The sequence below is a fragment of the Lissotriton vulgaris genome, chromosome 4_1, assembly GCF_964263255.1.
Source record: "Lissotriton vulgaris chromosome 4_1, aLisVul1.2, whole genome shotgun sequence".
In the NCBI taxonomy this organism is placed as follows: Eukaryota; Metazoa; Chordata; class Amphibia; order Caudata; family Salamandridae; genus Lissotriton; species Lissotriton vulgaris.
Window position 1 is genome coordinate 1,925,930,682 of NC_141691.1, and position 72,089 is coordinate 1,926,002,770.

Sequence of the window (72,089 nt, forward strand, 5' to 3'; positions counted from 1 at the left end):
CGACCCAAGTACCGATCCATAACAAAGGAAGTACTAAGACACAAGAAACTTGTTCTGACAGCCATACAATTGAAAGTACTCAAGAAGGGCTGAAAATCCGCAGTAAATCAATCACCTCCGAAATCGAGGTACAGGAAATAACTGGAAGCAAACCTGAGGGACAAAAAAACCCCTGCAAAGTAATCCATACTGGAATAATGAACCAAGGGGCAACGGTAACCGGTTGGGGTACTAAAAACTCTCCATCACAGGAGTCGTCAAGTAAAAACATAGTACATTTATCCAGTGGAATGAACCAAGAGGTTGATATTATTCTACTAACAGACTCACCGTATGTGACTCATAGTAACGCCCAAGCAGAGCCCTTCATAGAGATCTCAAGTGTTTCAGCTGCCTGCGACATGGTAACAACAAAAATTCCTGGAATATGCCGTGAAATAAGGCAAAAAACCAAAGAGCTGGATAATGATTTAACATCTACAAAGCAAGCTCCACATGGACTTTCTCCTGGCTGCAACGTTGGAGACCGACCCCGGCAAAAAAGAGGACATGACATCGGCGAAAACTTGGAATCCATAATCACATTGCATAGTGCACTAGGGTGCATATTGGAAACCTCAATCAAAACCCTCAATATGCAGTCTGATAAACTGGACATTCAAATACATCTTATGAGCACAATGGCGGAATACATAGCTAACATAAATAAAAAGCTAGACGACATGGCCAGCGTTTTTACGATCATCAAGGATCAGACCCGACCGTGGGTATCATCTCAAACCTGCACCTGCCATCCAATATTGGAAAAATTAAAGAATTTGCCATTGATACTCACAGATATACTGCAAGAATGCAAACACGCAAATCATAGTGACAACAACACACTAACTGGATGCGACCTTATTTCTTTTGAAAACTCCAAGAGCCCACAAAACGAACATGCAGGCCAATCAAATGGTCCAGCAAGGCAAATAACAGTGGGAAAAACCACACTGCAGAAGCTGCAAATGAAACCTGACGATGTAATAGAGGAACCGGAAACAATCGGCGCAACATCCCTTATCGCACAAAATGATGACCACAAACTATTAGGACTACAATCATCAAACCAAGACAGGGCGAATCAAAATGACCAGAAACGCCTAATTAAGAGGCAAAAAAAACGGGCAAGGAAAATCAAAAATCAGCCATCAAACTGCCCACCCGCCAACAAACAGACGTTGGTCACATTCCCCATTTGTAATCAGGTAAAAACGAAACCAAAGCTAGAATCGAATGTGGCAGAGGGGAAACATAATCCAACAATTAAGATGGAGATGAAACATAAAAACTTTAAAGACCGAGAAGATACCCAAATACGACCATGGATAAGCCCCAAGGCCTCACCTCAAGTGATAACAACAAAAAAGTCGTCGCAAATTGTGGGAGTTGCACCTGCTAAAAACTCAGAAGCGGGGAATGCCAGTAATGCAGAACTTCTGAGTTCAACAACCGCTGCAAGCATCACTGACAACAGTATGGACCAAGGGCTCGGAGTTGCCATCCAGTTAAATAAAACTCCAGATAATCTTCTGGATGAATTACAAAAAACTGAGTCCGCTCTCAAGCAAATAGGGCGCACCAGTCTTGATGATAAAAGGAACCACACAGACAAGTACGAGCAAATGAATAGATATGAACTAAGTAACAAGAGACCCCATTGGGCTGTACTTAAAGATACGAACAAAAATCAAAAAAAGGTCCCCTCCATTCGTGTCACATTACCAAGCACCAACGCAACCACAGGGAAAAGTATCACCATACTGACTGACCATCAAACCCCAGGAAAAAGTGACCAAAAGCGTCATAGGCAAATAAGAATAAAGGCTGATAGTCATATGGAAGACCAACTGAAACGCACAATACACACTGGCATTAATGGCACTCAAGCATCAAAAGAGATTGTAAATATGGAAAGAACAGGCCCTTTTAGTGATTACATCTAGTGGGCACCACCGAGAACAGGCAGGATCTAACAGATTAGGCTGTGAGGCAAAAGCCACGACAAAAACGCCACTAGTACTAACTCAGAATGAAACATACAATCAAATAGGGCAATATCTCCACCTCAATGCAAAGGATTACGATGATCAGAACTTTACTAATAATGAAAAAGTCCAGATCAGCAGCAAAATACCCTCCGAGATGCAACTAGCCCAGCGGGGAAGATACTGTTTATTCCCAATTACGAGCCTCAAGGCATCCAAGACTTCTTAAACTGAGGGAATATTCTCCACCTCACATCCTCCATCCCCAGCCTAAGCCACCTAACGTCGGTTGACCTATTATCAATCGAATTTGTCACATTACGAGAGAATGCTCTTAGGGAAGGCACACTTGCCACCTTGAGGAGCCTAGAAGTGGCAAAAAGCATCCTCGCAGAAGCAAATAAATTTGAAGATTGGCGAATCTCTTTGAAAGAACAAACAAAAAAGGGCTATCCGTCACCCCTGCTAAAAAGATGTAGGAAAAGAGAAGACTACACAACCCTGACCACTCATTCAATATTACATGGTGCCAGGGGCGCTGAAACATCAATCAATAGTCACCAGAGACAAATACAGGGCGTTAATGGTAATTGAACCTATCATGAGGCTGGTAAAATTAAAGAAAACATTATAAAACTGCTCTCCTGGAACATCGCAGGAGCAAAAAACATCCTAAATCATAGCAGGAAAACAGCTACCTGCGATCAATATGACATCATAACGCTACAGGAAACTTGGTCAACTGAGCCAATCGATGTACCAGGTAGATTATGTTTCAATGAAAATGCGACACGCTTTCAGCGCTACGGCCGCGCAAGGGGAGGTCTATCTATTTATGTTTCCACCTCATTAAAGATCAACGTCTCCCAAATGCCTGCCTCAGAAACGGATATGCAAATCATTAAGCTGGAGAGCACAATTAAATGCGTGGCAAGGACAATCGTCCTAATCAACATATACGCCCACCCGAAAAAACAGCAAAAAAATGAACTGTTCCAACGTGTAGTTAATGTTATAACCTCCATCCGTCTCGACCACCCAAGTTGGGAGATTATTGCTACGGGTGACTTTAACTCAAATCTCTTGCATCAATCGGAGGAAAAGGACAATATCTCAGTGGTAAATGAAATGTGGAATGTCGAATCCCAGGAGATTATATCGGCCTTGAGGACAGACCAAGTGGGTAAGCAACTGGTTTAGGACCTGGAACGACTCGGTCTACGGGTATTAAATGGAAGATCAATGCATGATAAACCTCCTGCTGCTACATATATAGGTCACAACACAAACTCAACTCTGGATTACACATTAATAACATTGCCCCAATTGAGCCTAGTCAAAAAATTCCAAATAATCAGCACTCTAGACAGTTATCATTCCATGCAACATATTGAAATGAATCTAAGTTCCAATAGGTATACAAAGGCTCCAAAAATACCAGGACAACTATCAACCATCAACCTGAAGCGGCTTAAGTGGACAAGCAAAACACTACCCCAAATAGCGTTGGACGCCAAGAACTTATTACAAATGATTATGGCAGAGAGTGATCTTTGTTCAGAAACCTGGGCTAACTTTCTGGAAAGATTGCCAAAATCAAGCAGCAAGGCCAGGAGGCAGAGCAGTCCCACGACCAAAACCAAATTTTCAATACCTACTCTAGCTATGAAGAAACATCTTCAAAAGCTAACAAGACAGGTACAAGGTTCAAAGACAAAACAAAGCACCTGGCAAGAAGTTTGGTTGATTAGGAAAGAATACAAAAATTTAGTATGGATGGAAAAAAGGAACAAATACAATGACTTCTGGGCCAAATTGATGCTTAACACTAAAAAAGCAGACTCCAGGGCGTTCTGGATGCAAATCAACTCAATCAACAGAGCAGCACAACCCATAAGCATGACATGTGTCCCGGAACATGTCTGGGTCCAACATATAGTCGACACATTCGCGATAAAACCAGTGGAGCTCCCAACCATGATGACTACAATGGTACCCGAAATTACATTACACAAGGTCAAGGAAAGTAAATCTTTTTCCAGTCCCAGTGTCACGTCCAATTGCGTGGAGGGCTTGGACGAATCAATGTGGTCAGCTGACGATCACCGAATATGTTCTATAGTTAAGAAAGGCAAGCAAGAGAGTGCTCCAGGGCCAAATGGCATCCCGCAGGCGATCTATAAAGAGGACCCCGAATTCTGGGCATGCAAATTTAACCTCCTATTCCGGACAATTAGCAACTCTGGTAGGGTCCCGGAAAGTTGGAGGGGTGCCATCATCCACCCCATCTATAAAGGCGGAGATCGCAAAAATCCAACAAATTACCGCTTAATTGCCCTGATCGATGCAGAGGCAAAATACTATGCATCCTTAGTGCTAGCGGATCTAACACAGTGGTCGGATATGAACAGCAAGATCCCGTTAAATCAGACGGGGTTTCGTCGCGGAACTGGTACAATGGCTAATGCAATGGCGCTGTGCCTGATTGGCGAAAGCAGTCTACTTAACCAACGAGAATTATATACCTGTTTTGTCGACTTTAAAGCGGCCTTTGACCGTGTTAATAGGAATTTGCTATGGGCCAAATTGAAAAAGCAGGGTCTGCCGGAGTCAATCCTAACGCCAATCATTGACCTGTATAGTAACACCTGGATGCAGGTAAAAATCAATAATGGGCAAACGCTAACCAGGAAGAAAAACACCTTTGATGGCTTGAAGCAAGGTTGTGTGTTGGCTCCCCACCTCTTCAATTTATTCATGGCCGACTTAACAGCAAGCCTTGATCTGATCAACTCCGATCCTCCTCGGCTGGGCACGCTTCGTGTAACACACCTATCCTATGCCGATGATGTGGTCCTGTTAGGTCAGACTCGAATAGGCCTGCATCGGCTACTACAGGAGCTGACCCGCTACACAAAATAGAACATGATAGAAATAAATAGCGCGAAAACAAAAACCATGGTCATAACCCGACGCCATAAACCACCACCAACCTATACACTAGACAATGTCAAATTGGAAGCGGTTGGAAGTTACAAGTATCTTGGGATACTGCTGGATAAGCATCTTAATTTCCAGCCACAATTTAACAGCATGGAAAAGAAGGGCACGGCCCTAATGCACGCCTTTATGAGCTTAGCAACCGAACTCAAAGGTCCTTTGGTCTCACCACTGTTAACAATAATGAAAGCTAAACTAATTACAGCGATAGCTTACGGGAGTGTATTGCACCATGGCAAGAGCGCCCAGCTTTTGGATAAAGTGCAAATGAAAATTTATAAGCATGTCTTCGCGCTACCATGTAAAGCATCCCCGGCTCAGGTAAGACTGGAACTAGGCCTGAAATCTCAAGTGCTGCTGAGGAAGTATGAGACCATAAAATTCTGGTACAATGTCTGGATGCACCAAGAGATCACGATCAATCGTGCTATGTGGGAAACCATCATCAAATGTCCAAACTCAAACCATGCCAAGTACCTTAAAATGTCAATAGAATCAACAAATCTGGCGGGACTCTGGGAATCCAAGCTCCAAGTACCTTCATTCAAACAGTTGGTCAGGAAGGCAGCCATTAAACACTCATTGTTGGACGACAAAATAGCTTTCAGCCTCCGGTCACATGCCTGGATGACTATCCAATCATACAAAAAATTAGTGCCGGCGCACTTCCTGGACCTGGCCTTTTCGCCCTATATCAAACGCAAATACCTTAATATAAGGTTGGGTAGTCTGCCAACTAATGCCGAGCATCCTAAGTGGAAGTTCCAGAAATTGAAGGGTGCGGGCTATGCGGTGCAGCAAGACAAGACTTTATCCACCTGATTTGCACTTGCCCGGCTCTTATACAGGAACGTCGGAATTGGTTGAAAGCCAAGTTCAAGCAGTATGGAATACGTACCTGCAGGTCCGCGATTATACAAACATTATGCACCACAGACCCACAATTCATTTGTAGGTCAATCAAATTTATTGAACATTTTGAGAAAAAGCAAGATACATTGGCAAAATCTTGAACTTGGAACTGCTATTCTTTACCCCAGAAAGACATTTGCTTTTACCTTCATTTTTAAATTTTATTACTCTCACAATCGTGTAAATTTTCTGTGTCTTAGCTATTATCATAATTCTATTTTTGTAACGGTTTTAAATAACTATACAATAAAGTTTTCATTCATTCTATGATTTTAATATAAAGCGGGATGCAAAGAGGAATAAGCAAAAATCCTCCTCGCTAAGGTAAGATGTAGTACATCAAGATATCATGCCCGAAAAATGTCAGTCTCACTCATAAAAGAAAACAATACATGTTTAGGTAATACTATAATTGTTCCACTGTATCAAATTGTTTTTTTAGAATAGAAGAGAGGAGACAAATGAAAGAGATTGTCCTTCTGATACCCTTCAGAAACAAATTAAGGTAAAGGACCTACAAATAGCAGTTAATCATGAGACAATACAAAATAGAGTCTAGTATTCTCTCGCTTTTATTGATACAAATACCTATTCTATCAGCAGATAAGAAACAACGTTAAATGACGAAAGCAACTTGAAGTATATTGAATGAGTGATAGACAAAGCGTTCTACGTTTATAGGTGTAGATACCTATATAACTTTTATATAGTTATAAGTCGGAGATGTCATAAATTTTCTTATAAATGCAAATTGTCTTTGGCAGCGCAATTGAATGCTTGAACATCAGAAAAAGTTCAACATCATAGAGCGATATTACAGCTGAATTGATCATTTAGAGGTAATTGAGAATCTTCCCACATATGACAATGGAAAAAGCCGGGTGTTTAATTAATAGAAGTGATCCAAACACCTAGAGACGGCAAATTAATGAGCCACTCTCTCTCTCATTTACAGTACCATTCTGTTTTACCCTTAAGCGCTCAAGTACCATAATTATACCGGTTGCCGATTGTTGGAGGCTTCCCCAACAGTGAAAAACTCAGGTATGCAATAATAAATGCAGTTGATGAGAACAAGAATTGATATATTAATTCTCTCCTAGATATCCGGTACAGGATAGAGACAGACATGAGATTGTCTACAGGTTACCAAATATGAGGATGATTTTTTGTTTGTATATGTATTTATATTTAAGGTTTTAATGATGTTTTTAAAGATGATATAGAACTGTGTTTAAGGATATTATGTAATTTAGGTAGAACAACTGCGACTAATGAGAGCTGAAGAAATATTTGGAAAAAAAGACTCTCTTGATGTTTAATAGAGAGAAAGACATAAGAATTTGGAGAATAATGGTGAACAAAATGGAAATGGTAGAGCATCTAGATAGTTGTAGAATGTTTTTTAGAAAAATATCAGTACTGTATAATAATTTTTATATTTTTTGTTTAGATGTTTTTAACTTGAAATCATTGTCCTCAAGAAGGTGACAATATTTTAGAACACCGAAACGCCGCGTGGACAGTTTATTTCATAAGTTTTCCATAAATTTGTTTTATTATGTAGCGTATATGGTTTTAATAAATAACATGATCAAGTGTTTTTAATTGTTATGAACTAAGAGTATTGTACTGGTAAATAAAATAGATAAACATATCGGGGCATATTAGCAAGATAGGCGATAAAATTATCGCTGTTTTAGAGGTAGAAAACTGCCGCTAAAACGGCGATAATGGGCTTGATAATATGCTCTATGGAATTCAAATTGAAGCCCGTGTTAAATGTCCTTCACATTTAACATGGGGTTCAATTGGAAATCCATAGAGCATACTATCAAGCCCATTATCGCTGTTTTAACTGCAGTTTTCTGCCGCTAAAATGGCAATATTTTTATCGTCTGTCTTGATAACATGCCCCCTCATTCCTTTGTATATGTGTATGTGACTCGTTATGATTGTACAAACCCCAGCGTATAGAAATAATATGTTGTAAATTTGGTAACCTGGATAAGACTTTATCTCACGCCAATCCCCCCTCTTAAAAGAGAAAAGGGATTCTGGAGGAGATAACCTCTTCCCGAGTTAGTAGGAATAGGGAACTTGTTGTTTTTCACTTATGTACCCATCCCTTCTCCATAAAAAGGGTACCTCCCACATTACTTTTAGATTTATCACCCCAGGCACAGTATTACAGCTTTGAAATGGTAAAATACCAACCAAGCCAACCTGAAATTAATAAAAGCAACCCCTGACACAGTGTTTCGCTCTAATTAGAGCTTTTCAGAGAGGTATAGCTTTGTCCAGACACAAGGGAGCACCCCGTTTAAATAAAAAAATAACCTTTCAGGCATAGAGTGATGAATAAATTATGCAAAAAAAGTAGTAGAGATCTCTGGCTAGTTCTCAAGTTTATGTGGAAAGCAGCTCCTGTATAGAGCACTCTCAACACCAGCGACACTCTAGATCTGCTCACCTCAAATGTCTGCTTTTCTATCAAAGTATTTAAGTAAAGGATTAGCTCAGTGCTTTCCACGCCGAGATAGAAATGGACAAAGTCTTTTGCCATTTTTACAGCAAAGTTTATAAGCATAGTACTAGCACAGTGCTGTCCTTGCCGAGCTGTAAAATGACAAAAGCCATTCATCACTCGAGGCAGAGTATTACAGCTTTGAATTGGTAAAATACCAACCAAGCCAACCTGAAATTAATAAAAGCAACCCCTGACACAGTGTTACGCTCTAATTAGAGCTCTTCATAGAGATATAGCTTTGTCCATTTTTTTTTATCACCCCCTATCGCCGGATATTATCGCAGAGATAACGTGCTATTAGCAACTTTTATCTCTAAAGCGATAAAATATCTGGTGATAGCGGATCAATGCGTGAATGTCGCTGGAAATCCAGCGATATTCAGGCATCATCCCTAATGGGGACTTAACCTGAATATCCACCTCCCATTGGATATACAGGTTAAGAAGTGGTCTGAGTAGGCGTTAGGTTTTGACAATAATCTCGCTTAGCGCAAAAAAACATTATCGCTTCGCCTGCCTTGCTAATAGGCGATAGCTGTGTTATCGACTGCTTTGAGTCGCTAACCGGTTGGGTACGCCCACTTTGCATGTCATTAGCGATAAATATCGCTGACATGCAAAGCGGGCCCCAAACCTGTAGCTATCGCCTACAAGCTGTTGCTAACTGCTGTTAGTGACAGCTTGCTAAAAGGGCGTATCGCCGCTTTTGTGGGAAAAATTCCCGCTAAAGCGGCGATATCGCCCTTGCTAATATGCCCCAAAGTCTTTTGCCATTTCTACAGCAAAGTTTTTGAGCATAGGACTAGCACAGTGCTGTCCTTGCTGAGCTGTAAAATGACAAAAGCCATGTATCACTCCAGGCACAGTATTACAGCTTCGAATTGGTAAAATACCAACCAAGCCAACCTGAAATTAATAAAAGCAACCCCTGACACAGTGTTTCGCTCTAATTAGAGCTCATTAGAGAGGTATAGCTTTGTCCAGACACAAGGGACCACCCAGTATAAGTCAGAAAAATATGCTTTCAGGCATAGAGTGACGAATAAATTATGCAAACAAGAAGTAGAGAACTCTGGGTAGTTCTCAATTTTATGTGAAAAGCAGCTCCTGTATAGAGCACTCTCAACACCAGCGACACTCTAGATCTGTTCACCTCAAATGTCTGCTTTTCTATCAAAGTATTTAAGCATAGGATTAGCACAGTGCTATCCATGCCGAGATAGAAATGGACAAAGGGGAATATTAGCAACAAATAGCGATAATTATCGCTAAATGCGCTTAGCGCATTTTTTTTATCGCCGGATATTATCGCAGAGATAACGTGCTATTAGCAACTTTTATCTCTAAAGCGATAAAATATCTGGTGATAGCGGATCAATGCGTCAATGTCGCTGGAAATCCAGCAATATTCAGGCATCATCGCTAATGGGGACTTAACCTGAATATCCACCTCCCATTGGATATACAGGTTAAGAAGTGGTCTGAACAGGCGTTAGGTTATGGCAATAATCTCGCTTAGCGCAAAAAAAATGTATCCCTTCGCCTGCCTTGCTAATAGGCGATAGCTGTGTTATCGACTGCTTTCAGTCGCTAACCGGTTGGGTACGCCCACTTTGCATGTCATTACCGATAAATATCGCTGGCATGCAAAGCGGGCCCCAAACCTGTAGCTATCGCCTACAAGCTGTCGCTAACTGCTGTTAGCGAAAGCTTGCTAAAAGGGAAAAAAAAATATTGCCGCTTTCGCGGGAAAAATTCCCGCTAAAGCGGCGATATCGCCCTTGCTATTATGCCCCAAAGTCTTTTGCCATTTCTACAGAAAAGTTTTTGAGCATAGGACTAGCACAGTGCTGTCCTTGCTGAGCTGTAAAATGACAAAAGCCATTTATCACTCCAGGCACAGTATTACAACTTTGAATTTGTAAAATACCAACCAAGCCAACCTGAAATTGATAAAAGCAACTCCTGACACAGTGTTTCGCTCTAATTAGAGCTCATCAGAGAGGTATAGCTTTGTCCAGACACAAGGGAGCACCCAGTATAAGTAAAAAAAGTACCCTTTCAGGCATAGCGTGACAAATAAATTATGCAAAAAAGAAGTAGAGAACTCTGGGTAGTTCTCACCTTTATGTGGAAAGCAGCTCCTGTATAGAGCACTCTCAACACCAGCGACACTCTAGATCTGCTCACTTCAAATGTTTAGTTTAGTTTATTAATTAATTTACCACAGTTACTTAAAACCATTGCTATACAGAATCTACTTTAGCACAGTTATAAAATTTAGCTTTTAGCACATTTATCATATAAAAACAGGGCTAAAAAACCAATTTTCCAGGCTAGAGACCGTATGCTTATTGAAAGAACAGCGTTATAGTTGCCTGTGTGAACATTTTGCTGTGCTTGGTCTGATAAAAATAATTAAGAAAAGGGTGCTGGCCAAAGGATGGAAAAAGTCTGTAATGAGTCTTTGAGGGGGAAGGGGAGGAAGCATGGCGGCTAAAGGAGGTAATAGAAGATTGTCCAAAAGTCTCACAGAATTTGCCAAACCTTGCGAGCACTTGGATGTCAGTAGATGTAAAGCACAAGGCAGAGGCCTCCCGGCATGTCCTAGCACCCCATTTTAAAAACAAGGGTTTCAAGAGGGACCTTCTGGGGGCTGTTAGTGCCGGGCAGCAGCACAGGAGATGCAGCCATGATTCAGAGTGGTATTTGCTCAGCCTACAGGCCCCCCCTCGCTTGTTGGAGCCCATTTGTTGAAGGCCGTCGAGCGCAGGCCTAGAAGTCGCATAAACATTATATTCTGCCGAGCCACAGCACTGAAGTTTTCCTGGAAATATGCTTGTGGGATCCCAGGAAGATTCGAAGAGTTCAAGGGGAGCAGAATGGTTGATTACTTTACAGCCTGCAGATCCATAGACTGGGAGGTAAGTTTGACTTGCTTGTTGATGGCGCTTTTTCAGGCCGAGCATGGAATAGTGACTGAGAGGAGAGATGAGTTGTCAATCTCTAACACTCTTATGGCCTTTATAATCTGGGTGTTCCAGGGATTGCCAGGACTAGACAGGATTTCTTTTAGCTGGGATTTAAGAGGGTTATCACCTGCTTTTACGGTCCTTATAAAATATTTCAGGATGTCGTTCTCGCAGTAAAGAGATTGTCTTTGTAGACCCAGCTCCAATCGTAGTCTTGCCCGCTGAATGAAACTTGGCAGATGGAAAAAAAATGTGTAGGTGGAGATTTGGGCGAGCTCAAGACAGGGGGAGCATGCGCCAGTGAAGGCCTGGTGTCCGTAGGTTAACGCCGGTAGTAGAATAGCTTTGGTCACCTTCAAGATGGCTACTGCAGAGGGGCTGCTCAGGGTTTGATTCAGCCGGGTCAGGGAGTATGTAATTGCGCCTGCTCTCTTTTGCAAGGCAGCTAGGTGAGCTGTTGGCCTTGACGTCTCATTGAACCAGACTCCCAAGTAATTATATTTTGCTATTGTGTTAATCCTGGCGGGCCCGATGTTCCATACCAGCCTTTTCTTTTTCTTGCATCTGCAAAATACCAGTACCTTCGTCTTTGCCTGGTTGATTTTCAGAGCATTGGCGGTGTTATATATGTGGAGCGCGCTTAATGCCCATTGGAGACCCGATTTTGCTTGGTCCATTATTATGATGTCGTCTGCATATTGTAATATGTGAAGAGGCTTTTTGGCGGGTCCTAGTTTTGGCGGGAGAAGATTATTATTCTCCAGGAATGTACCGAGATCAGCTGTGTAGAGATTGAACAACAGCGGGGCAAGAACACAGACTTGCTTTAGCCCATCTACGATGGCAATTCTTGAAGAAAGTGTCTTTGGGCCGGTTTTAATTTGCACCCACGTGTTCTTATGCAGGGAAATTAGTGCTCCTAGTTGGTCGTGCGGAATCCCCCATTTGTTCAGCTTCCTCCACAGGATGTTCCGAGACATTTTGTCAAAAGCCGCGCTGTAGTCTATGAAGCAGCAATAGAGTGGAAGATGTTTTTTTTGTACTGCTTTTTGACTCAGAGTGGCTAGAGTAATAATGTTGTCTATTGTGGAGGCCGATGCCCGGAACCCAGTTTGGTAGTATGGTATTATGTTATTTTCTACGACCCATTTTTCAAGCAACCGAAGAAGACACCGGGCATATGCCTTTGCCTCCAGATCTAATAGGGCAATAAGGCGGTAGTTAGCCCGTGACGCAGGGTCTCCTTTCTTGAATATGGGGCATAGAGTCGAACCTAACCAAGAGTCTGGTAGCTGGCCTGTCGCGAACACGTTGTTAAATAGGGGAGTCAGAAGGTCCGCCCACTCTTCCGGAGCACTTTTGAATAACCCGGCAGGGAGTCCGTTAGGCCCTGGAGCTCCGTCTTTTTTCGTGGCTCGCAGATACTTGGCGACCTCGACTGCAGTAGTCAGTTCAATAGTTTCTATTTGAATTGAAACAGCGCAATCTCTTAATTCAATCACCGCGGGGTCCCCGGAGTCACTGCGATAAAGATCGGACACGTGCCGGGCCCAGGCTTCTTCACAGACTGCGTTTCCTCTTGTCTTGTTGATGGAACGGAGTTTGTTCATATGATTCCAAAACTGGGACTGACTTTTGCCCTTGAGTAGGGCGAACATTTTTACCCACTCAGACTGTTCTTTGAGTCTCTTGGTCTCCCATAAGGATTTCTTGTCGGTCGTCCGCAGCGATGCCACCTTGTTGGCAGTGTGGACGGTTGCAGTCAGTTTGTGCTGCCGGACGGCCTTCCTGAGGGTCTTTAGTTGGGAGGCTAGCAATGGGTCATGGGTTTGCTTCGGATGTGGCCCGAGTGTTCTGTGATGAACCGCGGGCTCTGCCAGGAGATCCTGTAGTTTACCAATGGCGTTATCCTACCGGTGGTGTGATTCTGTCGGAGCACTGTGTCTGAAGTTAAGTATTTCGCCCTTGAGCCAGGTTACCACCTTGGCAGATCCCTGTGAGTCCCATTTGATTCCTCTAACCATAGTGTGCAGTTTGGCCCGCGTTGAATGCCCCACTTCTGTCGTTTCAAGGGCGACTTGCACTTGCAGGTGCAGTGTAGCCATTATGGGGTTGTGGTCGCTCTCCAGACGATAGGGAATTTCCAACCTGACCAGATGATTGCCCAGGAGCGGTGAGAGAAAAATATAATCGATAGTTGAGATTCTCCTGAATGTTGGCAAGAAATGAGCGTCCGGGTGCTGTTCCAGCAAAATTTGCTGAGCGGGGAGGAAGTTATGAGCTGTTAAAAAAGTGGTCATCGCTTCTTGCTCTTTTTTTTTCCTTGCTAAGAGGCCGTTGGTTGCGAGGTCTTTGATGTTAAAGTCTCCTAGTAGCAGTACCTCCGTGGATGCAAATTCCACTAAAAGATCTTCCAGTTGTTTTATCATTTGATCAGTTACAGTTGATTTTGCGTTTTTTGCTGTATTGTGGTAAATGTTAATTAGGAGGATAGAGCGTGCCCTGCCTGAAAATGACAGACCGGTGATCAGGACAGTCTGCCCTGCCGTCAGGTTCCGAGGGATATGTATGGCCATAATCTTGCACCTGTGAATGATGAAAATAGAGAGGCCCCCTGAGGGTCTTCCATGAGAATTGACCTGCGCGGCCGGTTGAAAGAGTTCATAATAGCCAAGCAGAGGCGATGGAGATAGAGACCAGGTCTCCTGAAAACAAATGATGTCGCTTTTGTTCAGGAATTCCACGGCTGATTTTGAAGCAAGGGTTGACTTTAGCCCGCTCATATTCCAGGATGTGATAGTTAGTTTGGAATCGGACCAGTTGGTGTTCTTGTTCGGAGAATCGCTGTTGCTGGGCAAAGTTGGTTAACGGCACTGGGACGGAGTCTCCGTGGCGCGTGTCGTTGGCATGGGGGACAGGACAATTAAGTTTGCAGCTTATCATACGTTGATTGTTGTAGCATGCAATGTTTAGGAGATTGTCGGCTTTCAACGCATCTGGGAGCCAGGCATGGGTTGCGCCCCGGGACCCCTTCAGTACACTGGTGAGCAGTTTCGCAGGGGCCTGTGGGAGAAGAACGTGGGGGTATTTTTGTTGAGTAGGAACCCACATTTCAATGCCCCAGTTTTCAAATCGATTGACTTCCTTGAGAATTGCATTCCTGATGGATTCCTGGGACCACTTTGTAGTCGTGGCCTCTGAGCCCCCTTTTCCTGGTATTGTGAGGAACTTGACTGATATCAGGTCTGAGGAGGTGACCCCGGCCAGCGCTGGAATGCAGTTGAATAGGCGGAGAAGGTTGCAGGGTGTTGTGTGGGCCCTTGTGCTCATAGTGTGTATAAAAGACTAGTTCTGCTCCCTTTTCAGGGCTCTGGTGATCCTGACTCCTGGCTTTTCCAGGTAAAGGAGCTGTCGCCATCAAGAGTTGGAAGCGTGCTTCAGGTGGGTAAATAGTCCCCTCCGGTTGACTTGTCATTCCCGAGACTTGTGGCACTTGAGGCAAAAAATGCCTCTGCGGGTGCATGTGGAAGTCCCAGCAGGCTTTCGTTGGGTCGCCTAATGGATGGGGCGCACAGCGGTCTGTTGCCTTGCCCGCTGTTGAGCTATGCAGATCCGTGTTTGTGATTTCTGCCATTCCCTGGGATTTAGGTGGAATTTCCGGTCTTCCATTATTGCTTCAGTGGTATGTAAAGGATTATTCTGGTTCCCGACACTGTAATCTTGGGTACTTGTTCCTGTGGATTTGTTTGGCGGTGATACGTTTACTGTAGTTGTAGTGAGCGCTTCAGTAGCTCTTGTGATCCCGGGACTGCCCAGGGTTGAAGGCCCGGGCTGTTCGCTGGTGTCCTTAGAGCCCGCGGGGGGCGTACTTGTCTCGATATTTTTTATTTCGGGTTTTAGAGGCGGGTTGAAAATGGGGAAATAGGGGAAACCCCTAGGTTTATTAGCTGGTAGACTGGGTGCCGCTAACTCTTCAAGCCCCTCTCTTCTTTTCGCTAATCGTTGTTTTTTAGATTGTTTTTTAAGTTTTTTCCTTTCCCTCCTTGACAATGAAGTTTTCATTGGAGGATTAGAAACATTGTGAGTCGGGCCCGTGTGGGTAGTGTCGGAGCGATCGGGTCGCGTGGTTGATACTTGCGTCAATGTGGTTTCAGTGAGTTTCAAGCCCGCTGTAAGCGAGCCGGGGTTAGTACCTGGTGAAAGACTGGCCGAACTTTTGGTAGCTAGGTCGGGGCGAGGGGGGGTGTTTTTTCTCGCAGTGCATGGGCCGGCTGGTGTGGCGGAGCGTAGAGGCTCTTCAAAGATGGATGGAGTTTGAGACTCTTGCATGGGCGTGGGCTGAGATGTTCCATGTCTGATACTGTGGCGCTCTACGCTATTCAAGATTGCGCCCAGGATTTCGGGGAGGGACGAGAGTTTGTTGATTATTGGCTGCAGGAACAGGAATTCCGATTGTCCGTTGTCCCCGCCAAACCTTCAAGGGTGCTTATCCTGGAGCCCAAATCCGACAGTGCTGAGGCCAGAGTTTGCATTAGATCAATCTGCAGCTCCATTTTCTTCGGCTGCCATAGCGTAGCCTTGCAATCGCGTCTTGTTTGGCATGGAGGGATGCCAGTGAGACCGGGATAGAGTTTGTGGGGTCCGACAAAATAAACACGGATGATTCCTGGTCCTCTGGAGGGATTCTGAAGAGATTTTAGGAAGGACTGAAGCCCGGTGAGTGGGCGAGTGATTCTTCAATTCGGCTTTCTAAGGAGGCCAGGAATCGGTTGGATAGTTTGTGAGATAATGAGGGGCCATCATTTTTGGGGCTTTTGTTTGAAGGTAGGGGGTTATTCCGCCTAGTTGAGGGTGCCCCTAAGCATGAGCTTGGGCTGGGTTGTAATGGAGCCTTCGGTGTTAAGTCTGCAATATAGCAGTTGTCAATGTGTTCAGACGGTGTAAACGGGACGCTGCCATAGACTTGGGCTTGGACTTCTCGCTTAGTCGCGGTGTTTAAAATGGTGATGTTTGTAGAATCTGAACTGAAAACTGGTGAGGATGGGTTTCCTGGAGCTACAGAGAAGGCACTCAGTGAGACAAAAGAACTGTCATGAGTCGTGACGTCGACCTCCTGGGAGAGGATGAGCAACTGATGTGTCTCATGGAGTGACTCATGAAGTGTCTCATGAGTGATGGAAGATTTGGGTGAGGGTAGAGAGGGTTTCTCCGGAGTTGAGTTTTTAACGTAGGCAGGTCTGGGGGGGCAGTGGTTATCAGTCTGGACGTCAGCTTTTAAGTCTGTATCTTGCTGAGATGTTTGAGTAGGGGAGGAGCCCTTTTGGACAGGGGTTTTAACAAAGAAGTCGCTAATCCGAGGTTGCGATTGCGATGGTGGGCCGTCAGTGTATGACGTTTTGTCTTGGGGTGGTGGTGACTCCTGTTGAACCCCGGAGGGGGAGGCGGCGCGGAGGGTAGTGCCCTTCCTCCGTGGGAGTTTTCTAAGTTGCTTGGAGTTTTCCATAGTGAGCCCGCAAGTTATTGATCGCCGATTTAACAAGGGGGGGACTGCACTCCTCCTGTCCCGTCAGGGGTGGTAAGTGCCCAGAGGTGGAAGAAGAAAGCCAGATAACAAGGACCAGGGCAGAGGCTTCTCACCTGTTAACTGGTGGCCCCCCTCGGGCTTGGCGGCTTGGTGGCGGCTTGATGGTGGTGTGGCGCCTCCCCTTGACACCGGGTCTTGCCCTTCCGGTTCGTCCTGCACACGGGTAACACTTTAAACCACTTAGACCCACGTGGTTGTCAGCTGCTTCCCACAGTGCCGCAGCACACCCGGGCTCTCCTTTTCCACCTGCCCCGGCCAAGGTGGGGTGGGACAGGTCCGGGACAGGTCAGCCGAGCTCTGCTGTGGATAGTCGTCAGTAATAGAGTGGCCAGAATGGCAGAACCGCTGCTACTGTGACTGTTGTGGCAGTTGTAGATCCAGCAGTCAAGAGGGGATTGTCCGATGGTAATCCTGAGGCCCCCCCACAATAACCAGGTCCTGGAGCCTGGGGCCTGGGCGAGGGTGGGGTTTGGAGCCGGTTACCCCTTGCCCCTTACCCCTTCCCTCAAAAGACACACGCGGCCGCTCGGCGGCGGAGGTGTGGCCCAGAAGCCGCAGTGGAGGGGGAGATGTTGTGGCGAGGTCCGCAGCTTCAGTTTCCGTAGTTCCCGTAGCCTCAGTAGCGTCGGCAGGCAATGACCAGCAGGTGGTTCCCGCGGTCCCAAAGCGGTGCGGTGCTTTCTCTGGGCTAGGGCTAGGCAGGGCAAATCGTGTTTTGCGGCAGGCCGATCATGTTAATGGTCCCCCGGCCGCCGGTAGCCCCGTACCCCCATAGCCCGGTAGCCCATTTTCCCGCAGTGACCTGTGCGTTCCGCTCGGTCTGGCGTTCTGCCGATTTCGTCTCTCAGCTCTCGGTTCTCCGGCGCTCTCTAGCGCTCTCTAGTGGATCGAATGTGTGAATTTGTAAAGTATTTAAGCATAGGATTAGCACAGTGCTATCCATGCCGAGATAGAAATGGACAAAGTCATGTCAGCCGCTACTTGCATAACATATACTATTGCGTCCTCAGAAACGCACACATGCTATTTACTAGTCTGCATTTCCTCTTCCTGGTGTGATCATTTACACTGCACTAGGGAGATCATAATTATGGTGATGCGCTTCTACACAGCATTCAGGCGCAGTCTGAAAAATCTCCAGCTACATAAAGGACCTGACAGCCATATTAATTTTTATTTAATCATCTTGATTCCTAGAGATCTGGCTGTTGATCAATGCCCAGTGCTGACTTTTGGAGTTAATGATTTAAACTTATTTTTTAGGATTTTGCTAACGTCCAAGGCTGTACTTCAGTAACCTTGATAAGCTGATTAATTTGCATGGGCCTATAAAAACTGAACCCATGAAAAAAATTGTTAGCACAAAGAAACTGATAAGAAGACATGAACAGAAGAGTAAGCTGGTTTGTATTCTTTTCCGGTTTGTTCTTAAATGTCACTCCTTGTCTTTCCCGAGTTATTTCACCTGCTACGTGGTGTGTAGAAAGTCTTTCAACAAAAATATTATCACAGTGCACTCAGTGATTAGGTATATATACTTTCCCAAGATTTATTCACTGTACATCCCAGTTGCTAGCGTCGTGTCTGTAGGCACTATAGAAGTCTGCGCTGCAAGGATGCCGGGTTTGAAAGAACCACTACCCAGCTGACGGACGCACTAGGGGCCCGATGTAGGTAGGCCGATACCGATCGGTAACGGCCGAAAATACCGATTTTGGGCCCTTACCGATCGGTATACTGCCATCGAGATGTAGGGGAAAGAAAAAAGTCAAAATCAGACCGAAAACCGAATCGGAATGAGTACCGAATGGAAAATAATCCGATACGTACATACCGAAAATCGGATATGTAACGAATCGGTAACACACCGATTCGGAAGAAAATACCGAATCGGTCCATGTACCGAATCGGTAGTGACACCGAATCGGAAAATATCCGATTCGGTCCATGTACCGATTCGGTAGTGACACCGAATCGGAAAATATCCGATTCGTTCCATGTACCGAATCGGTAGTGACACCGAATCGGAAAATATCCGATTCGGTCCATGTACCGATTCGGTAGTGACACCGAATCGGAAAATATCCGATTCGGTCCATGTACCGAATCGGTAGAGACACCGATTCGGACATAAGCCGAATCGGAGAACCTACCGATTCGGTATAATCACCGATCGGGAAAGTCCCCGATTCGGACAGATGGGGAGATGTAGGGAAGCACAGAAACACCGATTTCGGCTCCAAATCGGTAGTATTCACTCTGTATTTACCATGGATTACAATCAGGTGGTAACCAACTCCAACCCATAAAAACAGCCCCAAAATGCATTGCAACTTGCAGGATGGCAGCCTTTTATGTCATTGCAAGGCGGCTATGGCTACAGCAGGAAGGACAGAGGGAATGGCAAAGAGATGAACAGGTCTACAGACAGAGGATCACCCTGTTCATGCTCACAGAGGCAGAGATCCTACAGAGATACAGGCTGGACTCTGACACCATTCTTGAGCTCATCAGGGACCTCAAACCATTGTTGGACCACCCCACCCCAAGGGCACACGCCATCCCAGCACACGTCCAGGTGCTATGCAGCCTACACCTGCTTGCGTCTGGCAGCTATCAAAGTGGAGTTGCGGCGGTAGGAGGGGTGACCCAGAGCAGCCTGTCAAGGTTCTTCCACACATTCCTTGACGCCATGATACACAGGATGGACCAATACATCTCTTTCCCAGCAACCCACGCAGAACTGCTACAAACTAAAGCTGACTTCTACCAGATGGCACAATTTCCCCAAATCATTGGCTGCATAGATGGCACGCACATTCCGATTTGCCCCCCAGCTGACACAGAATACATATACCGCAATCGGAAGTCTACGCACACCATCAACGTGCAGGTGATCTGCAATGCGAAGTGCACCATCACAGACCTGGTAGCAAAATTCCCAGGGAGTACCCACGACTCCTACATTTTTCAACAGAGCGGTATCTATGCACGGCTGATGGCTGGCGAATTTGGTGAAGGATACCTCCTAGGTGAGACACATCATCAGACCCCCATAGCACAAAGTAGCTAGGTGTAATACATGTATGCATGTGTGTAATGTTACCCCTTTTCCTTCCAGGCGACAGTGCATATGCCCTCCGCTCTTTCATACTCACCCCCTACCTCAACCTCTCCACACCCAGCCAAAGGAGGTATAACAGGGCCCACAAAAGCACAAGGAATGTCGTCGAACGGACCTTTGGCATCTGGAAAAGTAGATTCAGATGCCTGCACAAGAGTGGAGGTGCAAGGCAGTATACCCCCATCACCTGCTGCAAGATCATAGCTGTCTGTGCAATGTTACACAACCTTGCGGTGAAGAAGGGCACTGAGGTTGAGTTGTCTGACTACGAGGACCATGACGACGACGATGCTGTGCCACTAACACAGCCAGCTGGGGTGTGTACGCCAAGTGATGGCAGATACAGACGTGAGGAGATTACAGAAAACTATTTCTGAGTGAGTACAGATGCACAGACAGGTAAATGGTTGTGGGATAAAGTAAATTTTAATACTGTTGCAACACCGTTACTGCACTGATGTGCAACAAAATAAAATGTAAAAGCAAAGAAAACAAAAGTCTAAGGTCCGGGTTGCCTCACCCGCCCTGGCAAGCCTACTTCTTGGAGCGCTTGGCAGCCCCACTGGGGTGTCCCTCACCCCCTTCAGAATGTCCTGCGGCTTCTGCGGAGCGCCTGGTGCTCCTGCGCGGCTCTGACGCAGCGCTGGCCGGGCTGCTGTGGCTGCTGCTGTCCCCAGCATCCCCCAGGTCCAGGGCTGGATTTGCGGCAGTGTTTGAGATAATCATAGCCTCCATTGCTGTAGTGATGCGTGCCATTCCCCTTGTTATCTGGGCGGTGTTTTGGGTTAGACTTGACTCCATATTGGCACCGCGCTGACAGAGTTGCGCCGTTGCAGCAGCAAGGCGGCTAATGGAGCGGTTTTGCACGCGGGCATCCCGCCTGCGCGAGAGCTCATGCTCCTCTAGTCTGCCGCATAACTGGGTAATGGCTGTGGTCAGCCTGCCAAGACCTGCAGCTACCTCCTTGTTAGTATCTACAAACGCCTTGAAACCTTTCACCATCTCGCCCATCTGCAGGTTGTGGTTGCGGAGCTGGCGCTGGCAGGCCATGATGGACTTCGCCTGTTGGCGTTGAATTTTCACCATGCTCGTTTCAAGGCCCTGGAAGACACTGCCCTCCGGTGCCGGCGCTGCAGTGCTGGGAATGGCACGCCTCCGGGTACTGCTGCTGCCGCCCTGCTGTGTGGACTGGGGTGCCACTGGTGTGGGTGTGGTGGTGGCCGGGGCCTGACCCCCTGCTCCCAGGAATGGGGTTACTGGAGCCACAGCCATAATCGTGGCAGGAGGTGGTGAAGGTGCAGGGTGGGCCCTTGTGGGAGAGTTCTCTGGGGAGAACAGCAAGGGGGGTGTTCCTGACACTTGTGGGGAGTGAAGTAAGTCATAGTCAATTGCCAGGTCTCCATCAATACCCAGCCCAATGGTGTTGTCCTCCTCCTCCTCGGCAGCCTGACTCGTGCTAGGCCCTGCGACTGCACTGGTAGTTGGTGCTGGTGCCTCTGTTGCCTGTGGTTCTCCGCCTGATGGTGCCCCTAGGTATAAAGAAGCATTTGTAAATTGAGTGCCGATGTATTACAGTCAGTACAATTAAAGCATTGCACATGTCCTTGCATCTCCTTTGAATGTGTTCCACTGTTTCCTATCTTGTGATTCTGCACTGCCATATTTTGCTACCTTCTGCTGACTACATATACCATGATGCTATTCTCTTGTATGTTGGTTACAGTACTGGGCTGGGGTTTGGCTGTGCATTGTGTCTAAAGGGGAGGTGTCTGGTAGGGTGTGTCATGATGCGCATGCTTCTTACCTGTAGCTGTAGCTCTGGCTGAGCTGTCCAGGGTCCCGATTCCGGTCACGCACTCCCTCTCGATGGTGCTGGACACCAGTTCCTCCAGCTCAGTGAGGGGTGGCGCCGGGTTCCTGCCTCCACCTGTCCCTCCAGCTTGCCTCTGGATCTCAGCCATCTTTCGTTTGGTCAGGCTGCGTATATCGTAGAAGCGTTTTTTAAGGTCATCAATGGACCTGGGGGTGACTCCTACAGCGTTGACCCTTTCTGCTATCTCGCTCCAGAGCCTCCTCTTAGTGCTGTCCGGCACAGTGAGGGACAGCTTCCCGAATAGCTGCCTGTGCACCCTCACCACCTCCTCCACCAACACCTGCAGCTCCATGCTGCTGAACTTTGGCTTCCTCTTCTGGCCAGCCTTCTGGCTCTCACTGGTGTTTGCCATCTTCTTGCTCTCAACAGTTCTCTGCCTCCTACTCCCACTGCTGCTCACTGTGAGTGTTCAGCTCAGGCAGCCTCTCCAGAAAGTTCTTAATTAGCTGCACCTGCCAGGGTTGCCACTCCCTGTTTGGGTGGGGGAGGGGGGATCCACCTCATTGGCTGTATCGGATTTCAACGATTCGGTAAAATCCGATTCGGTAAAAACCGAATCGGATTTTACAGATTCGGATTTTACCGAATCGGATTTTACCGAATCGGTTTGTGCAATGCATTCCTATGGGCTTTTTTGCCATGGGTGTGTTTTCAGTCCTCCGAATCGGTAATTGCCGAATTGGATTTTACCGATTCGGCTATTTCCGATTCGGTGGTAGCCGATTCGGCTATTTCCGAATCGGTGGTAGCCGATTCGGTACTTTCCGATTCGGTCCGTGCCGAATCGGTACGTACCGATTCACACTACCGATGCCTACCGATTCGTAATTATTTCGCTGTTTTTTTCCTGCATGTCGTTTTCCGATTTCAGAACACCGATTCGGCCCGCCTCGGTGTTTTGAAATCGGAAAATCCCTTTTACCTACATCGGGCCCTTAGCTTCAAAACTGGCGAGTTTTTCATCTGAATTTTAAATGATTATCCATAGTATTTATAATAAATTTAGAGATGTTGTACATTTGTCATCATTTTTAAATATTCATCATAATTCATGTAGTTCAGAATTCTTCATTATATGTGTTATGATTTAAACTGTGACAGCTTCATAACTAAATGCAATTCGGGTCATTCAAGACCCCTCCTCAGGGGTCTCTGAAAACGAAATGAGAACAAAGAACAGCTCAATCCAGGCCGCTAAAGTCAAAGCAAAGAGTATTAACAATGGTTGTCAGTTCTCCCGTGTGCCTGAACAACACATATATAAAAGAATACATGAACCGAAAATCACAAAACAGTGGTGCAAAACATGGTCTGTCCGTCTGCTCCGAACAGTGTGCTCTTCTTCGCAGATAGAACCTGCTAATCGAACCGGCTTGTGACAAGACTGCGGTGCCCTGGTGATTAGCGGACGGCTTCTTCCTTGCGGATGTGCCCACACTAACACTGCGCTCTTTAGTTAAAACACTAACCCAAGTGCTGTTACTCAGTGTGCTTTCTAGAACCCAAAGACACGCTCAATGTGATCATGCATTTAAAAAAAGCTCATTACACGAAAACTGAAACAATATAACATCGTTTTTTAGAAAAAGAAAATGAAAAATTACACCATCTCAATGCGGCCCCCGGGGGAATGCAGGTCGGCAGACTAGTCTTCCCCCAGGGTGTTCGCGCGAGGACACGGCAGGCGGAAGTTAGGTTAGGGGGATAGGCCAGGGGTGGGAGGGGTTAGATAGGAGGCTATTTTAGGGGGACAGGAGAGGAACAACTTCCTTTTCCTGTCCCCGGTGCCTCAGGGAAGAGTTAGGATTTGGAGCTTAGGCGGAGTGCTTTTCTAGGTAGGCAGAGTGGTACTTAGTTGATTGGTGCGTCGTTCTGGTGCCCCAGGACGGCGATTAGGCTAGTTTCCTACTTTGCAATTTAGGTTGGGTGTGATTTAGAGTTAATTGAATTATTCGGCGCAGGTGCTTCGGGCGGCGAGCGAAGGGCTGCCAAACGTCACGAATCTCGCGGACGGACCGAGCGGGTGCCGAACCTCACACATCTCGCGGAGGGCGTTTTTCGACGATTTCCACATGGCTGTACCTGACGCTGAGGCGGTGAGGGCTGCATTGCTTGTGCTTGGTCGGGTTGGGAGGGCAGATCTCCTCCAGCCCCGTGTCCAGGACCAGGCTTGGGTCGGCATGACCCGCCCGACCAGGTCAGCATCAGCGGGGGTGGCTGCGGTGGTGGCAGCCTGCATGGATGAGCCCTCTGGGTCCTGGGAGGGGGGGCCCATGAAAGGGAAGGCCAGGAAGCCGCAGGAGGCCCCCAAGAAAGGGGGGAGGAGGTTGAGTCTCCCTGCCAAGGTGGGGGCAGGGGAGGTGGTCCCAGAGGAGGAGGAGGGGGCCGGTGGAGAAGGGCCTGAGGGCCCCGAGCTTGCAGTTAGGGAGCACATGCAGGACCAGGCTCCACTGGCGTCCCAGTCCAGGCTGTCCAAGAGCTTGAGCCAGTTGGCGGGGTATGGGGAGAGCAGTGACGGCAGTGGGGGGGAGGACTCTGATGAATGGGAGGTGGCTGCTGGGGAGGATTTTCCCCTCATGCTGTCCGGGGAGGACTCTGGGGGGGAGGTTGGTTACACCATCATTGAGCAACCGGTCGACCTTTCGGGGGGCCGGAAGGGGGTGGTGAAGCCCCAGGGTTCCAAGGGCAAGGGCCCCCTGAAGGCGCAGCAGCGCGGCGGGGCAGGGCAGGGGGCGGGAGGTGCTGCGGCACCCTTGCCCGGGAAAGGAGGCCCAGGGGAGCCAGGGCAGTCGTCTATGTTTGACCGGTGGGCCCAGATGACCGAGGAGGAGAGGGCACGGGACCTGCGACGTGTCATTGAGGAATATGAGAGGGAGTGGCAGCGCCTATGTGCCACCAGGGAGGAAAAGGCGGGAGGGGTGCCCAAGGGCGATGGGGCCCAGGCATCAGGGTGTGGCAGGGGGTCGGCCGGTGGCCAAGGTAGGGGGGCCCCTGGGGTGCAAGGGCAGTGGGTCTGGGTGGAGAGTTCAGGGACTGCCTTGACGGATCAGAGACCTGGTGGCACCAGGGCCTCCCCGAGCGCATACGGCTCGGGGGGGGGTCAGGCCAGCAGGGTCAGCTGGCAGAGGCCGGGGTGGGCCGGCGGGGCGCAAGACGGCCTCCAAATGCCGGGACGAAGAAGCAGGGGGGTCCGCGGCGGCCTGCCCTCCACCGAGGGAGCGGGCACGGTCCATGTTGGAGTGTGTATTTACGCCTGGTGTGAAAGGGAAGGGTGCTAAGAGAGTCGTGACTGAAGTGGTGCCACTGGATGTTCAGGATGAAGGGTTGGACTATGAGGATGAGGAGGATGAGTTGGAAGAGGGTGAGTTGCGTGAGCCTGGACGTGGGTGTAAGGCTAGAGGGGCAGCGACCAAGGTTGGTGCTTCCAAGAGGCACGGGATGGTGCTAGTCGGGCCAGCAGAGGGATGTCGAGGCCGGCAGATGCACGGCGACAGGAGCGGGAGGCTCCTGCAACTTTGTCGGGTGAGGGCCCTTGGTGGGACGCCTGGTTGGATGGGGGGAGTGGGAGGAGAAAGAAGCCCTGCCGGTCGGTGGGGGTGGGGGATGGGTCTGTGCGGGCAGGAGCCCAAGGTGGAGTGGGGCCTGTGAAGGCCGATGGGGTAAGCAGGTCGCGACGGCCAGCGCGCAGACTGACAAGGTGGAGGACCTGGAAGGGAAGCAGGAGGGAGTGAGTGGGGTGGAGAAGCTGCGAAAAAAGTTGCCGTACATGGGGCTGGCGATGCCCCTGGGGTCACATTTGTCGGACAAGACTAAGGCAAGGATTTGGAGGCATGAATATGTGGATGTGTTTAAGCTCCTGTACAGGGAGATTCAGGCGAAGGAAGGGTCTAAAGAGGAGGAATGGGAATTGACCAGGCGGCTGAGGGTGCCGGTTACGATGGAGAATTGGACGTCTGCCTTCCTGATTTATGCGAGTATTTATTGTGAGAAGTATGGGGATCGGGCTATTGCTTTGTTCAAATATATGGATGTGATAAGGAAGGCGCAGCTTCATTTTGGGGGGTTTTCTTGGTTGAGCTACGACGAGGAGTTTAGGGCTAGGGTCAGCGTTAACCCTGACAAGCCGTGGGGGGATGTGGATCAGGAGCTTTGGATTCAGTGGATGTCCTCGACGCAGGCGGCGGCGTCTACGCATACGGCCAGTGGTCTTCCGGTCACGTATCGGTCTTTTCAGCCGCACCCCGCCCAATCTGGGGCGGGTAACCAGGGAGCTACAAGTGGACAAGGGAGCCAGCTGTGTGGTCTGGCTCGGCAGGACAACAGTACAAGCCGGTCGCTTCAGGGGCCTGCTGGGGGTTCAAAAAAGGTTTCTGCAACCGCCCCTCTTGTAAATTTAAACATGAGTGTTTAAAGTGTGGGGGGCGTCACCCGGTCACGTAGTGCCTCACCTTGGCTACGCCGTCAGAGCAGTTGAAATTTGCCAAGGGTAGGGGGCAGTGAGGTTCCGTAACGATCGTAAGTGGTGTTCTCGACTCGCACGAATATGGTTGAGTCTAGTATCTACGAACCGCAAATGACGAGTTTAGTGGGTGTACGCAGTTTCGCTGTGCTAGCCTAAACCGTTCGTTTGTTTCGTGGGTTTCTCTATCTGTACCCACGGGTTCCATCTTAGATACGGCATCCATTTTGTTTCTTGCCCTCAAGTAGCCAGCGAACGGACGCTGTCCGCTTCGCGACCCTGGGATTCCCAAGACTTTTGCGGAAGACACGTTTCCTTTGAAAGTGTCTTTATGATGAGGGAGATGACACTGTAAGGCAGATGGCCCCACTCGAGGCTCATCTTGCCGTGTCGGTCTATTGTCCTAGTCGTGCATCTCATTAGGCACGTCCCTTTGATGCCTGCAGCTCGTGTTTCCCGATACCACCCCTTTTACACCCTTTCCGATCTCCCCACTGTTTCTGCCTTCCTCTGCACCTGTCTCTGTTCCTTCTTCGATCTGTTTACTGCTAATTGGAATGTACTAATGGTGGGAAGATGGGTTTTACAGTTGGGAACCACCAAATGTTTCCGTACTTATGTTCCGGGCCCTGAATGCATCAAAGCAACCCCTCCTGGAGATTACGATGGGAACCAAGTTGTAAACCTTTGTGTACCATGTTAACCTATGAGAGAAATATGTATAAAAGGAGCGACCTACAGTAGCAATTTGAAGCAGGCTCCGCGAACCTACATGTGATGTACTTCTCGTGACTTCTGTGTTCCCTGCAGTAAATAAACCTCGAAATCTTTGACGCCGAAGGAAGTGTCCCGTGTCTCTGTCATTTGTACGCCGGAACAGGTTACCCACGAAGGTTTCAGGTGTTGTCCCCTGGCACCGCTGGGTCTTAGAAAAACCCAGTCCTTCAGTTGGCGCCCAATGTGGGGCTGCATCAGTGGTACCGGTCCAAGCCGACGATCGTGAAGAACTTCGTGTGAAATCTCCGAGGGATGGTGCACCCCGCTTCATTGATCCTGTTGTCGAAACAAGTGGCCCGATGACTTTTCCCGCGAAGATTCCCGCCTCCTGACGGCTGCGACGGACTGCTTCCCTGACTGTAGACCTGTTTTGGCGCCTGGCGTAGACCTTGGTACAGCGAGACGATTGACGGGCCTTCCTGGTGACGCCATCGATTTTTGAGTTAAGTATTTGTGGGTCGCTCCCAGAGTCCTTAGTTGTGGCTGCTTAGTTGTTGCATGGTTCCATTGCATTTGTGGATCTTAGTACTTGGTCCTTTGTTGTAATATTTGACGTCTGCAGCCGCCAAAAACCGAGGGTTTTTGCTCTTTGCAGGGACTTGGTAAATCCCGTAACCCTTGAAGTTTGTGAAACTCGGCTAGTGTGCAAGATGCCTGGTCGCAGTACTTTGTTCAGTTGTTTTAGACATTGTGGTACGGATTCCCGACTGGAGGACTCGTGTCCGATACCTCCGGTTGGAACTCCAACTTATGAGCTCTATAGTAAGCATGGGTTAGGTCCGATTACCTTTAATGAATATTGGATTCGCTATACTAACAAGGATGGTGTCCTTAGTTGGCCACCTCATGGTAGTTTCGAGACCCCAATTTTAGATAACCTTGAGGCTAAATTGTTTAAGAAAAAATCAAGGCCGGCCATGTTTGATGCCTTTCGGTTATGGCGTAAAGAACCCAAACAAAGAGAAATAAGATTGTTCAAATGTAATCAGAGAGATGGAGTTGCTATCACGGTAAGAAAAGCGGAGCAATTTCAGCGAGATAAGGAGGAAAAGGAAAAGGAAGTTTTCGATAGACTTCAGCGCATGTCTGTAGATAAATGTTATCCTGCTTTGCCAACGGAGTCGGATAAGGAAAAGGAATCAGTTGAGGATCCTTTACTGTCCTATCTTCTAAAGTCACCACCTCCGTACGCACAGGGTACCACAGCTCCTGTGGTTCCTCCTGTACCTGGTCTTGTACCTGTTCCTCAACCTGCTCCTCAACCTGTTCCCGTTCTTCCGACCGTTCCTGCTCCCTTGCCTACTTCTGTTCCTACTGCTCCTCCGCTTGTACTTCCTCAAACTCCTGCTCCCGCTGCAGCTCCTGTTCTACTTACTCCTACCGTTCCTTCTGTTTCCGACTTCTCTCTTGTTAGTCCTCTATGTTGTACTTCTCCATCTACCCGACGTCGTACTCCTTTAGTTGCTGCTAACTTTTCCAATTCCCTTGGACCTATTTCTGAGTCCGCTGGTTCGGACGGTCCACAAAGACGTAGTCAGCTCCCCGGTAATAGGGAACGTGCTGCGCTGTATAATATGGCAATGGCAAGGATGCTACACCCCATTAGGAATCCTCCATGTTCGGTATTGAATACGTTTGGTCAATTCAATATTCCGACACAAAGATATGTTTTTGAAGAAATGTGCAAGGTTTTGCGTGACCAAATATCGGCTGATGCATCTGACGATGTAATGACTGCTTTGACTAATCTACAGCTCCAGTTTTCGAGCGGAATGATAGTAGGTTCTAATGTTCGACGCGCTGTTGAGCAATTGTTATCTTTTCGTCCCTCTATAATGCCTCGAGCATTGTTTGTAGAAGACATTGAGGGACCGTTAGAAGCACCTGGTCAGTATCCCATGCGTGAAGTTCCACCAGTGTGGATGCCAGGTGATGCTAATCAAGCTCCGCCGATCCTGCCACATTTCCAGAGAGTATGGATTCATCTTCCATGGAAACGATCAGAAGTTTTGCAGGTGAAGAAATCTTTGCCTGACCCTCGCAAAAATCCTGCAGGGTATTATAAAGAATTATCGCAGCTCGTAGATGCTACGATAATGAATCTTGCTGATATCGATATGCTGTTTGGCAATGTCGTTCCGCAACCGGTATGGGCAAAGATTCGTCAAGAAAACCATGCGACAGAATTAGGTGGTGATTGGGCTGCTCTTATTGCGGCAGATACACGACAAATTGGTGGGGCTAAACCTGAACAGCTTATTACCGATCTCCCTCAGAGAATCATTACCCTAATGAAAACACTTATGCCAGCTATGAAGGTGAATTGGGATAAGTTGTCCGCTTGCAAACAGAAGAAGGACGAGAGTGTCTCTGACTTCTTTACGAGATTTGAGGAAGCATTCATCGATCATAGTGGTCAGGATATGGGTACCGAGGGGGTCAGAGGTTGTTCGTGGATAAATTTGTCTCTAATTTGTTGCCTGACTTGAGCAACAAGTTGAAAAACTCTGAGAGTGCGTGGGCTGTCTCTACTTCTGCTCAAATATTGGCTACGGCACAGTATTATGAGAATAGGGAGAAAGAAGAAAATGATTGCGCCGATAAAAAGACGAAAGAACTTAAAACTAAAGTGTTGTTGCAGCAGGCGTATCCTCCGCGTTCGAATCAGAATGATTCGCAACAACGTAATCGATCGCAGTCTCAGTCTAATAGATCGCAATCTCGAAATGACTCCTCTTCGCAAAGATCTTCGTTGGGGTACAATCAGTGTGCCTATTGTAGACATGAGGGTCATTTGAAATTTGATTGTCCAGTCTTACGTGATCGAAATAGTGGTAGTGCTCTAGAGGAGGTCGTAGTGGTCCGCAACAGGCATCACGTGGTAGGGGTCGTGGTGCTCAACATGATCGTTCAGATAATGCGTCAGATTCAAACAATTGTTTTGACCAACGTGGATCATCGCAAGGAAGATCTGCGCAGTACAATGTAGATGATTACTACTTCGATCAGGGAACTGACGACGGTAATTACTAGGACAGCCATAGACAAGGAGAGGGAGTAGTATCAGTTCCGGTTGATCAGAGAGGGCCTTACGTCGCAGTTGCCACCTCGGGCGTCGTTGAGCCTTTTCTGTTGGACACTGGTGCAGCGAAAAGTTCTATCATGCTTTCGAAACTCCCTGGCGCACCTTTGTCTGGCTTAACAAATGTTTCCGTTGGATTCTCTGGCGCCCCCGTTAGCAATCCAGTTTCGCGCCCTTTGTCTCTTACCATTGGGCCTCGTGAGCTGCAAGCTCCGTTGATTTTGACCACTGGTTGTGGTGAAAATCTCTTGGGCCTGGATTTGCTAAAACGTCTGTATGCAACTTTGTATTGTTCTCCTGCGGGAGTAAAGCTTACTTTGGGTGAGAGAGTTATCTCTCCAATGTACTTGTCTCTCGATAAGCTTCCACCGGAATTGAGCTCGCTTCCTGCATCTTTGTGGGCAACAGGTCCCAATGACGTGGGCCTGCTTGACATCTCCCCTTATGTTGTTCACTTGAAATCTAACGTGCGACTGCCATGTATTCCCCAGTATCGTATCTCTCTTGACGGTGAACGAGCATTGTTAGCGATCATCTATGATCTGATTGAGAAAGATGTCATTGAGGAGACTCGGGGAAACGTGTGCAACAGCCCTGTACTGCCCATTTTGAAACGTACTGACCCTTCGAAACCACCTGTTTATCGTTTTGTTATCGATTTACGGGAGGTGAATAAAATTGTGATTCCTCAGTTCCCTGTGGTGCCTGACATTACGGCTCTACTGACTCTGATTCCAGCTTCTGCATCTTGGTTTTCAGTGATCGATCTGAAGAATGCGTTCTTCAGCATTCCGATTGCTGAAGAGAGTAGAGACCTTTTCGGTTTCTCTCTTGGAGGCCGCAGCTTCCGGTTTAAGCGTGCTCCGCAAGGCTACTGTGAGAGTCCATCGATATACAGTCAAGCCTTGAAGGGCCAACTTGATGCATTTGTATTGCCGGCTGGTGCAGCCTTGATCCAATACGTCGACGACCTATTGGTGGCCGCAGACACTCAGGACATTTGCAAAATTGCTACGGTGTCGTTGTTGCAACATCTCTGCGACTTACATCACAAGGTGTCGCCTTCTAAACTTCAATATTGTTGCCAAGAAGTAACCTATCTAGGTCACTTATTGTCAAAGGAGGGAAGAAGGTTGACCCCAGAGAGAATTGCAGCGATTGCGCGAATGACTGTGCCAACGACTCAGAGGGATGTGCGTGCCTTCCTAGGTATCACGTCATATTGCAGGCAGTGGATTCCAAATTTTTCATTGCTAGCGAAACCATTGGTCGCTCTTACGTGCAAGGATGTTCCAACTCCTTTACCATGGACGGAAGAATGTCAGAAAAGTGTTTCCTAATTGCGTGACGCGTTGTGTTCGGCTCCTGTGTTAGGTACCCCTGACTACAGCAAGCCGTTTACATTATACGTTCACGAGAGAGAAGGTTGTGCGTTGAGTGTCTTGACGCAACCTTTTGGTGGTAAGCAGCATCCATGTGCATATTTTTCCTCGACCTTGGACCCGGTAGCTAGAGCATTGCCGAGTTGTTTGAGAGCAACAGCGGCAGCTGCGGTGTCCATCCGACAATCCGCAGGATTGGTCATGGATAATATGCTTACGGTGATGGTTCCGCATGCAGTTGACACTCTTTTGAATCGTACAAAAACCCAACACTTGACGAGTGCGAGGTTGTCTGGGTACGAGTTGACGCTGTTGGCAAGTCATATTCAGATAAAACGTTGTAATGTCCTGAATCCGGTGACTTTATTGCCAATTAGTATGGAATCAGATGAAGTAGCACCTCATGACTGCTACTTGCGGACTGAGGAGGAAACAAAAGGTCGTGTGGACCTTAAAAACACTCCTTTGGAAGATCCCGATGGGACCTTTTATGTGGATGGTTCATGTTTTAAATTGCCGAATGGTGATGTGACGACTGCGTATGCTGTGGTAACATTGAATACTGTTGTGGAGACTGCGAGATTGAATCAGAATTCTGCCCAAGCTGCAGAGCTGATCGCTTTGACTAGAGCGTGTGTGTTGTCGAAAGGGAAACGGGTGAATGTGTTTACCGACAGCCAATATGCCTTTGGCGTCGCCCATAGCTTTGGACGATTGTGGAGAGAGAGAGGTTTTATGACGTCGCATGCACCAAGATTCAGCATGGACAGCTTGTGAATGATCTTTTGGATGCACTTACATTGCCTAAGCAGGTAGCGATTGTAAAATGTAGTGCACATCGTAAGGTGACGGATGATGTTGGTCGTGGTAATGCGTTTGCGGATGAGACTGCTAAGGAGACTGCCCGGAACCTTAGCACTAGAATGTATGTGACGAGTTCGGTTAGGTGGCCTACAGAGACTGGTATGTGTGAGGATACTATCGAGAGTGTGATAGCGATACAGAATGAGGCCACTGAGACTGAAAAGACGCAAGTGGAAAGAGAGTACGGGAAAGTTGGATGTGAATGGTTGTTGGATTGATTTGTCGGAGCATAAGAGATGGATGTTGCCAGATGCGTATGTGCTAGCTGTTGTGACCATGGCACACGGTTTAGCGCATATTAGTGCGAAAGGTATCTGCAAGTTGTTGTCCCCTGTGTGGAAGAATGATGGTATTACTAAGTGTGCTGAGAGATTGGTGAAGAATTGCATGACATGTATGTTGTACAATCCTGGTAAGGGAACCCCTACACCTCCTGGCCATTTTGCTCCCCCTTCATGTCCTTTTGAAGTAATTCAGCTAGACTTCATCCATATGGAGCGATGCAATAACCTGAAATACGTTTTAGTAGTGGTTTGCGCATTCTCCCGATGGATTGAAGCCTACCCTCTCAAAGACAATACTGCCCTGTCCACTGCGAAAATCCTACTGAAGGAATACTTTCCTCGGTATGGAATGCCACGGATTGTATGGTCTGATAACGGAACTGAGTTTGTGGGGAGTGTGATGAAGAATGTGTGTAAGGGCCTTGGAATTACTCAAAAATTCCATAGCGCCAATCATCCCCAGTCAGCAGGTTTAGTCGAAGGGTATAATGGCACCCTTAAACTAAAACTAGCGAAGATTCAGGCTACGACTGGTCTCTCGTGGCCTGACGCTTTGCCTCTAGCTCTGTTGTCAACAAGGGCGACTGTACACTCCCGAGTAGGGCTCAGTCCCTACGAAATAGTGTTTGGCCGTCCTGCGAATGTTTGAGGGGTCCCTAGACCGAGTGTGTTTTCTGATCTTGAATATCCAATGTTGATCGATTATCTTCATGATCTGACTGCTAAACTGAGGTTAATTCACCAACAGGTCTTTGAAGCACTGCCAACGCAGACGGAGGGTCCAGGTCACCAGCTCCAGCCCGGAGACTGGGTGGTGACGCGGAACTTCGGACGAAAAAGAAACCTTGAGCCCCGCTTTACTGGACCCTACCAAGTTCTTCTCGCCACGAGGACTGCTGTCCGTTTGGAAGGTCGAAAACACTGGGTGCACGCCACCCATACTAAAAAGGTTCCAATACCTTTACCAGCGGACTTGTGGGTGAGGAAGGGCATTGCCTCGTCTGAAACTGAAGCCTCGCAGACCTTTGTACCTTTTAGTGATGCTCAGCCTGTCGGAGAATCCTCAGTGCAGCAGAAAGACATTGTTGAACATTTGCCATCACAAGATTCAAGATCTGAACAATTGACTGATCAACAGAACTCTGTTCCCTCATCGGATCCATTGTTTGACGAACAGACACGTCCTGGGAAAAGCCGCTACTTTTAGCGATCTAATACCAAGGACAAATACAATTTTCGTTCCTGTCCCTTGACATCTACGTTACCCCTTTTTTGCCACGATCAGTCTAAACACACGTACAACTGTGATTTTTGTGAACATTGTGTTTTTTCTATATATGTGTTTTTGCTTCCACAGCTGAGAGACTTTGTATATATTTGTGAATTAGAATACCGTGCATCCAGGTGAGCCGTAGGGCCGCGCGTGTACTTCCTTCTGGTTAGTAGGTCTAGACACTAGGTCAAAGACCGTCGGTTCCTGGGAACTCCTGGGGATTGACTACTGCTACACAGAACGAAGTGCGTCAAGAAATGTTGCGGACGGTTTTAGAGGATGGCGTTTTCGAAGCTGATGGACTTGGAAAAAGCTCAGGCGCAAAGATTCAAACTGCAACAGATTGCTCGTACAAAATGCTTTATGCTTCAGGTGTTCCTTCTGTTTCTAATTGTTTCTTCGTTATTGGCGGGTGGGGTGTATTACATGATACAGTACTTCCTACCTTCTGCCATACCTACTCCTACTTCTGAACCTAAACCTACCTCCACTGTGTCCCCTCATTCCTTCCATATCCTACCCCAACACGAACAGGCTAGACGTGCGGAATTCAGAAATAATTCCATCATTCAGCTCCTTCATCAGCATCAGTTAGTGGTTAACACTACTAATTGTTGGGTGTGTGGGTTAATGCCACATACCACGGGTAAAGGAATTCCATATCTGGTCCTTCCTTATAGCTCCCAGGGTTCAGCTCGAGCATTGCAAACAATGTTTCGAAATGCACTAGATTCCTACCCCAATCGAGAGCCACGTCCTCCGCACTTTGGTCCCGGTCCGTACCACAAGCCTTTGGCCATAGCGATCGCTGATTTAGATAGGGATATCTATGAGCCGTCGCTCATCCCAGAGGAAGAGGTGCGAGCCTATAGGGATCTGAGTGAGGCTGAGTATAGTGCGCTCGTGGGTGAAAGACAACTTAAAAGCTCGTCTCCAATATGGATCGTACCCCACCTTGGTAATTTTTGTCTAAAAGGTCGTGGCCGAAGCCCGAGAGCTCATCTTGGAGAGAGTGCTTGCTCCGAGATGTATGTCTTGCCGATGCTCTCTTCCCCTGTGTTTCTGACTGCCAAGGGCACGTACTTTGTCTGTCATGATCGTGCGTATACATGGTTGCCCTCCGACTTTGCGGGTACATGTTATATTGCAAATTTGTTGCCTCCGACGTTTACCGTTGATGCAGACTATCACAAGACTAGAGTTGTGAGAGGCGTGATTAGTGAAGAGGACACTGCCGGTCAAGAGGCAGGAGACTTTTTCAAGGGTTTCTTTCCGTTTTGGGGACCTATGGTCAATAGTAGGAACCTGAGACAGTTGACTCGAGTGGTGGAATCGACAGCTAATATCACTGCCAGTGCCCTTGGTAATATCACCGCAGAACTTCAGGCGGACAGGCTTATGACGCTACAAAACCGTATGGTTTTAGACGTTGTTTTAGCAGATCGAGGTGGAGTATGTAAAGTGATCCATTCGAGCTGCTGTATTTTCATTCCAGATAACGCTCCGACTGTCTATCAAGCCATCTCAAAGTTGCATAAGATCTCTGAGTCCATACACGTGGACGTAGGGGATTGGACGCTACTTGGGTGGTTTTGGGGCCTGATGTCAACTTGGGGTTGGAAAATTCTGATGATCATCGGAGTTGTCGTAGCGTTTCTGTTCACGTGTTGCCTTTGTGTGCAGTGTGGTCCTGCCTTATGTGGCCTCTGTGCTACAACGTGTATGAGACAGCCACCTGTTACCAAAGGAGCTCAGATGGACAGAGTTATGTTGCAGCAACATCTAGATGGTCTGATGAATATCGAATATGATTCCGACTAGTGCTTGCCTACATGAGGGCAAAAGGAGCATCTGAGGTTCCGTAACGATCGTAAGTGGTGTTCTCGACTCGCACGAATATGGTCGAGTCTAGTATCTACGAACCGCAAATGACGAGTTTAGTGGTGTACGCAGTTTCGCTGTGCTAGCCTAAACCGTTCCTTTGTTTCGTGGGTTTCTCTATCTGTACCCACGGGTTCCATCTTAGATACGGCATCCATTTTGTTTCTTGCCCTCAAGTAGCCAGCGAACGGACGCTGTCCGCTTCGCGACCCTGGGATTCCCAAGACTTTTGCGGAAGACACATTTCCTTTGAAAGTGTCTTTATGATGAGGGGGATGACACTGTAAGGCAGATGGCCCCGCTCGAGGCTCATCTTGCCGCGTCGGTCTATTGTCCTAGTCGTGCATCTCATTAGGCACGTCCCTTTGATGCCTGCAGCTCGTGTTTCCCGATACCACCCCTTTTACACCCTTTCCGATCTCCCCACTGTTTCTGCCTTCCTCTGCACCTGTCTCTGTTCCTTCTTTGATCTGTTTACTGCCAATTGGAATGTACTAATGGTGGGAAGATGGGTTTTACAGTTGGGAACCACCAAATGTTTCCGTACTTATGTTCTGGGCCCTGAATGCATCAAAGCAACCCCTCCTGGAGATTACGATGGGAACCAAGTTGTAAACCTTTGTGTACCATGTTAACCTATGAGAGAAATATGTATAAAAGGAGCGACCTACAGTAGCAATTTGAAGCAGGCTCCGCGAACCTACATGTGATGTACTTCTCGTGACTTCTGTGTTCCCTGCAGTAAATAAACCTCGAAATCTTTGACGCCGAAGGAAGTGTCCCGTGTCTCTGTCATTTGTACGCCGGAACAGGTTACCCACGAAGGTTTCAGGTGTTGTCCCCTGGCACCGCTGGGTCTTAGAAAAACCCAGTCCTTCAGCAGCCTGGGCCGAAGGGCCCGTACTCCGGTTAAGGTGGAGGCCATGGGTCCTTGGCTCTCCCGGTACCCTGATAAGGAGGCGGCGTTGTGTATGTAATGGGGGTTTGTGGAAGGTTTTCGGATTGGTTATCAGGGGCCCAGGGAGAGGCGTAGGGCTGAGAATTTGCGGTCTGCTAAGGAGTTGCCGGGGGTTGTGGCGCGTATGTTGGAGAAGGAGGTTTGGGAGGGCAGGAATGCAGGTCCTTTTTCGGATTGGCCACTGTCGGATCTCATTGTATCACCGTCGGGGGTGGTGCCCAAGAAGGAGCAAGGGGAATACAGGTTGATCCATCACTTGTCTTGGCCGGAAGGTGGGTCGGTGAATGATTTCATTGCAGAAGAGGACTCTAGAGTGTTGTACGCTTCGGTGGACGATGCCATTGGATTGGTTCGGTCCTGCAGGAGGGGGGCAGAGTTGGCCAAGTGTGACATCAAGTCGGCCTTTCGCCTTCTCCCCATTCATCCGGCGGATTTTCCTTTGTTGGGTATGCAGTTTGATGGGGCCATCTTTGTGGACATGGTGTTGCCGATGGGTTGTGCAATTTCCTGTGCGCTCTTCGAGACTTTTAGCTCCTTTTTGCAGTGGGCCTTCGTGGACCGCAGTGGGCACCGGCTGGTGTCTCACTATTTGGATGCCCTTCTGTTTGTGGGAACGGGACGCTCTGGCGAATGTGGTTGGGCTCTGCGGCAGTTTCAGTTGTTGACACAAGACTTTGGGGTGCCGTTGGCACCGGAGAAGACGGAGGGGCCCAGTTGTTGTCTGACATTACTTGGTATTGAATTGGATTTGGTGAGTTGGCAGGCGCGTTTACGGGTGACGAAGGTGGATGAGATGCAAGATGCTTTGAGGGGCGCCCTGAAGGTTCGGAAACTGGATTTGAGGTCGGTCCAGCGTTTGCTGGGGTTGTTGAACTTTGCTTGCAGAGTGGTGAGGGCTGGGAGGACGTTTTGTAGGCGGCTCGGCATGGCCATGTCGGGCGTGGCCCTCCCACATCACAGGGTCAGGATCACGCTGGGGGTCCGGTCGGACTTGCGGGTGTGGCTGGTTTTCCTCGAGGACTTCAATGGCGTGTCTTTGGACTTTGTGCGGGACAAGATGGTGTGGCAGGTTCAACGCTACCCGGACGCGGCGGGGGCGGCTGGTTTCGGGATTTTCTGGGACGGTCGCTGGTGCGCAGAGCGGTGGCCGGGTCACTGGCTGCGTCAGGGCAGGAGCATTGCGTTCTTGGAGTTTTTTCCCTTGTTGGTGGCACTGCTGGTGTGGGGCCCAGAGTTCAAGAACAGGTCTGTGTTGTTCCATGTGGACAACATGACGGTGGTGGACTTGGTCAACAACCAGAAAGCGAGGGATCTGAGAGTGCTGCGCTTGCTGCGAAGCTTCATGCTGCTGTGTCTGCGTTACAATGTGCTGTTTCGCGCGCAACATGTGCCTGGCGCAAGTAACGAAATTGCGGATGGGTTATCTCGTTCACAGTGGCAGCGCTTCAGGGAGCTGGCGCCGGGAGCGGAGGCTTGCAAGACCAAGGTGCCGGAGGGTATCTGGGCATGGGGGAGTGAGAGTGGTTGGTCTGGTGGAGAGGTCTTTAGCGGAGCCTACTAGGCGGGCGTACAGATTGGCTTGGAGTGAGTTTGGAAACTTTGTGGGCCTGGGGACGGATGTGGTGAGTTTGCCAACGGAGGAGTGCGAACGGAGGGTGGTGCACTTTGTGTTGGATTGCATGGATAGGGGGTTGTCGCAGACAATGATCGCTGGCAAGTTGGCGGAGTGTCTTTCTACTGCATGGTGTATCTGGGTTTTGATCCGGCTAGTTCGGATCTGCTGAGCCGAATGTTGAAGGGTTGGGGGAGGGTGCGGGCAGAGTTGGGTGGGGGGTAGTTGCCTAGGGAGGCGGTCACGTTTGACTTATTGAAAATGGTTTTGCGGGAATTGGACTTTTGTTGCTATGACGGGGAGGAGGTGGCGCTGTTTCGCCTATGCATGATCTGGATGTTCTTTGGAGCGTTTCGTGTGTCCTAGCTGCTGGGGGCTCGGGGCGCCGGGTAGGTTGTTTGCTGATGTCCGTGTGGATGGGTTGCGCTTGGGCATTTGGTTGGGGCGGTCCAAGACTGACCAGATGGGGCGAGCACTATGTGCGCAAGTGAGGGCGGGGGGCGCAATGCTTGGACGGCTGCGCTGCTTGGCGTTTTTTCTTGTCTTGCCTTGGTACTAATATCCTTTTCTTCGTAGGTTGTGTTCGTGGACCGGGGGCCAAGACGGTCACTTGGGTCGTTGGGCACTCTTTTGTGCATTGGGCATCGAAGTATGCTGACAGGCAGGTGTACGGCCGTAGCCTGGGCCTGAGGAGCAGCCATCATGAATTTCAATGGTGGGGTAAGAGCGGAATGAGATGGGGTGAACTGTTGCCATGGCTGACAAAGAAAGTGTCGCAGCTGGGCTGCCCGGACATGATTATCGTCCACCTGGGGGAAAATGACTTGGTGAAACAATCGGGGGTGTCACTGTTGCATTTGATGCAGAGGGACTTGGAGGTGATGAAGCGCAATCTGGCTGGCGCCTGCATTGTGTGGACGGAATTTGTGCCACGGAGGTTTTGGAGGGGTGCACTCAAGCCTGCGGCCGTGGAAAGGGCCCGCAGGAAACTGAATAGGGCTATGAGACTCTTTTGTGCGGATCAGGGGATTAAAGTGCTGGCTCATGTTGGGCTCCAGCTGGAACAACCTCTTCTTTTCAGGGACGACGGCATGCACCTTTCTCACATGGGCAATGCATTTTACCTGATGGAGCTGCGGGACTTGATTAGTTGTCTATGGAATGAGTCAATCTGGTGTAGGAGGGACTGAGTTCAAAAGGTGCACGCTTAGTGGGGCAGGTAACCTCCCTCCGGGTGGCGGGAACTGGGAGGGGAGGGGAGTCCATGACGGGCAGAATCACCCTTACAGGGAGGGGTTAACAGGTGCAGGATGGGAGAGAGTGGTAGACGGGAGTGCGATGGATGGAAATGACCGAGGAGTCGGAAAGTGGAAAGGGGAAGTGAATGAGATGCAAAGAGGCTGTGGTGTGATTTGGGAATGGCTGGTGGAGCACGTGAGTGGATGACGGTTGAAAGGCAGGATGTTGGGGGGATTGTTAAGTTAATAATGTTATGTTATTGTAAGCTGTCATGCCTGTCCTAATAAATGGCCTTTTACGCAAACTGATGCGTGGAGTGGTTATTGCGCAAACAGTGCGCGTAACAAGGTGACTCACGTGCAAAAGGTTCAATGGTATAGTGTGCTTTCCCAATAGACTGAAGTTATCTGCGTTCTCGCTTAGGAACCACAACCACCAACACGCAATTTGAGCATTCTGATTAATAGCATGGTGTACGTCATGTTGCAGGCGTCCCAACGAGCATGAGAAGGACGTTCTTAAAGGGATAGCTAACAGAGTGAGTGCTGTATGAGACTCCGAGGAGTCAATAAAGTTTAAATTGAAAGCGTTGCTGTGATTATGAAGATATATACCTGGGGGCAGATTTATGAGGCCCTTGCGCCACGTTTACACCGCTGTTGCGTCACGCAAGGCGGCGTAAACGTGGCGCATCCCTCAGATGCGTCACGTTGTAAAGCCCTGCGCAGCTTGTGGGCGTTCCGGCGCAGGGTGGGCGTTCCGGGGCAGGTGCGCCTCGCAAAAGTGGCTGAGTGAAATCTATGAGATTTCACTCAGTCACTTTTAAGCCAATGCTGCATCAAAAGCCTGTGCCTGCTTGAAGCAGGCGTAGGTCTTGACGCAGCATTGTTAAAATGGGGCACCCCCGAGCCTTGCTGGAGCTGTGTCGCGCTTGCGACGCAACTCCAGCAATGCGCCACATTTCCGGCACAGATGCGTGACGCATCTGTGCCGTTTTTGCACCATGGTGCGCCGCATTATAAATGCGGTGCACCATGGCTGGCGGAGCTGTGGCGCACTGTGGCGCATGTTAACTGGCGCATCCCTGGGGATGCGCCAGTTAACATAAATCTGCCCCCTGGTATCTGGCTGTAGGGAAGTTATGCAAAAGGTGGTTACGAATAAGAAAGCTACTATGTCAAGCATTACAGTACCAAAATTTTAAAAAAAATACATTGCCACATCGCATTTTTCATAACTACCCCAAACAAATCAAGACAATATGCTCACCTGTTCAAGTTCTGCAATTAAAGAAAACAAAAAAATGCAATTGATCATTCATCCCATACGCCTGCATGGCATTGAGTCTTTTAATCCCCAAAAATTGGATCTTGCCAATTGTTTCTGGTGATACACATCAAGTCTGCATTTGAAGGCTTCCAAAACGGTGAAGTGAAATTGAGCCACATTACGCCCAGCTTGTTGCCAGTGCATTGCCACAGTAGACTTTACATTGTGAGTTCTAATATTACGTTTGTGTTATATCCTGATTTTTATTTTGCGTTCAGTTCTGCACACGTAAAATTTTCCACAGGGACATTTCAAATCATAAATGACAGTGTCACACATGCTAGAATGTTGTAGCGTTATTACGGATCCTTTGATTGGGTGAGTGAAACGATTACCAGTGATTACATTGTTTCAATGTACACAATTCGCACATCTTTGCACCCCTTTGTACGTGATTGTTTGAATTATTTTCTTACTTGTCAGTAGTTCTTTGAGAATTCTTGATCGTTGAAAGGTGGAAATGAGTTTTAGATTAAATAAATCTTGAAGATCAGGTTCAGTTTGAATCTTGGCCCAATATTTCATGATGATAGATTTGATTTAATGAGCTTTGGTGGAATTTTTTAGTACACATATCATTGAACTGTCTTTGGTAGATTCATTAGGTCTTGCCTAGTGTTGCAGCTCAAGCTGCGCGCTTTGCGAGCCATGCAGTATACACTATAGTGTGGGCGCTTCGTGGAAGCTCCGCAACTCTCTGCCCATCTTTTTCATTGGCTTAGGTCCTAAATGCTGCTGTCCAATTGGTTTTAGGTTTGTTAGTCCCTCCTTATGATGAGAATGTTGTCATTTGTACCATTCCACGGCTACTGGCCCCTTTACTCCTAACACTATTTCTTCCCCTGGCTCCCCCCTCCCCTCCTGCAGGCCGTGACTTCTCGGCCCTTCCTGGGGGTTTCCTTCACTCTGCATATTTCAAATTAGTCAAAGGGAAAGTTGCTGGCTTGCAGAGAGCGTGTGCGCAGCCGAGGGGGTTAGACTAAGCCCTGAAAGCGAATCCGGGCCACCCGTGCCATGTTTCTTTCCCCCTCTTTTGTGTAATGCAGCTCTAAGTATGTTGTCCTCGGGCCAGGAGTGCCGGTCGTAGAGCCGGATCCTAGAGTGTTAGCTGCATCATTTATATTTCACAGCTCCGCTGCTGAGACTCAGCCTGGCTCGGCTACAGCTGCATTCACGTGACATGGTGTCATGTGACTGCACCAATCCATCAGTGTGTCTCCATTTGCCAGCAAGTGAAGTCTGGTGAGTGTAGTGAGGCCGTTGTGTGTCTTTAGATATTGCCGGTCCCACAGCCTGCCGTGCTGTAGAAATATGGTGTCTAGCCTTCATCGGGATGATAGCATGCAGCATTGCCCTGTGAACGTCGCACAGTCAGCGCACTCGCAGAGGCAGGATCATCAAGGGATCATCAGACTCTGACTGCCTCTGGTGCTTGTTTTAAGACTCATCCTCGTGGTTCACTCAGGTCTGTATGAATCAGTGTTTTTAAAATGTACAAATAATATTGTTGAGCATATTTAGTTTACAAACTGAGCCTATAGCTCAGGGGTCTCCAAACCGGTCCTGGAGGGCCGGATCCATGCCAGATTTTTTGGATAGCCCCATTGAGATACATGTAGTTATTTTAAAAATCTGGCATGGATCCGGCCCTACAGACCGGTTTGGAGACCCCTGCTATAGCTCATTGTTACCTTAGGCTGGTTCCGGCAGCGGGCTAAGCTCAGTTCACATGCAGATCTGCCCCGACTGGAAGACATTCTGGCAGGTGGCAACTTTGTGTTCTTCATTTCTGAGCTGCTTCCAGGAGAGAAGTAGCAACTACCTAATGCATGACCCCTCGCAGTGCTCTCTACTGTGGTAAGGATGTCTTGTGGCACTGCACGATATTGTTGATTTCTGCAACCGGCTGGTCCGACTTCAGGCGCCCTCAGCACCCAAGCCAGTGGCCTGGCCTGCAATTGCCGGTCCAAGCCCCATCAGAAATTATGCTCGTTGAGTGACAAACAATCTCTATCACTGACCTCTTGTCACCCAGTTACATGTGTTTGTTTTGGAAGCCCGGGCACAGTGTTCGTCTAGTCGGAGCTTGGCCGCAACAGACTGTGGAGCGCACAAGTTTTTGAGGGTGACCACCAGCCAGCCGGAGCCCCGTTGACCACTTTTGAGCTTTTCTGCCAGAGGTCCTACTCCAGAGTCGATAACTGGGTGCTTGGGAGACAAAGGCTGTCTGCACAGTTGAGTCAGAAGCAGCAGTCTGCCTGCCAACAGAGCATGACTGCACCAATATATAAACTTCTGTTTTTAAAATGTGTTCATTTCATTAAGAGCAACTTAAAATAATATGGTTTAGGTACTATGACTTCTCGTCCCAGTCTCTACATGCACGCATTCAACGGAGGTTCTGTTCTTGTGCTCTTTGTTCTCCCTTCCCCTGATTCATTCTCCCCTTCCATTCCCCGCCCCAAATGTTTTCTTTTTCAACTTCACGCCAACATTTTACAAACTAGACGTGGAGTTTGCAGCACTAACAATCTTACATTGATTAAAGGCAATATTATTTATTTTTCCCACCTCAGAAGGGTAAAATGCTTATGTTCCACTCCAGAGTAAACACAAATTAATGCTACACGGATATTAGCCAATTTAGTTTTACTATTATTGAAGCCCGCAAGGAAGGATTTCACCATATCTGTGCATGAGGTACATTAACACTTTAAGCCATCTAAGCAGGACCTGACACTTTGACTTGCAGATTATATGTAAATCTCTCCAAATCCGCATTAACAAACTGAGTTTGTGACTTGCAAATTCTGCACCAATCTTCGAGGAAGACAGCTTAACCCTTTGCATCCTTGTCAGGTTTCAATCCCGTGACTGCAATTTACACGCCCACACACAAATACATCACGGCAGCACTTGTATTAACCTGTTGAGCTACTAAAACCCATAACCTGGAGGTTAAACACATACATCTCTGCAGAAGGCACAGTAACCCACTGATCTGTTTTACCACCAGCCCGGTTATCTCTGTTGCACAAACTAGCAACTCAATTTTGGAAGTTTTTAGGTCTCGCCTCTCAACGCGCATGCGCATTGAGCAGAGCGAGACTGTAGGGCTTTAAACAGACTTTACCCAACTGGCGATTTGGTGCTGTGCCCGTGCGGTTTTAGGTCAATGCGCAAGCGCATTGACCTAAATTGCGCATGCACAGCACCAAATCTCTGTCTGTTCCCTCAGCCGCACTCCTCCCACACCCCCGCTTCACCCCCTCCCCTGCCTGCCGTGTCGCATTTCTCCTCCCCCCTCCCCACAGCAATGCCCTCCGTCTTGGCTCGCTAAACTACTCGCTGCCTCCTCCCGCTCTCCTTAATCCGCTCTCCCTCCTCCCACACCCCCGCTCCGCCCCCTTCCCTGCCTGCCGTGTCATTTTTAAATCTGGATCTGCAGGTAAGAAAGCAAAAGTTGCGACGTTTATCTGTTTAATGCAATCAATGTGAATTTATGAGCAAGAACAAAAACATGTTGCATTTTTTACATGTTGTAAGTTTGCTTGAAATATATATTGAACAACATAATCAATATTTAGAAAATTACACAGACATTTACAATACCTGGGTATATAAGTGCTTCATTTCAGTTTTGATGCAGAACTAAACCGGCGACCACACGACAAGATGCGCCACTTTCATGACGATCGTTACACGAAAGGACCGCCTTCATTCTCATGCGTGCCTCGAACTTGCCTGTTTGTCCCTTTTCTGTGTTGCTGACAGCGAGACCTTGCCCACTTCTCAGACACGCCTCCACTAGTTTGTACAACTCTCTTGCAGATCTTTGGCTCTCCTCCTTTACGGCGAGTACCCTGTTACCGATTGATGCTTGGGCATTGTGCACCACTGTTAAGGTAAAATATATTTTAAAAAAAACCTGTTAAATAATAATTAACGTTTTACAACGAGGAGTCACATTGTTTTCGAACACTTACGAACTTGTCTTTTTTGACTTTTTGACCAATGTTCCGTTCATCCCTTTGTTGCTCACATTTCTGACCTGTGTAGAATAAAATCTCCCTGCTGCGTTTGGTGGTTGATGAGAACCGTTCACAGAACTCCTGCTCCTTGTGAAATGGCTGCCTACATTGTGGGCTTTTTTTTATAACATTCCCAGCGTGTCTTTCCTGCTTACCGCTGAAAATGGCTGCTGAGACCTTCCTGTTCGACGAGCAGCTCGTAACGTCCACCTCCCCTGGGTCTATTGCTTCAGTCGCACCACTTGGGGATCCGAGCTGGATTAATCTGCAGCAGATGACCGTTTGGGGTGGAGGGAGGGGTCGCTGTCACAGTACTGTCAGTCCGTTACCAGGACTAAAAGAAGACTGCAAATCGCCGATTATGTACAGACCGCGTAGTACATTGTTCGATGAATATACATTTTTGTTACAGCATTAAACGTGAAGCCAGCGGCTTTCAACTATTTCCGGTGAGCAATCAAATTGAAACTACATCGAAACTCGCCAGTGGCATTTGTAGAGCAATTTGTTGCATTGGTTTTTTTTTGTATTAAATGTGTCGTCAGCCTCACTGTGTCAAATAATTTTGTTGAATGCATTAGTAGTACCAGGCGCCTGTAGCTGTCAAGCACCACGACGTTGCGCAGGTTGCTTGTCGCCCTTTTTTTTGCTGTTCTCGAGTGACGGTTTAGTTCATTTCCGTGTATGTTCAAGAACACCTTTTTTTATGAGTTCGCTCTGGACTTACTGATTTTAAATGTAGCATTAGGGTGCCTTCATTGAAGGGTAGTTGGACCGTTGCTTTACAACCAACAATGTTTAGTATCGTTCAAATATATTTAAAATATTCGTTATACAGAAGTAATTTGTTAGTGTGGGGGCCTCCTTTGTTTTAGGGCATATGCTTAGCGCCTATTGGGAAATGCCTGTAGATCACTCTAAACATCTTCAAATTTGCCGTACGTGGCCAAATATGAACGGGTAAGGTATTTTTCCCCGGTCTTTAAAGTACTTCCTTGTGGAGATACTAGTCTCCCAATTGTATACCTGTCAGCATGCCTCAAAGATCGTATTCCTCAACCTAAAGGATGCGTGTTCATGTCAGATCTGGACCTGACATATTTTGAATGCGGCAGGTGCCTTCAGTTGTACACCACAACTTTTAAAGTGGAGTAATGCGTCTGTGATTTTTTTTTTTATTATGCATCAAGCTCCTAAACCAAACGTGCCTTCCTTGTATTTCATGGTGCTGGAGTCTATAACATGGTTCTCACTCTCTCCTCCTCTTTCCCTCTCCCTGCTCTCCTCTCTCTCTCTCTCTCTCCCTCTCTCACTCCACTCCCTCTCCTCTCCCTCCTTCCCTCTCGTCCTCCCTCTCTCTTCCTCCCCTGACTCTCTTACTCTCCCTCTCTCCGTCTACCTCTCCCCCTTTCCCTCACTTTCCTCTCTCCTCTCTCACCCTCTCCTTCTCTCTCTCCTCTCTCCCCCTCTCTCTCCTCTCTCCCTCTCTTTACCTTCCCCATGCCCTCTTTTCTCCCCCTCCCCATCTCCCCCTCTGCTTGCTCTCCTCTCTCGCTCTCCCTCCCTCCCCTCTCTCTCTGCCCTCTGTCCTTCGCTCTCGTCCTCCCCCTCTCTTCTTACCCTCCCTCTCTCCCTCTACCCTCTCTCCCTCTACCCTCTCTCCCTCTACCCTCTCTCCCTTTCCCTCTCTCCCTTTCCCTCTCTCCCTTTCCCTCACTTCCCTCTCCCTATCTCCCCTCTCCCTATCTCCCTTTCCCTATCTTCCCTCTCCTCTCTCCCCGTCTCCGCCTCTCTCCCCGTCTCCATCTCTCTCTCCTCTCTCTCCCCATCTCTCTCTCTCTCCTCTCTCCCCCCTCTCCTCTCTCCCTCTCCCTGCTCTCCTTTTTCTCCCTCTCCCCATCTCCCACTCAGCACCACCACTGCATCACTCAGCACCACCACAGCATCACTCAGCACCACCACTGCATCCCTCAGCACCACCACAACATCACTCAGCACCACCGCAGCATCACTCAGTACCACTCAGCACTGCCACAGCATCACTCAGCACCACCACAGCTTCACTCAGCACCACCACAGCATCACTCAGCGCAACCACAGCATCACTCAGCGCAACTACAGCATCACTCAGCGCAACCACAGCATCACTCAGCGCAACCACAGCATCACTCAGCACCATCACAGCATCACTGGTTCAAATATGTTCTTTCAATGTTTCAAGCTGTTTTCAAGCTTTCAAGCTTTATTACAAATCACAAAAATATGTTAACATTTCACTTCTGTTCTTAGATTTTCTTCGCAATAAAAAACACTGAACATAATCTTCACAAAAGTTATTTACAAAAGTTTAAGCTATTGACATTACAAATTAAATAAATTATTTAAGTATTAATTATTTAAAAAAATTAAAAGCCATTGTTATTTGTAATATCAATACATCTAAGTCACGTAAATACAAAACATGTTGCATTACAAATGCTATAGGTGTCACATTTGTGAAAGTTATAACTATTGGCATTGTAAATGACAAAGCTATTAACTTACCTAATTCAAAAAACAACACATAAATAAAAAAAAACATTTATAAGACCAATAGCTCAAACTTTCCTAATGCGAGACCTATTGCATTTCCAATGCTTGTTTTTTTACCAAGTGACCAGCAGGATGCACACAGATCTCTGGAGCAGCCATTTTAACCCACAGAGCTATGTCACCAGGATTCACCAATAAATACATAATACATCCTGTGGACAATATTTTAAGTAGATATTTGTCTGCAGCCCTTTTCGCCTGCTGTTTCTGACTTTCCTTCCTTGATTCCCTGACCAGAAGATTAACAGGACTACCAAAGGCACATAATAGCCCAGAGAAGGTGGCTACTGCAGCCCTAATGAGAAATACTTCCATGACAGACATTGGCAGAGTGGCAACCTCGAACTCAGTTAGTACTGCCAACTGGCCCGAGGCCTACTGACACCTTAGATAACTTGGTGGGTCAGACCTCATTAACACAATTTATTTTGTTGGGAATTATTGTAACCATGTGCCTAAAGCTTCTGGAACCCTTCTTTGGGGCTAAGTGTAAATTATCTTGATATTCTACTGTGTATGGATGTCAGAGAGAATCCCATGACAGAGAAGGAAAAGCTACTTACATGTAATCTTAGTTCTCTGTCATGACTATGACTTCTCGTCCCGCGTCTCTACATGCACGCATTCAAAGAAGGTATACACCACACATAAGCGATCTACACGTATTCACACACAGAGTGGAAAAATAGCTGAACATTTCTCTTCAAACACAGCTCACCAATATTGGGCCTCACACGGTTCTACATTAAACATTGGCACAAAGTGTGCTAATTTACACCAGTGCATTTCTGCTAATTAATTATTCAGGGAGATGTCCCCTTTCCCAAATGCATTTGCAACTGATATAATTAACCGATAATATGAAAATTCAGGCTACATGATACTTTACTTGAAAATTGTGCTAGTTTCCACCTGTGAAGTTCCGCTAGTGCAGTATTTTAGAAGATGTTCCCTTTCCAAATGCATTTTTTAATGATATAACTAATCCATGCTATAAAAACCCAGGCTACATGATACATTACTTCCAAATTGTGCCAGTTTCCACCTGTAAAGTTTTGCTACTGGAGTATTTCAGGAGATGTTACCTTTCCAAATGCATATTTAAATTATGTAAGTAATCCAGGCAGTGACAGAGAGCAACAACGGTTTCCATCTAAAGGCAAAGTAACATGATGAAAGCTTTCATTGCTGGTGCAAAATGTGAAGCATGTCATACAAATATTCCTTCTCTGCCACTTACAATGCAAGATAATACTTGATATCTGTCTGTACCGACTTAATCATTTTATTATTTTCTCATCACCTGCTCTCCCAATCTGTACTATCTATCACATCTTCCCTCTTCTCAACTAGCTCCCCCCTTTTGTACTATTATTCCCATTGTCACCTCTATCTCTCCTTCTTTGCCTTTCACTGATCTCTGATATCACTCTCCTTAACTTAATTTCGTTCACTGATTTTTTTCATTAAAATCAGAGCTTTGGACTGTACCATTTCCCGCTGAAAGGCAATGTTTGTCTCCATGTGTTGTCATGCCTGGTGTGTCATGCAGTTTGGTGCTTACTTTCCCTCCATGTTGAAGAACACTAGATGTTTCAGGACCCAGGCTAATGTGCTGCATAGCTAAAAACAGATAAGGCCCCAAAGGCGAGACCGATTGCATTGCAAATGCATGTTTTTCTTTAGCAACATTTCCCTGTCTAGTGCTGACACTTGATTGTTGGAGTTTTCGCTTCTGTTACTCGGATATCCACGTTGTTTGAATCTTGTTGCGTAGCAATTGATGTTGTTCAATGCTTCTGAAGGATCTGATGTTATTCTTTTCAACCTGATAAATTGGGAGAATGGTAAGTGACGCTTCAATAAATGCTGGTGAAACTTTTGAAATGTAAACAGTCATTCCTGTCTGTTTCCTTGGTGTACACATTTGTTTTTATCCTTTGTAAATGTATTTGTACAAAAACGTCTAGAAATGTGATTTTGTGTTTTTCAATCTGCTATCTGAATTTGATATGATCATGAGACCAATTCAACTCCGAGATGTTGTCCTGTAGTTGTTTCAAATCACCTTTCTGAATGAAAAAGGCTACCAGATGTTCTTGCCACTTTACTTTTTGCAGAATGTGAACCTGCTCAAATGTTGACATGAATATATTTGCATAGGATAATGCTCTAGCAAAACCCATGACTGTTCTGTTGCAAAGTACCTGTGGAACAAAGCAAAGTGTAATATCTACAATAGGGAGTTTTTGTTGGCTCCGAAAGTGTCTTGTTCTAGAAGAGCCCATTCCATTGCCTCCAAACCTTCATTTTGGGGGATGGAAGTATATAATGCAGAGACATCAATGTTACATAACCACCAATTTTCTATACCCTCCTTATTCAAAGTAGTCAACATGTTTAAAAATGCAGTGGTGTTCTTGATGTGTTTCTCCCATTGTTGTACAATGGGTTGAAGAAAGAAATCCAGATATTTTCCAATATGTTCTGATATGGATCCACATGCAGATACACTTGGTCTGGAAGGAGGATTAATCAGATTTTTGTGTATCTTGGGAAACATATAAAATTGCGACTGATGTGCATATTAAGTGTATACATTTTTTTATGTGTGCTCGCTGATCCATTCCATATTCAAATTTAGCTTTATTAATCTTTATTTCGGCGGTTGCCATAAAAGATGCACATAAAATTGATACAAGCAAGAACAGACATCAATATTACATCATATTCAAATCACTTTCTAATATTTGCCTCAAAATCTGTTGATACTCCTTAGTATGCACCTGTTCCAGCCGAAGACAGATGCTGGTATCTTGAACATGTGTAGACACACTGGATTCGTGGAATTCGGTCCCCTTTACAACAAGCTCTCCACCTTTACCCTCTTTTTGAAAGGTCGTCTGATTGGTGTTAGACAAAGAGGACAAAGTTCTCCATTCTTCGAGAGATAAATTAGTAGCTTTGCCTTCACGAAATTCAATTTTGATCACATCCATTTTTATGAGAATTTCAAACGCATCTATGGTTTATATGAATTAGGGGAACAGATGGTACTCTACATTTTCAATTCCTTGTATTCTGTTTCTTCTGGTGGGTTTATAGATAGTTACATGAAAAAGTATTTGAGTCTCATTAACTTTAAGAATTTGAAGATGGAAATCTCAGTCTCAGCAGTATTGCTGTGGTACGATGGGATGAAAGAGGTTCTTTTATTTAACTGAGCTGTCTGTGCTTTAGTCAGAGTGATTTTTTAATTATTAATTACTAGGTTGTTTTTGTTTTGCTGCGTAAAGTTCTTCTTTCCATGTCCATGTTGTTTATTTGGCTCCTCTGGGTTTTTCCATGGTTTTGTTTCGTTGATTGTTGGCTGCCGGACTGGTGGATAAAAAAGATGCCTTTGATGGATTTTGCCCGCCCGTACTAGAGGATGGCTGTGTTGATGTTCTTTCATTACTAACCAAAGGTGGACTGTTTTGAGCGACATCTGAATTCAAAATGACACTTTCCTGAGATGAGCCCACATTAGGCTGTCGTTGCCATTTACATTGATCTTACAATTCTGCCCATGTGTAAACCTTGTCCAGTTTATAGGCAATGGTGTCTCTACAAAATTAGTGATTTACCGTTAATGAATTTCTTTCACATATTTATCCAATCTCTGGTTCAGGTCCTCCAGCAAGTTATCTCAATTGTCCTCAGTTTGTTTAGATAGTTCACAGTCAGTAGTTTGAATCTCCTCCTCAAGTGTCTTTAATATGTTCGACAGCTCTTCTATAATTAACAAGTTTTAATCATGGCAATCATGAAATGGCCAATACTGCTGCCTATAAATCATCAAATAGATATGTGCTTTCTCCTGCTTTAAACCTTATAAACACTCTCATAAAAACTCACAAACATACCCTTTTTCATTTGCAATGGCCACCAAGACCAATCATCATTAGTTCAATCAATCATTTGTAAAGCACCCAACCCATTGCAAAACAATATCAATTACTCTCATGCACAAGGAACACTGATGGGCACTGCACATAAACCTGATACATATTCTAACTTAAATACACTGAATACCCTAACTTTTATACCAATCACCTTTTTCCCATTCCTTGACAAGATCATCAAGACAATCAAACTTCATCTACTCAATCAAAATGAAGGCACACCTCATCTGTGACCATCAGTCAGTATTCAGTCTATAGTAAAGCATAGAAGCAGACACCACAATGGTTGTGCATAGCACAAGTATACGACAAGTATACAAGTATACAACATTTAGCTCCCTTTTTATCATGGACCTGATAGTAATGGTGCATGTTGTCACATCCTCTTGGACCACTCTATAGCATTTAACACAGGCATTCAGCAACCATACCTGGCCCAACTGACTGACTTCACTAGGAGTTTCATTCATTTATCTTAAAATAACAATCTTCCAATATACATGATAAACACTAGCTTGCTCAAATGAACTCCTTTAATATATCACTTTCATCAGGAATCTATACATGGTCCCAAGCCACTAAGACCTTATCTTGGAAAAGTATGCTAAATGAAGGCGTGAGCCTCCTTTCTATTACTGTGATATATAAATTGGTTTACTTCCATTATCACAGAAAGATATAAAGTAAACGTTTTTAGTAATACTTTGGTACAGCAACCGATAACTAGCAATGCAATGAATTCTTCATGGTCACCTGTATGGCTTAGTGGATTCTACACAACATACGTACAAACACCTAGTCCATTTCTATCTAGACAGAAAATAATTTTCTATATGCAACAGATGTAACAATCTCCTCTACAACTCTTTTAGGTAAAGCTAACAACCCTGTAGCAAGGTAGCCTTTCATTAACATACAGGAGCCAGGTAACAGTTCCAAGTGAGGTGTATTCCTTAGACGGATCCCAACCAATAGTCCCCTTCAGCTGTCATCAAGGTCTGCCAGCCTCCACCTCATGATCATTCCCATAACACCATATCATTCTATTTCCATGGTTACATGAAAGATGGATAGTACAAACATATAGTAACACCACACATCTCCCTTCCTCACAAAGTATAATCATAACAAAATATATTACAAGTTACAACACTATACAAGTAAAATGAAGAATATAAAAGGTTAAATGATGCATACTTTTGAAAGGTTGCTTTGAGTAACAATAAAATGTAAGGTAACATAAGGGTGACTCAATAGGAATACCATACCCAAGCACCCCTCACAGAAGTAATTAATTCACATATTCCCTTAAATATGAAGGTGGAGTGTTTTCCCTTACTGATCTCCTAAGAGATCATCCTTAGGAAATAAAATCCACTAAGCTCTTGAACATACCATTGTCAGTAATGCTCTCTGGAACTTCCTAACCATTACTGCTCCTTGGAACACCCTGACCCGTTAAGCAGCCTTGCAATATTTACTCTCTGAGTCCTACCACTCTGTTTAGATTCCATATACGATTATCATCAGTTTTAATGGCACTATCAAGCTTTGATTATCTTAATTGGCTTCAGGAAACCTGCAGAACTTCCTCTCATGCATGGTTTCTAACCAAGACCCAGTGTCCCACCTTGACATTTCTTTAAATCAAATTGTTCCTTGCGTCCCTCAATTTTTCTTTTCTTCGTCCAAACTCCAATCATACTCTTTTTCCCCTCCACCACAACTAGATTCCATATCATTGACTCACCTTGGTGCTACAGAGTGTTGGCTTGTCTGCTCCTAAACAACTCAAAAGAGGTTTACCATGTAACATCATGGGGATATACTCTGAATGCTACCACTTTCTTGATGACTTCCTCTCTCCAGTCCAAACCAGCATTCTTGGCCATGTCTATAGTTTCCTTCAACACACAGCTGAAGCTTTTTACCATACCATTGGTCTCTGGGTGATTTAGTGAGCATTTCTTGTGCTCAAACAAAAATTGTTCCACCTCTCTATATACCAACTGTATGTCTGTAAGGATGATGCCGAGAATGTCTTCCCTACCAAACAACTCCTTCAACAATCGTTTTACATGTTTCGTTTCTATTCCATTTATGATGACTATATCAGGCCACTTAAAAAACAAATCAACTAGGAATATAACATACAACTCACTACCTTAAGCATGAATGGGCCACACTATATCCAAGCCAACTTCTTTCTATTGACTATTGGAACGATCTCTAATAACCATCGGTTGAACATTGGGCTTGGGCACATTTCCACTCAACGCACATTGAAACCAATTTCTGATTACTCTCTCTACATTTATGTCCATTCTTGGCCACCAGTATGTTAACCTGAGGCTCTCTTTCATTTTAGACCTCCATTGGTGACCTACATCTGTGAAACTGACAAGTTCCTTCCTGATGGATATTGGGGTAACCAATCTCATGCCTTGAAAAAAAAACGTTGTTTCTCTGATAATTTATCCCTAACATGCAAATGTTTATCAGATTCTTCGTCTCCTTAAGGTTTGGTGCTCCATCCTTTCTTCACCCAATCCATCACTCTTACCCTTCCCTGGTTGGAGGCAAGATCATTGTTATTTAGCGGTTAGAGTCGGTGTCAACATTGCTAAGTTAGCATGAGCTCTGCTGCCGTGATGCTGCTTTTGCGCACATTACTACATGACTTCATTTTGCAAGACTCTGTTTGTGCCTTTCACATGAGAACTGTCTGCTTTCTGTGTTCTCTGCCTGTTCCAGGAGTTTAGTCTGAATGGGATGTGCAAGGTCGATAACCAATGCCCCTTGCTATTCTGTTCTGGTCAGTCCCTAGCATCTAGAAAAAACATGCTAACACAGCAGCACTGCTGGAAACTCGTGCTTTGATATCATGGAGATGCATATTGTTCACACATACTTGTAGAGGGACCTCTCCAGGGAGAAAAGCTATGCTGTTCCTATGATGTAAAACTTCCATCTAGGCACTAAGGTATGGAGTCTGCTGACAAAGTCCAGAGATCTTCCTTCATATAATAAACTTCAACTTACCAAGAGGAGGGTGGTTAGGCATTATAGTCCTTCTTCCACTGTCTGAATATGATGACATCCCCCTTTATATTCTATGAAATTGTAACAATGCTAACTATTTTAGGTTGATGTATTTTGCTGCTAGTAGTTACTCATATACTGCATTATAGAGTACAATAGTTAAAATAAACATTTTGAACTGTAACCGTGATTCTGACAATTCGTATTGTGGACAAGTATGAGTGAGTGAGCAAAAGGGTCTATATTGCTACCGCGATTCCTGAGAGAGTCAGGAGTGTTGTATTCTGGGTTGTCTAATCATTTGTAGCTTTGTGATTATGAAGAAAAATGAATGAAACCCTATAGCTAGTTGGTTTGGGGATTTTGGGTACTTAAGTGGTAGGAAGGTGCAACCCCTAGACACCGAGATCCTGTTTTCCTGTGCATAGTTCTGTGTCTGTGCAGAATCCCCACAACATGGCGCCACCATCGTTTGGTCTGGTTCTTATCTGCGAGACTCCTGAGTAGCGCTTGTGCTTGTCCACAAACCCCTCACTTCTGTTTCTGGAGACTGTTGTAACGGTGTAGCCTCCTACTTTGTGATATGGTATAAGTTTTTCAAGCTTGAATTTTAAAAGGTCTTTCTCTCTCTTTTTACCCATTGTTACGCTGACGCTGATAACTTGTTATTCTACTAGTGATTATGGCGGTTGCCACAGCAACTCCTAACCAGGCACCGGTCACAGCGTATTTGACTCAATATGGAGTTTCTGATGCTTGTGTTGGGCTTATTTTTGTTGTTGAAGCGGATGCAGCTTACCGATTTGAGGTCTTTTATTCTTGAGTCACCTTTCCAGTGGTCAATGGAACAGATAAATTATTTCACAAGTATACTGCCATGACCCTGCCTTAGAATTATTGAACTTACAGGTCTCTTGAAGTGCCGCTAATGGCATGGTAACATGCAATATGGTTTAATGGCGCCCTTCCACACCCAATAACACGGTCCATTTAGGCCCCTTATCGATAGATGGGCCATATGGTCCGTTTTGGCAGGGTGTACCCGACACCTAAATGATCTTTATGCTACAGTCTCAGAGCTACGCCTATTGCACACTTCTTTAATACGTGTCCATGGAGCTGTTATTCAGTTCATGTTGCTCAGCTTCCAAGCAGACCACCTAGTATTGCTGCGTAACCACCAGCACCTGGTGGTGTAATCACCAGTCCATTAATGATTCATTCTGTGATGGGCAAGCATCCGCAAAATAAGGATGAACTTACTTATTAGCTTGCTGAAAAGTTTGACAACTCAAAGCTGTTTTTTCAAATACCACACCTGTGGAGAAACACAGGATCCTGATTTCACCTAAAGGCCTTGTTCCCAAATTAGCTGACTGTAACACTTGGGGTAGAGTGTTTGCAGTGGTATATTCAATGTGTTTTGGCACCCCCTCAATGACCGCGCTCATCCGTGATAAAACATGTTCAGGATGAACATGGGGCAGAGGCGGCCCTGGAATTGTGAATGAGACCGGTGGAGGTGTTCAAAATTTGTGCCGATGGGATCCTTGCTAATGCTAAGGGTGATGAAGTGAGCTTGCATGTGGTGAAACGCTTGGTGGCTGTAGCTGTAGCAGGCAAACAGAGCGAATTGCCAAAGATTATTACTAAAGCTTATAAAACCTTAGGGCGCAATAGTCTGGGAATTAACCCTTTTACTCAACCACAAACTCAAAGTCAACAAATGGCCCAGACTGATAAAGATGACTGCCCGTTCGTTCCTAAAAAGAACTAGAGAAATAAAAAACAGGGGCAGCAACAGCAGAAGCAGGGTTCGTGTGCTGGTTCACAAACAACTGAGTCTTCTGAGCGTACGTATGACTTGCGCGACCGCAATAAAAATTAGGACTCCTGATAGATTTCAAGTACCTGGGTCAGCTCTGTCCTTGTTCTTTACAGGACACATCAGACTCTCAAGTCGGTGGTGGGGAATGGCAGGATTGTGGCAAAGGTGTGACTACCAGCAGGGATTGGATCGGATTGGTGACGTTACAACGCAGGCTATTACAACGCCTGCTGTTACAACGCGGTTTTTACATTGCATACCATTACAACGCATAGTGCTTTTAAGCGCTGGATAGTGAATTATTTAATTTACTATTCCAATTCCAGTCCCCGTGGATAGTAGGGAAGGTGTTGGATAATAAATTAAATATATTCCCTATCCTAGAGCGCCCCCCAGCGCAATGCGTTGTAATGGTTTGCGTTGTAATGGTTGCGTTGCAATGGTAGTGCGTTGTAATGAATGCGTTGTAAGTGATGTTTCCCATTGGATCACCTTGACAGTTTGACTTTAAAGCCAAACACGAGATTCTGCCTCATATCAGAAGAAGAAGTTACTGCTTTAACAGCAAAATATGCCTCAGACGGTGAGAACACGACTTCTAGATTGGACATGGGCGGGGGCTCTGCTCGACAGCGCGGCAGAGGTTACCATAGTGGGGGAGACACTGCATCCCTGTCTGGAGGCGAGAGCAACTGATAAATGTAACAGTAGAGACAGCAGATACTCGAGTTTCTCCTCCAGATAGACTATATGAAGTACTCTTCCAAATTGAGAGTGATATACAGCGTACAATTACAGCAGTTTTGGGGGAAAATCTGACTTCCTCTTATGACATTTTGTTGGTGGAGGTGGATTGGCATCCATCCTCTGCTTTGGCCACTTCAAGAATAGAGGAAGTGATAGTTCTGAGTTTTTCACCAAACGTCTCTGAGGAGCATGCAAAGGCGTTTGCAGCTGAGTGGGCTTTAGCACTTGCCCCGGCGGTGTACTGTAATCAAGTGGGATGGGATAGAGATTTACTGGCACATGAGATTCCATTATGGTCTATGCCACAGCCACAACCACAATATCCAATCAGACGGGAGGCAAAGTACCCTTATTGATGGTAGCTTTAAAGACAGCCTATATAGCAAGCTATCCTAGTGGTAGCTGTGGAGGGCAGCCTTCAGGCTAAGTCTTGAAGGAATGTAAAGCAGCTTGTTTTACCAGTCTATAATCTCTAGAATGAACAAATGAGTAGTTCACTCCACACTCCTTCGACATTACAGACAAGTAACTAGACATAAAGTTTGCATCTCTGTCAGATACTACCTCCTTAGGGAAACCCACTCTTGAGAACACTCCAAAGAGTGCTCTTGCCACAACAGGTGCTGTAGTGGTCCTAAGGGGTATAGCCTCTGGGTACCTAGTGGCATGGTCCACCACCACTAGGATAAACCTGTGCCCAGATGCTGTCTGGGGATCCATTGGTCCAACAATGTCAACCCCCACTCTCTCAAAGGGAACTCCCACCACAGGTAATGGTATTAGGGGGGTCTTTTTGGTGCAACATGTCTTACCACTGGCTTGACAGGTGACACTGGAGCAACAAAACTCCTTTGTGTCTTCAGACATGTGGCACCAGTGAAAGTGAGGGACAATTCTGTCTCAAGTTTTGTTCTGGCCCATGTGTCCTGTTGAGGGAATATCATGGGCTAGTGTCAATAGGAAGCCCCTGAATTTCAAAGGTAAAAACAACATCCTGGCTGCACCAGGCTTGGGGTCTCTACTCTCTGAATTCAGGATTCCATCATCCCAATATATCTTATGGGTGCCACTAGCATTCACAGCAGCCTCAGCAGCAGCTTGTGGTCTGAGCGGTTCAAAAGAAGGGCAGCTCAGCTGGTCCTGACTCAGATCTGCACCGGAAGGGCCCCTTGTCTCCAATAACTCAACCTGATCAGGCTCAGGCTTCACTGGGACAGTTCCTTCTTCAGGAGTACAATCATCTCCCTCAAGAGACTGATCATCACTCAGAGTCAGTGGGGAAGGCACTGCCTTAACACTACTGCTCCTTTTCTTGGAAGGCACCTGGTCCATTATTTCAGAATCTAGGGCCTGTTCAGTGTTAGACTTTTTTTTATCTGTGACCTAGTCACAGCAAACACATGTGCGGAGATCTCAAACATTTCTGTATGGGTCCTAAACTCCACTTCAGACCAGGCTGAAGACTCTAAATCATTGCCAAGCAAGCATTCTACAGGGAGGTCTGCACTTACCACAACTTTCTTAAGGCCAGTTATCCCTCCGCAGGAGAAATTAACAACTGCCAGTCATGGTTGGTCCTGACATTGCTAGCATTGGTCACTTGGTAATGTTCACCAAGTAAGATTTGTCCAGGGTCCACAAGGTCTTGTGTCACCATTGTGACACTTGCTCCTGTGTCCCTGTAGGCCAAAGCCCCTTTTCCATTGATCAAAGGCTGGTGTCTGTATTTGCCCAGATTACTGGGACTCACAGAGGAGGACATATCCATGCCTCCATCACAGATAAAAACAGCTTGATTTGGCACTCTGACTAGGCCAGAGCCCATTCCAGGTACCAGGGTTAACCCTACTGCACCCTTCTGCTGAGTACAACTAATTGAAGCTGAACTAGGGGGAACAGTTGCCTTATGGGCAATGGTGGCTGGAGTTGCATGTTTCTAGGTGCAATCACTAGTCCAATGGCTATGCTGTTTACAGATTTTACACAAGGTTTCTATTGGCCTTTCTTCTTGGAAGATTGGGAATCCCCACCGTTAGAAGCTTTTTGGGGGCCTTGTGAAGACTTCTGTTCTTTACCCTTCTCCGTCCCCACCCTTATTAGGATCTTGCTTCTTCTGGTCACCACCTTGGTTCTGCACCTTCTGCTTCACCCTGGTTTTGACCCATTTGTCTGCCTTCTTTCTCAATTCTTGGGGAGATGTCAGACTAGAGTCTACCAGGTGCTGATGCAACAGCTGATCCTGATTGTTATTAAAGATCTGCTCCTCCGTGACCAAATTATACAGTCCTGTATAATCACACACTTTACTGCCCAGTAACGAGCCCTCCAGAGCCTTAGTAGCAAAATCTACAAAATCAACCCAATCCTGAGTCGAGTATTTTGGGTATCTCTGAACTGTATTCTATACTGCTCTGTGGTTAGGCCAAATACATCTATGAGAGCACTCTTCAGGACTTTGTAATCTTCAGCATCCTCTTTTCTTACAGTGAGGAGCTTGTCTATACCTTTGTCTCTGCAAAGGAGAGCCACAAGATTGCTGCCCACTGCTCCTGGAGGACCGTCCATACTTTGCAGGCCCTTTCCAGGTCATTTATCCATTTGTGGATGTTATCCCAATTCTGATAGGGAGGGACAATCTTGGTTAGGTTTCTATGGTCATAAGACCTTTCTCTACCACTAGGGAAGTTACTGCCACCATGGGATACTAGCCCCGTCTTTTTCCTAGGTTTTTTAAGCTCTAGGGACTCCCTTTCTAAAGCGACTTTATGCCTCCTTATTCTCAGTTGAGCTTCTTCAAGTCTCAGCTGTTGCTCTCTCTTCTCCTGGGAGATGCCCCTCCTATGAGAAGAGAAAGAGGTCCCTACAGATGTTTCAGAATGGCTAGATTCCACTGAAGGTGATTTTGGCCTTCTAGGCACACCCCCAACTCTTCCTGGGGGGACAAAGAAGGGATCCACTGGGCCCCCCTCTTCATCTTCAGTAGGAGCTGGATTGTCCAGGTCTAGGGCATTGTCACCTGCCTGGTCAGCATCAGAGTCTGATTCCTGTGGGATTGGACCACTGGGATCTTCCTCATCTGCTGCTTCCACCCCACTGCTTTCCCCCTCAGGCCCTTTAGCCTTACTAAGGTCATCTAACAGTAATACCTCTCTGAGGCGTTGGGTGGTGGCACCTTTGCCAGTCTTCAGTTTTCTCATAGTACACAGAGCCCTTAGCTCAGAGAAAGGAAATATGTCATACTAAGATGTCAATAATTTATTGACATCTGGCAAGGACTCACTAGGTCCTGTCACTGAAGACAAAACTAGTGAGGTGTGGTGTATGCACTACCTACTCTAGTTGCTTACCTACTAAACTCTCTTGAGTTGTAGAAAGGGTGTGCTTAAGCCCTTGACACACAACTCTAAGTTCAGTAGAACATACTGTCTTTAATCTTGTATTATATGTACCTCTGGTACCTTTAGTGGTTTTCAAATGATCAACCACTTGAAATTATCTGGTAAAACAATGCAAGCTGGAATCCCACTGCTGTCACTAATGTGAGAAGTTGGCCTGGCATATGCGGTCCACTACTCTAGTGGGCACCTTGCACCAGTCAAAATGACCCTTATTGATGGTAGGTTTAAAGACAACCTGTATAGAAAGCTATCCTAGTGGTAGCTGTGGAGAGCAGCCTTCAGGCAAAGTCTTGAAGGAATGTAAAGCAGCTTGTTCTACCAGTCTATAATCGCGTGAATGATCAAATGAAAAGAGAACAACACCAGGTATTTATATATATAAAATATATTTATTTATTTTAAAAACATCCCTCTAGTCTCTTTATGAGGCTAGAGGCAAAAGTACATAAGGAAAACCTGTTTAGCACAATAAATTAGCACAATGTACATTGAGCCCAAGGGGCGTACCAAACCATATATTAAGAAAGTGGTATAAAAACCATGACTGACATATATACAAGGCCTTTAGAACCACTGGGGCCATCTGAAACCACCCAAGGTAGTGACACAGGTGACCCACAGGGGAAGCGTGCAGTGTCTATACACAGCCACAAATCCCCCTTAACTTCTATCGTGAAAGTTGCAGTTGGAAAGTTACAGATTAAGGACACTTAGAACAGGACTTGAAGCAAACCCCTTTAGAACTAGGAGGTTCTAGAGTCAACACCCACGGGAGAACCAAAGTACTCGAGTTAACTCACCCTGGGAAGCCAGGTGCATAGGTGTCTTTTCGTGTTGGGTTTTGTCGTCAATTTCAATGGCGAGCTGCTGAAAAGTGCTGCAGGCGACCATGTCGAAAGTGTCCGGTTGGATCCAGGGGTGGATCGGAGATCTGAAGAACCTGAAAGCAGAGGGCACAGAGTCTGGGTCACTAGCCAGTGACCAGGAAGGCAATGAGAAGATTCCCACCAATGTTGGGTGATTTCAGGTGAAGAAGGTGAAGCTTGTCTCTTCAGCCACAAGGACCAGGAGGTGTCAAGGACAACCAGGAGCTGGATTCGAGCTGTCACGCGAATGATGTCGAGTGCTGCGGTGTCGGTTTCCAGATTGGACCCAACACGCCTTGGCAACAGCAACCAACACAGAAAGCAAAGCTTGGCTTCGGTGTAGACCAGCAAGATCTGAGGGACTCACCCTTTGGAGGGGAGTCAGGGTACATCTGGAGCAACCAGGGAAGCCCAATAAAAAGAAGAATTACCTTGACAGACCAGGGATCGCAAAGGATCCTCAAGCTAAAATGCTAGAAGCGGGCCCATAGAACACTCGTGGAGTGTAGGCCCACAATCTTTGGTGCAGATGGTGCTCGGGGCACAACTTTGGGAAAGCTTGGGAAGTTGATGCACTTGCAAATGTGCACCATGTCCAGGAGTTCCAGTCCCACGTCACTCATGAGGGCAGCGGGTCTCAGCTTTGCTGGGATCTCATGTACCATCTGAGAAGTCTGGAATTCAATGTCCTGAGTCGCAAATTTGTTGGGATCCGGCGGGAGCCTTGGTAATGCAGACCAGCAAAATGCTTCTTTTGTGCCTGTTTGAACAGGGGAGACACTCGTTGACCCCAAGGGAGATTCTTCTGTCTTCTAGTCGATGTAGAATGTTGAAGTTCCAGAATATATGTTGCAGAGTTACGTCCAGGTGTAATCTGAAGTCCTAAGGACTGGGTTTCCATACTTATACTAAGTTAGGGTGTTGGACATACTCTAGGGACCCACCTATGGAAGTTTCCAGGGAGGGGGGTGGTTACACCCCTTTCCCTTTGTCCAGTTTGGCGCCAGAGCAGGGGCTGAGTGCCCCTGCAACTGGTTTGAACTGGGGTATGCACAGGGACACCATGTGTGCCCCCAGCACTGTCTGAATGCATTTTCTGAATACACCCACCTACCCCCAATACACTAAAGCCTGTCTGGGAGGTGATTACACCTCCCTGTGACAGGAAACCTATTGTCCAGGCCTCCCCTGCCGGGGTTTCATCCAGCAGCAGGAGGTCAGACTCGTGTCTGTGGCTGCAGCATCCATTTTGTGATGCTGGGGCTCTTTTACATTATTACTGGTTAGATGTGTGTACATGTGTTCTCCCTTAGTAGGGTGGAATGCTACCTCTGCCACCAGGACGAGCAGGGGGATAGGATTCCAAAGTGTTGACACCAAACACAACATGTTTCCATGCAGATATTACAAAGTTAACATCCATCGCAGGGTTATATCGTACTTAAGAGTATATGGTCTGGCTGCATCACAGAACAGCTGCAGAGAATAGATTCCAAAAGCTGCAGAGGGGTCCTGCTCATGCATGGGCACCCTCTCACACAAAATCAAGCACTCTGCCTTCCGGATGCCACAGGAGTTACTTATAGGCTTATATGTGTCAGTGATTAAAGATAGATATAGGTAACCTATATCTAAGTAAGGGTTGTGTGCACCACCTTACCCAGGCTGCAGCAGCATACCTGTGGTACCATTTTTGAAGGCTTCCCAGGGGTGGCATAATACATGATTCAGCCCCTGGCAGGCCTCTGGGGTACCTATGCCCTTAGTTCCTAAGGTACCATATACTAGGGACTCACAAGGGTAACCCAGTAATCCAATCTGGAGTGTACCTAATGTGCATGCAATCAATTTAGAGAGGAAGCAGCTAGGCTGGGGTCCTGGTAAGCAGGGCCTCAGCCAGACTAAAGTCGAAAAACAGTGAAACACCAGCAAAAAGGTGGGGGTAACCATAGTAAGCAGATCCTACTCCCCTACAGCGTTCTAGTACATCAATTATATTTATGTGACAGATGACAAGCTGACGCCGCATCTGGTCCGAGTCGACAGAATCATATTGTCTTTCGCCAACTATGGATACAAATTTCATTTAGCAAAATTACACATCGGTTGCTTGGCGGTGCTCTTTTTGGGCTATGAGCAATGAAGGTAGTGAGTTAGCCCCCCACTTTCTGGAGAAATGCGCACAGTTGCATCCTCCTTCTACACTGAAAAAGCTTCAGCCTTTGCTGTTATTTTTTAAGTTCGGAAGAACATACATTACCAATTACACCCAGCGTATCAAACTGCTCTTTGCGTTGATACAACCTACATTTACTTCTGAATGCTGGTTACCAGAACATACCTCTATTCTTTGCAGTCTGATCTGCAAGGGAGGACCTGGCTTGAAAGTTCGGGCTGGACTGTTCCCATGAGGCACAGGGTCAAGAATGATTTGCATATGGCTGAGTTCAAACTGGAATGGCATGGTGAGCAAAAAAACAATGGATTTAGGCCCAGATCTTTGTACTGGGGTGAATGTATGTCATTGTTCTGTATTCTGTCCATCAACTGTTGTTTTTGCAAGTGTCTATTCTACAGCAACGTTATTGGTGGCGTGGTTTGTACAAACAAACTCGGAGTTGTGTGCTGTCTTGTGACATTTATAAACAAATCAAACCATCTACAGTTTCACGTCCACCACAGCACAGCTATATATATCAAATCAGCTATTCAGCTGTATATATCTTGATCACTACAGTTCTTTGACTTCAGCTATTTCATATGAATATATTTTTGTTGCAGTTGATTTGTGTACTAGATTCCTTGGCCAAAACGCAGTGCTGATGCTTGAAATGCTATGAGAGATATGCGTGTCTTTGTCAGGACTTTTCCCTGTGGCACCTTCCAATCTGACCAAGGTCCATCATTCGCCTCTAAGGTGTACAAGGACTCGATGAAGTTGGTGGGGGTGTTGGTTCAGTTTTTATCTCCATACAGGCCGGAGGGCAATTCTATAGTGGAGAGAATGAACTGTGACTTAAAGCAATCTTTGCCAGCTAGGGTCTTAGGTACAGGCTGGCCGATGGAGTTCAACGTGCACTCAATAATCTCCCTAGAACATCTCTGGGTGGGCGGACTTCATACAAAATGCTCTTTGGTGTTGAAATATTTTTTCCAGACCTTTATGGTCTAGAGGTTGTGGTTGCTGCACCAAACTTTTACATAGATAATCATTCTACTATGATACAGGACCCACAAAAGACCCATGACAGCTATGTATCTGAACATTTGCCCTCTACCAATGATTTGGCACTTCTGATTCTAGTTGCCGGTTGGCTTCCTAAGATTGGAGATCTGGAACGAGAAAAGTTGGAGAACAACAAAGAATTTGGTCCCTCTTATCGTACACCTGTTCCAGTACTTGGATTGAAGTGTACTTGTATAGTAATTCTACCACTTTTGCATGGTCACAAAGAAAACAGATACATTTCAGTGGACAATGTCAAGTTACATTGTCTGTCCGATTCTGAATAGCGTAACTCCAGCAGTTTCATACAGCGCTATATCTTTGAATCCGGTGCATTCATCCTCTACAACTAATCCTCATATCCCTGAGGGTGAAATGGACACTACTATTACGGCTACTACTATCTTTTGCCAGTCCTGCCACCATCCTCATCCAATGACGAAGTCGAGTATACTTACCCTTCGGATGAGTCCCAAAGTGAGGTGCCAACCAGTTCTCAACAGCATCGTGCTGATAATGCCCTACGACTTATGCTGACCATGGGTGCAAGCCATTATTTTAGGGACCGTGCAAGCTTCTCTTATGACACTTCCTCCTCTACTTCCACTTTGGCACTTCCACCGACAAAAATACGTGTTTTTATCTCTTTGTTCACAAAGACTAAGCTGGTCCCACCCTGGACCTACATCTGGTTGGTACTTATCCTGACTTTCTCTTCATGTCAATTGAATTTGTGACAGTATTTTTCTTGTTCATCAATGGTCGTTATTTGCCAGAATGCTCTGCTGTGAACTTAGTCAATGGAGATCTGGCCCCCATACATCGTACCATATCATGAAATGTGATCAAACTCTTGTGAATATTTTGGCTTTCTCTTCGACTTAAGAGACCTTTGAATTGCAGGTGGCTAGAACATCTAGTGAGATTGAGTTACTTCTGAATACGAACCCCCCACTTCACTTTGGGGAACTTATACCTCATATATTTAATGTGTCTGATACCAAAGGCCTTGCTTATTTTCCTAATCTTGTGGGATCCAGCCTTGTGACTTCTTTAAGAAGATATTTGGAGTAATTCCTTATTTTATTCAGTCTATGTTTTGAAGCATCTTTGGAGGGTTCCCTTTGTTACTGGCGCTAGCTGGTGGAATCCTGAATCTTCTGCTTCTCCTACGCAATGGTTGCTCATCTTATGGTAATGGACAGCCCAGGCCAAATGCAACTATACTATGACCGAATGCAACAACTTTTTGAATGCTTGCCATTAGCAATGCTTAGCGTGAGTTATGACCCAACGTTTCGCTTTGCCTACTTTACTTGTATGCAACAGGTGTTCTACTGGCGGGGATGGGAGGAGAGACTTTATTTAGTTATCTTTGAAGGTTAGGAGGTTAAGTGCAACACCACTTTGTACATTGTTTGCTGATGGGCCTCCCTCCAAACTCCATCCCAGAATCATGGCACTGGGCTCCTTCCTTATCACATCCTAACAGTATGAACTGGACCAATGCAGCCCCCCTGCCAGGCACTGCACCTGGATATGCCTGGCACCAGCACATGGAAAACTGTCAATCTGGGCCCGGGCCTACAACACCTGAATGACCCTGTAAAAGTGGAATATACTGTTGCATGCGATCTGGCTGAGTCATTGTTATATTAGAGTGTCAGATAGCTGTAACCAAGCGTTGATTGACCACCCCTGTATTCTCATTGGTGAAGTCAGGAGAAACAATCAAGCTAAACTCATGTTAACTGCTTATTTTGGATTTACTAGGGAGGGGCAGAGGGGAAGTGTGTTGGCAGGGAAATGGCAGGGTACAGTCCCAATTTCATAATACTAATTTCAGAAGTGCAAAAAAGTCTGTTTGCAGTCAAGGGCAAATTTGACTTCTTGGACAATGAGCCGATTAGATGTACGAGCGCATGAATAAACAGGCTGATAAAATGTACATGGCAGAGAGAAGAAGTTGAGATGTGGACCTCACAAGATATTAAGGGCCAGATTTATAATTCTTTCACTCAGTGCAAAGCAGCAAGCCACCTTGCTATGCTGGGAGAAAGCACAGTAATGTGCCGTATTTTTCATTATAATGCGCGTATCTGTCTTTACCTAGGACTGGCACACTTTTGATTGCCTATCCCAATGGGGTTACCCTTGTGAGCATGGATGTCTGCATTGAAGTATGGATTCTTTTAGTGCAGGGAGGAACACCTTCCTTGTGGCTTGTGTTGCCAATAGTGTGCCAATATTATTGCCACCTACCAGGATAAATCAGTGGTTATTCCAAAAGGTCTGTAATTAACCATAGGAATCTTACATTATGAAAATTAAAAAACTAATGAGGTGTACTAAGCTGCATTGAGGCTGTCATTAATTTGTTATATGCATTGTAATTAGTAGCTTTGCATGTATATATCCAGTAGTCACTGTTTATGACTGGTTTGTTTTTTGTCCAAACATTCTTGCACCATTCAACATCTATGATGGACAATGTCCAATGGCACCAAACACCTACCTCTCACATACCTACTTTAATTTGCATGGGTGTCAGAAATGTTGATGATGGTTCAAACCTTGCCCAACCAGACTCTAGTCCCAGAAACATTCTTTTAAATGGCTGATTCCCAGAATGAATGTATCCAGTACCTAACAGATTGCAGTTGTATCACAGCAGTAATAAACCTGGAATTCCATGTTCAAATCATACCAGAATGATTCACAAATCAGTTCCACAAAATACGCACAGTTTTTCTTGCTGTTGCCTCACAAAGAGAATACTCCAATACATAGTAGCACGGTTCACTTGCAATACCTAACAGTGAGACCTTCATCTAGTCACCTTTGCAGCACTGATTGTGCCACCCACATGAGTAGCCCTGCAAACTTGTCTCAGGCCTGCCATTGCAGTCTGTGAGTGCAGTTTGAACTGCCATGTGGACCTCACAAGTCCTAACCTCCCCTTTTATACATGTAAGGCACCCCTAAGGCAGGCCCATGGTACCCCCATGGACAGGGTGAGGTGTATGTGCTGTTGTGTTGTGCATGTCCTTATAGTAAACTACTGCCAATTTTGTTTTTCTCTATTGCAAGGCCTGGCTCTCCCATAGGTTATCACTGTAGCTGCCTTGTAACATCTTACAGGTGTCATTTTAAGCTGTGAAGAGATAGAGATTTGCAGTTTGGGCTCCCTGCGCTCAGAATTTAAAAATACATCTTTTAGTGAAGTTGATTTTTAAATTGTGTGTTTGAAAATGACACTTTTATAAAGTAGGTATCTTCTTGTTTAACCATCTTGTGCCTCTGCCTGCCTATAGAATCAATGTATGTTTTAGACTGACAAGGGCCTGTTTGTACATTCACTCTAGACAGTCACACAAAGGGAGCTCAGGTGTGTCCTGCATATTCTGACGACTCATCACCAGGCTGATGGGTCTTCCTGAGCTGGAGTGGTGGGAGGAGTTGTCACTGACACCTGAATAGGCCTGTGCATGTCCTCTCACAATGCTGACCCACCCCTCTGGAGTGTGTCTGCAGCTAAGGCAGGAACTTGTGAACAACAAAGACTTTCTTTTGAAGGGTGCCTACTGCAAAGGCCAAAAGGGGCATGGGTTTTTTACATAAAACCCAGGACTTTTAGAATACTTCTGGATCAAGACGAACCTCCGCCAAGTAAAAGAGCTGAAGAGCTCTGAGGAAGAGTACTGCCACTTTTCTGTATGTTGGCTTGCTGGGTTGGCCTAAATCTCCTTCTTCAGCTTTGAAGAAAAATAATGACTAGACTTTACTGTGAATCCTGCTTGTGAAGTTTCTGCAAGGGCTTGTGTGTGCTTGCCTCCTGTTAAGTAGTCTCAGCGCCATCAAAGATTTCATCTGCATTATCCCTGAACTCCAAAAGGCAGCCCTAAACTGCCCTGTCGTGCCAATTCCAGTTCTGGGCCCCTAGAGATTGTTTTGCTGCTTGAAACCATCAAATTCGATACATCACTCTTCAAGAGCCTGTTTTTCCAATGCAGCATTGCCAGGCGGGAAAAGCTTTCATGCTCTCCCGACATGTGGCTTAAGAAATTGACGGCAGGCTGCCCGATGTCAAAGAAAGTGCTGCAGCCCAAGTTCAGCGCTGTGTGTCTCCAAAATCTGACTCCACCGCACTGACTCTGATGCAGGCCCTGCTGTGCCCCTGAAAGAATCGATCCATTGTTGGACCAAAGCTGCGTAATTCAACCAAGTTCCTGTTTGTCACCACAGCATCTACCTCCAGTTCATCCAGATTTCAATGCATCACATCTGTGTGGCAAGTTCTTCCATTATTTTCAGACCAGAACTGTCTGGGATTTCAATGCACGCTTCCCCTACAGTCCGGATTTGACGCAACCCTTCTACTTTGTGCAGCAGAGCTGATGCATCGCCTCACCAAGGACTCCGATATCGACACATTGCTGTGTTTTCAGACGCTTCCCTCATTTGCAGCTGTTTTACATTGTGGATTTTGATACATCTAAGTAACTTTGTGGACATTCATTGAATCCTTAGAGTTCTCTGGACTGAATTACTTGAAACCTTTTTAAAGGTCATATTTTGAGCTGTGTATAATGTATTTTTGTTGTTTTGTTCTTGTGTGGTTTAGATAAAGATACTTTATTTTCTAAACTGGTGTGGTATCTATTTATAGTGTTTTTTCTGTGTGTGTTATGTTGAAATACTTTACACATTGCCTCTAAAATAGGCTTGACTGCTCATGCCAAACTACGAAGGGGGTGAGCACAGCTTATCTTGGGTGTGTAATCCCCGTATCCTGACTAGAAGGAAGGCTCCCTACTTGGAAAGGGTAAAAACCTGTCAACTAGAGACCGCCATTTCTAAAAACTCTCTATCGACTTCTAAAAGGCCTTTGATAACCATCGACTGGTCCTTCTTGGATGTGGTGATGTGACAGGTGGGGCTGGGGCTTCACTTCTGTGGATTTGTCGGCCTCCTCTATGCCAACCTATCCGCCCAAGTCAGAGTTAATGGGTTCCTCTCACATGCCTTCTCCATTTGTTGGGGCTCAGCTCCAGGGCTGTTGCCTCTCCCCCTGTTGGTTGCTTTCACGATTGGGCCCCTGGCATGACTTATTCGTAGCAACACAAGGATGGTTCTGGACCAGGAGCCTGGAGGACCTAATTGCATTGTAAACAAAATACATTTTTGTGTTCCTGAGAAACAACAAAACTCTGGTCCGTGTTTCTTTGAAATCCTGTGTTTAAATGGGGAGACCTCTGGAGTTAAATAATCCAAATCTCTATTGGTACCTGTAGGCGGAGATGAAGCTGCTGTTCATGGTGAGCTGCTTTCCCAATGCACCATCTCCCCTTTAAATATTTAGGCATATATGTTTCATGACACCCACACTTCACCAGGAGGCTAAAGCTAACCTCACAGGTTTCCTGACCAAATAAAGCTCTGTGGTGGTGGGGTGCTCGGCCGCTGAATACCCTTGGTGAGTAGCCATGTTTAAAATGATGACACTGTTGCTTTTACCCTACACCTTTTTGAACTTTCACCCTACAATCCCCAGGAAATTGTTTCAGGCCCTAGATTTGAAGGTTGCTGCATTCCTCTGGGCTGGGGCCACTGGAGAGTGGCATTTATTAATAGACATCACTCTCCATAAGATGAAGGAATGGGTATGGCCGACCTCTAGGGCTATTACTAAGCTACGCAACTGACTGCTATTAACGATTGGTCTTGGGGGTGGAACAATCCAGCTTATCAAGTGGAACTCTCCTTGCTGGGCCTCGATGAGTTTCACGGCCTGCTTTATTGGACCCCAATATCTCGAGCCCTCCACGACTGCACACAGGTCATGCTGCTGTGCTGGAGCGCAGCACTCAGATTCATTGGCCGGGAACAAAAGCTCACTGGACTGACTGTACTGTGCCAAGGGATCTGGCGGCTTTGCATAGTGGGACAAAATAGGCATGAACTATCTTGGAGATGTTTGGTACAGCAATGGCCTACAATCATTCCAAGAAATGCAGGAGCAGTGTCAGCTCTCTCACAAGCAGGTCTACCAATATCTGCAACCTCCCAGCGAGGCCAAACTCTTGATGGGGAAGTTGGGCAGGTGTGCTATTTCTTTGATCCACTGGTCTCATGTAAATGCTCAGACTGCATCCTGTGTTTAAGTGAATGGTGGGTGAACTTGGTGATGATGACAGGTGCAAGGCCACAGGGTACTGGCAATCTCTGAACATTTGTGGTTGTTTCAACTCTATTACCTGCATCTCACATGTATGACTCCCAGGAGGCTCCACGAGGTGGAAGGACCTCCCAGTCGTGGAGTGCCCACTGTTCCACAGCAGAGGCAGATGTTTTCTACATGGTCTGGGCATGTCTACAAGTCTAAGGAAATCAAAGGGGGGAGTGAAGAGGTGATGCCGGTGGGCACCGAGGTGGGCACGTCCTCCTCTTGTCAGGGTTTTAGGTTAATCAGAAAGGGCCACCTCACAATGGGTGGATGTGTATCCAGGTGTCATTGGAATACAACATCTTTGTTAAAATACCCCTCACACACCAAAAGGGCCCTTGGTGTCATGCTTCATCATCGGGGTCTTCCCGTCCCGCTGCGGGGCGGGGCAGTGCTGCGACAAGCGGATACGCTGGAGCACCTTTTAGATGGAGGTGCTATGTGTTGGGAGTGAGTGTCAGTGGGGTCAGGGGTGATATCTGGTGTGAGTTAAAAAATACCTGGCCTAGTGGAAAAAAGAATTTTATTAAACACTGGCTGGTATTATTAAAAAGAAAAAGTGAAACGGAGAGATAGAGCAGGTTAATGGGCTCTCTCTCCTAAGTGGGTCAACATGTTTCGAGGCACGGGGCCTCTTCGTCAGGACCTAGGGGAGATCCCCCTGTCACTCACTAATGTATTCTCCACATAGGTAGAAAAAAATGTGTATGTACAAAAAAGTGAAAAAAGAACTATGTATGTCCGCGGACGAAGGAGGAAGCACAACAGTGCTAGGGGCACACTGACACCCCACCATACCCTTCAGTCTTATGCTGGCTCATGAGGCATTGATCCCCCTATTGATAAGCATACTACATTATTAGTGTGGTAGCATATATGTGCTGTAATTATTAATTGGTAGTTACTCACATAGTTCTTTTTTCACTTTTTTGTACATACACATTTTTTTCTACCTATGTGGAGAATACATTAGTGAGTGACAGGGGGATCTCCCCTAGGTCCTGACGAAGAGGCCCCGTGCCTCGAA